The 72089-nt window shown below is 38.2% G+C and overlaps 1 protein-coding gene across 3 annotated transcripts; it reads left to right on the top strand.

The window, feature by feature from the left end:
• Positions 1 to 32631: 32631 nt before the first annotated feature.
• KCNMB1 (potassium calcium-activated channel subfamily M regulatory beta subunit 1) lies at positions 32632 to 45232 on the top strand (the record flags this gene model as incomplete). Of its 3 annotated transcripts, none has more annotated exons than XM_081321248.1 (4): positions 32632 to 32742; positions 37330 to 37500; positions 38873 to 39068; positions 44948 to 45232. In XM_081321248.1, exons 2-4 carry the CDS (start codon positions 37364 to 37366, stop codon positions 45230 to 45232), a joined length of 618 nt encoding a protein of 205 aa, XP_081177374.1. In that variant the 5' UTR covers positions 32632 to 32742; positions 37330 to 37363. The 3 variants fall into 3 exon arrangements, with proteins under 3 accessions (XP_081177374.1, XP_081177376.1, XP_081177375.1); XM_081321250.1 differs by having other exon boundaries at positions 32643 to 32742; positions 37333 to 37500; XM_081321249.1 differs by lacking the exon at positions 32632 to 32742 and adding an exon at positions 35276 to 35395 and having other exon boundaries at positions 37333 to 37500.
• Positions 45233 to 72089: the final 26857 nt, after the last annotated feature.

The following is a 72089-nucleotide window of genomic DNA, read 5'->3' as shown; positions in this document are numbered from 1 at the left end:
CCCTTAAGGGTATATAGTTATATTTCCAGAGGAAAAAAAGCATTTGAGAGTTCCATTATTTTAAAGCCAAATCAATGTATTCCAGGTGGATTTCATTAGACATAGCTAATTTTGATCTACAGTCAGGGTCAGCCACATGGCTGCCTGGGGGCCAGGGCGGGTAGAGGAACGGCCCCAGGGTCTGCTGCTTTTAAATCCCATTTGAAATCCCTAGTCTAAAGAAAAGAAGAAATAGGGGAGACATCATAGCAGTATTCCAGTATTTGAGAGGCTGCCAAAAAGAAGAGGGGGTCAAACTATTCTGCAAAGGACCACAGGGCAGGACAAGAAACAATGGTTGAAAACTGATCAAAGAGAGAAGCAACCTGGAATTAAGGAGAAACTTCCTGACAGTGAGGACAATCAACCAGTGGAACAGCTTCCTTCCAGAAATTGTGGGCACTCCATCACTGGAGATTTTTAAGGAGAGACTAGATAGTCACTTGTCTGAGATGGTATAGATTCTATTGCTTGAACAGGGGCTGGACTAGAAGACCTCCAAGGTCCCTTCCAGCTCTATTCTGTTCTATTCTATTCTATTCTATTCTATTCTATTCTCAGGAATCAATCAGTATAAACAAACTGATTCCAATTAGTAGCCATCTTATTTACAGCAATAATTGTGCGTAGTTCATCTAATCATCTCCTCCTTTCCCTGTACCAGAGTCAGTCACCTACAAAACTGAGCAATGAGACAACATATTAGGACGGAAAGAGGAGTTTTCCTTATCACTGATATCAGCAAAAGGGTTTTCTGTCTGAAGACTGGAAAAGCACAAATATTCCCATTTGACAAACTCTGCCTTCATTCATGCTGATAACAGAGGATGATGCAGGCTATGGCATCAAACAGCTGCCTGTGCCCATTACCATCTGCTAAAATTTTCATCATGTGATTTCTATTATTAATAGTAGTAGTAGTGAAGAATTTATTAAGAGTGCTTACAGCACTCCATCAGATTTTCTGCACTTAGTTTTGCAAGTTAATTAGTTGAAATGAAACAAACAATCCATTCCCTGAAAGGCTGTTACACACAAGTCAGCCCTAATCCCTTGCAACTATATTGACAAATGCTTCTCTGTATCTACAGTTGTCCACAGCTTTAATTGTCACACTGCAAGTCCCAAAGGTGCTTTTCCAAAAGGCAACTGGACTTTCTCATTTTTTTCCATGAAAACATTTCACTTCTTATCTATTTATTTTATTTTATTTTATTAAACTTATATACCGCCCTTCTCCCGTAGGACTCAGGGCGGTTCACAAGGTTTTTCAAAACAGTCCAACAAATTACATAGATTAAAAACAATTAAAATGATTAAACTGACCTTGAAACTAAAAACCCCAATAACAATTAAAATACAATTAAAACCCCAGTTAATATTCTCAGTCCAGGCCAGAAAGCTTGAAGAGCCAGGTCTTCAGGTCCCGGCGGAATGAGCGAAGGTCAGGGGAAGTCCTAAGCTCTACAGGTAGCTGGTTCCAAAGGGCCGGTGCACCCACAGAGAAGGCCCTCCCCCTGGGTATTGTCCGCCGGCAATCTTTTACCGGCGGTACCCTGAGAAGACCCTCCGGAGCTTGATGCTGGCAGCAGGTGTTCCCTCAGATATCCCGGACCCAAGCCATTTAGGGCTTTATAGGTCATCACCAGCAGCCGGGCTTTATAGGTCATCACCAGAGCCGCAAATCCAGGAGGTCGCCCAAGTTACGAGCCCTATCGACGGGGGGGTGTAACACCTCACCCCCCATCATTAAAGATGGAATGGACTGGTTAGTCCGAGATGCCGGTATGCACAGCCACTCAGTCTTGGCCGGATTGAGACGAAGCCTGTTTCTCCCCATCCAGACCTGGACTGCCTCCAGGCAACGAGACATCACGGTGAGGGCATCACTGGGTTGGTTCGGGGTAGAGAAAAAAAGTTGGGTATCATCAGTGTACTGATGATACCCCACCCCGAAACCACGAATGATCTCGCCCAGCGGCTTCATATAGATGTGAACAGGAGGGGAGAGAGAACCGACCCCTGAGGAACTCCACAAACGAGAGGCCTCGGGGCAGACCTCTGCTCTCCCATCAACACCGATTGCAAGCGGCCCAGGAGATAGGAGAACCACTGCAAGACAGTGCTTCCCACTCCCAACCCCCTGAGATGCCGCAATAGGATACCATAGTCGATGGTTATCAAAAGCCGCTATAGAACTAGGACAGAGGAGCAACCCCTGTCCCGAGCCCGCCAGAGATCATTCACCAGCACGACCAATGCCATCTCCATGCTGTACCCGGGCCTGAAACCCGATTGGTACGGGTCCAGATAATCAGTTTCCTCCAGGAACAGAGGAAGCTGGTGCGCCACCACACTCTCAACAACCTTCGCCAGAAAGCGAAGGTTGGAGACAGAACGATAGTTGTTTAAAATCACTGGGTCCGGGGTAGGCTTCTTGAGAAGGGGCCGCACCACCGCCTCCTTCAAAGCGGCGGGGAAGACACCCTCACTCAAAAAGGCAGATATTACTGCCTGGAACCAACTTCTTGTCTCCTCCCGAGCCGCATAAATTAGCCAAGAGGGACACGGGTCCAATAAACAGGTGGTGGAGCTCAGCCTCCCCATAATCCTGTCCACATCATCAGGGGAAACAGGATCGAACTCAGTGTAGATAATATGCTCTTAGCCATGAGTGCCACTTCTTATCCAAGAAGTTTCTTCAGTTCTGAAGTACTTCAGTTCTTTTGGAAAAGCACCTTTGGGGCAACCATGTCCTAGATCAGGGGTCTTCAAACTTGGCCCTTTTATGACTTGTGGACTTCAACTCCCAGAATTTTTTAGCCAGGCACACTCGCTGAGGAATTCTGGGAGTTGAAGTCCACAAGTCATAAAAGGACCAAGTTTGAAGACCTCCTCACCTAGATGATTGAGAATCTCCATAGGCAGTCACAATGTGAGAGTTACATGGTTTAGGGAAACTTCCATTGCACTCCTATCAACAGATGAGGTGCTAAACACAGATTTATTGCTAAATCCATTTTTTTAAAAATATGGTCTGATGGGTATGCCATATGTTGAATGATGTAAAGGGACTCTCCTTCCAACTACAGTGTACAACCTTCCTCCATGACAGGTATCTGTACCCATTACGTCTTTGGTATAGAAAAAGGTTCTCAATGTATCATGTCATAGAGTATGGTTCAACAGGTCAAAAGGGAATAAACCAAGAGCTTTGAGGTTATATCTAGAGAGTAGTCGCCCTGCTTCTCAACTATTCAGTTTCTTCAGACTCATTTCTTATTCATTGTTAATAATGAGAGTCACCTTATCATTGATGGGTGGTATACAAATGTAATAAAATAAAACGAAGAATTAAATGGTATTATCATTTATATAATAGAATCCTTACACTAAAAGAAAATGGAATGTAGTTCTAACAATTACATTTTAAAGTCAAACAGCTGCAGAATTAAAGCTTTTATTCTGAGAGGTCCATGTTCCTGGTATCAGTTGCTGACTCTACTCTTTGCTTTATTTTGGTGCGATACTTAACAATAGAAGAAGAAATTGCAAAAACCTTCACCGGACAATGAATAATAACTGGAATCCAAAGGAATGGTCAACAACAATAATGAAAAATATGGGCTTATGAGTACCATTGAGGCACATTGATCAAAAGTAGCCAAAATCTTAAATTTATACTCATTGTGACACACTACACCCATTGATTTTATAAACTATGAATAAAACTAATCTTTGTGCAAGATTGAAATTCAGTGGATTTTCCACTTTCAGTTATTTTGTAAAGTATTTAGGTGTCAAGATTTCGTTATAAAGTTTTTCTACACTTTGAAACTGGAAATCATTTTCACTAATATAACCAAACTTTTTCTAATAAATTACATTTCATTAAAAATGATCAAGATATTGATAAACACAGCAGAACCTTAAGACAATGAATATAAGAACATTTGTCAAATACTCAACTTCAAGATTCAAAGAAAATTTTGAAAGTTTATGTGCAAGTTCATTTTAGAAGTGTGATCAAGTTGGTAATAAATGACCAAAAAAAACTTGTATAAAAAGGAGCCAGATGATTTTATTTATGTGAAACAGCTAAAACCAACAGAAACATCAAATATTAATGATGTGGGGAGCATGATTTTAAATCTTTAAAGAACAACAGTAGAAGCTTATTTCTGATACATCAGCAGTACAACACAAGGTTTCTTTGCCTGCAGAACAAAAATGCTTTCATTGGGGTTAAATTTGATTTCCATTTCTAATATTCTCTTCCAGCTAAACTCTGTATAGTTACTTACAGTTTCATGTATTTTATATTAATATATGTCTGCTGTGAAGCCTAAAGAGCTCCCAGATACATTTAATTCTTCTTAATGGTAAAAACCACTGATAAAATAGTTAAATCATTGGCAACTGTATAAGTACAACTTTATAACTTGTCTAAAATATTTAATTTCTAGTATAGAGCCTTTGTTCTATAGAAGCTCCTTTTCTGCTGCAATGCAGGTATACACTGTGGGTTTATGCTGTATGGAATGGACTATAGAAAAGCTTTCTAAAATTGTAATGTAACCCTTTTGAGTTGCTTTGGTTTTTCCCTGCCATTATCCAACTGCTATCCCAACTTTCTTAACCAGTTCATAATTAGCAATTTGTATAGACAAGAGATGACAATTTATATTTTCTTGCTTCTATTCCAAAAAAAAAAATCTATTGCTCAAGGGTAATAGAACATTAGAATAAAACATGTGGGGTGTACATATGTTTGTTCTTCTTAATGCACTTTCATTGAAACAATCACTTTACTAAACAAAGGAGAAAATAACATTTTTTGACTTACTAATTTAGTAATGATTTTTTTTGTTTTTTTTTTTTTTAAAAAAAAAGGTTTTTGCTTTTTAAGTTGCCTTCACTTGAAAAGAGATCCCACTTCATTAGGGGGGCATTACTTTATGTAGCTTTATAATTATTTGCGAAGATTTATTGCTCTGTTTTTCTTAAATGCACTGGATTTTAAGGCTGCATTATAAAATTTGAAATGTCTCTAGAAAATTCATTGTTACTGAATTTATGAACCCCTGTTTTGGTGCTAGGAGATTATTTCACAGAAGATTAAATTAAACAATTTAAATCAATGATGAAGCTAATATAATTTTAAATATTCTCCTTGAAAAAATGCTTACATTTATTTGAAAACAATTCTTTTCTTGAGCTGTGCTCCATTAAATGATTGCTTGTACACTAAAATTCTTATATGCTAGCTGCACAGAATCTCTTTGGATAGTGAGATGGGTGGCATAAAAATTTAATGAATAAAATACATAAATGGTAAATTTTTATTTTAAAACAAAATTAAAATTAAAATCAATTAATTTTCATGACTATGATTATAGGCAAGTAAGCCCAAATGGATAATCATGTGGACTAAACTACCTTACATTCACAATACAGTAAACATTGCACATTCTTAAAAATCTGAGAGGCATGCAACTAAAAATGACTCATAATATTATTTAAAAATCAGAAAAAGTACATGGGTACCTTTTTGAAACCCCTTCATGGATTACTGCCTTGTTGTGGCGAAGGGGCTTGCATAATTCAATGAAGCTATGAGCTAAGCCATGCAGGGCCACCCAAGACGGACAGGTCATAGCAGAGAGTTCTGACAAAATGTGAAACACTGGAGAAGGAAATGGCAACCCACTCCAGTATCTTTGCCATGAAAACCCTATGGACAGTACCAAAAGGCAAAAAGATATGACGCTGGAAGATGAGCCCCTCAGGTCAGAAGGCGTCCAATATGCTACTGGGGAAGAGCAGAGGGCTAGTACTAGTAGCGCCAGAAAGAAAGAAGTGACTGGGCCAAAGCTGAAAGGACGTTCACCTGTGGATGTATCTGGTGGTGAAAGGAAAGTCCAATGCTGTAAAGATTTTTTTCTCCATAGGATAAGTCCCAATAATAAATAAATAAATAGATAAACCTGGAATGTAAGATCCATGAATCAAGGCAAGCTGGACATGGTCAAACAAGAGATGACAAGACTGAACATCGATATCTTAGGAATCAGAGAACTAAAATGGACAGGAATGGGTGAATTTAATTCAGATGACCATCAGGTATACTACTGTGGGCAAGAATCCCTCAGAAGAAATGGAGTTGCCTTCATAAGAATAGGAAAAGCAATACTTGGATACTATCCCCAAAATGACAGAATGATCTCAGTGCAAATCCAAGACAAAACATTCAGTATCACAGTAGTCCACATCTATGCCCCAACCACTGGTGATGAAGAGGATGAAATTGACCAGTTCTGTGAAGCCCTACAGCACATTATAGAACTAACACCCAAAAATGATGTCCTTATCATCATGGGGGATTGAAATGCTAAAGTAGGAAGCCAAAAGGTAACTGGAATAACAGGCAAGTTTGGCCTTGGAGTATAAAATGAAGCAGGGCACAGACTGGTAGAATTTTGTCAAGAGAATACGATGGTCACAGCAAACACTGTTCCAACAACAACCCAAGAGACAGCTCTACACATGGACATCACCAGACGGCCAAAACAGAAATCAGATTGACTATGTGCTCTGCAGCCAAACATGGAAAAGCTCTATACAGTCAGTAAAAACAAGACCAGGAGCTGACTGTGGCTCAGATCATGAGCTTCTTGTTGCAAAATTTAGGCTTAAATTGAAGAAAGTAGGGAAAAGCACTAGGCCACTCAGATATGAACTAAATCATATCCATGTTGAATATACAGTAGATGTGACAAATAGATTTAAAGAATTAGATCTGATAGACAGAGTGTCTGAAGAATTATCGATGGAGGTTCGCAACATTGTACAAGAGGTAGCAACTAAAACCATCCCAAAGAAAAATAAATGCAAAAAAGCAAAATGGCTGTCTGAGGAAGCTTTGCAAATAGCTGAGGAAAGGAGGGAAGAGAAAGGCAAGGGAGAAAAAGAAAGATGCACTAAATTGAATGCAGAATTCCAGAGAATAGCTAGAAGAGATAAGAATGCCTTCTTAAATGAACAGTGCAAAGAAATAGAAGAAAACAATAATATAGGGAGGACCAGAGATCTTTTCAAGAAAATTGGAGAGATGAAGGGAATGTTTCATGCAACAATAGGCATGATAAAGGACCAAAATGGCAGGGACCTAACAGAGGCAGAAGAGATTAAGAAGAGGTGGCAAAATTACACAGAAGAACTACACATGAATGAGCTTAACGTCCCTGATAACCACGATGAGGTGGTCACTGACCTCGAGCTAGAATGTGAAGTGAAGTGGGCCTTAGAAAAGCTGAGCAACAACAAAGCTAGTGGAGGTGGCAGTATTCTAGCTGAGCTATTCAAAATCTTAAAAGACGATGCAGTAAAAGTGCTACACTCAATTTGCCAGCAAATTTGGAAAACTCAACAGTGGCCACAGGATTGGAAAAGATCAGTTTACATTCCAATTCCAAAGAAAGGCAGTGCCAAAGAATGTTCAAATTATTGCACCATTGCTCTCATTTCATATGCAAGTAGTTATGCTTAAAATCCTACAAGCTAGCTAGACTCCAGTAGTATGTGGATCGAGAACTACCAGAAGTACAGGGAGGATTTCGAAGAGGTAGAGGAACTAGAGATCAAATTGCCAACATACGCTGGATCATGGAGAAAGCTAGGGAGTTCCAGAAAAACATCTACTCCTGCTTCATTGACTATGCTAAAGCATTTGATTGTGTGGATCACAACAAATTATGGCAAGTTCTTAAAGAGATGGGAGTACCAGACCATCTTATTTGTCTCTTGAGAAACCTATATGCGGGTTAAGAAGCAACAGTGAGAACTGCAAACGGAACCACTGATTTGTTTAAAATTGGGAAAGGAGTCCGGCAAGGCTGTATACTGTTGCTCTGCCGGGAGAAATATCAACAACCTAAGATATGCAGATGATACCACTCTAATGGCAGAAAGGGAAGAGGAACTAAACAGCCTCTTGATGCAGGTGAAGAAAGAGAGTGCAAAATTGGGATTGAAATTCAACATTAAGAAAACCAAGATCATGGCATCTGGCCCTCTCAGTTCCTGGCAAATAGATGGGAAAGAAATGGAGGTAGTGACAGATTTTATTTTCCTGGGCTCCAAGAAGACCACAGATGGGGACTGCAGCCAAGATATTAAAAGATGCTTGCTCCTGGGGATGACAGCTATGGTAAATCTAGACAGCATACTAAAAAGCAGAGACATCACCCTGCCAACAAAAGTGCATATAGTCAAGGCCATAGTTTCCCCAGTTGCAATGTATGGCTGTGAAAGTTGGACCATAAGAAAGACTGAACGCCAAAAAATTTGAACTATGGAGTTGGAGAAGACTCCTGCGAGTCCCTTCGACTGCAAGGCGTTCAAACCGGTCACTCCTATAGGAGATCAACCCTGACTGCTCTTTAGAAGGCCAGATCCTGAAGTTGAAACTCAAATACTTTGGCCACCTAATGAGAAGGAAGGACTCACTGGAGAAGAGCCTAATGCTGGGATAGATTGAGGGCAAGAGAAGAAGTGGATGACAGAGAATGAGGTGGCTGGATGGAGTCACTGAAGCAGTAGGTGTGAGCTTAAATGGACTCCAGAAGATGGTAGAGGACAGGAAGGCCTGGAGGAACGTTGTCCATGGGGTCGTGATGGGTCAGACACGATTTCGCAACTAACAACAATAACCTTTTTAAAATTAACATATTTTATTACAAGGCATAAATTTTCACTAACCTATAATTACTACAGCTCATATCATCAGTCACATGGATTTTTATTTATTAAATATATTAATTTGAATTTATTTATTTATTAAATTTCTACACCTCTCACCTAATGTGACTCTGGATGATTTACAACAATATATTCACACATGAATAAAACCATAGCTTAAAAATCAGATTAAAAACTAATTAAAACTTACAAGTAGAAAATAAAGGAGGTTAAAATTCAAACGCTAGGAGGTAACAGCAGCTACCAGCTATCCCCAAGGCTATTTTATACTTTTAGACGCCCATGCTAATTGGCAAAGTCAAGTTTTAATACTCTTCCAGAAAACAGGAAGTGGGGGGGCTCACCTCACCTCACTTCTCGAGATAAGATATTCTATAAGACAAGAGCAGCAACTCAAAAGGCCATCCTCCTAGATCTCACCAGTTGAAACTCCCTGACCAGTGGGATACATAGCATGCTGCTTGACTGAGTGGGACAGGTTGATGAAATTGAGATAAAACAATTCCTCGGATATCCTGTTTCCATGTCATTAAGGGCTATAAAAGTGATAACCAACAGTCCAAACTGGACCTGGGAGCAAACTGACACCCAGTACAGCTTGTGTTGCACAGATGTTATAGGTGCCACCCTAGGGGTGCACAAACCTGCTCACACCATTGCATTCTGTATCAGTTGCAGCTTCTGGATATTCTTTAAGGGTTGCCCCATGTAGAGTGCATTGCAGTAGTCTATTCGGGAGATGACCAGGGCATGAAGGATCGTGAGCAGAGCTTCTCAATCCAGGTAAGGGCATATCTGGTGCATAAGCCAAAATTCAGCAAAGGCCCTCTTAGCCACATTGCCACTAAGCTGGAGGCGTGTGTCTCTAGGAGGACCCACAAGTTATGCAGTGGGTTTGCCTGAGGTAGTGCTATCTCATCCAAAAATCAAAGTTGGGAAACCCTCAGAAACAGAGAGGAGTTACCTACCCACAGCTACTCTGTCTTACAAGGGTTCAGCTGAAACCTGTTATCTCCCATCTAGACCCTGCCAACCTCCAGGCACCAAGAAAGAGCATCTATAGTATTGCTTATTTTGCCCGGGATGGAGATGTACACCAGGGTATACAGTATAATCAGAATACTGATGGTACCTCATCCTGTAGCAATAAGCGATCTCACTCAGAGGATTCATGTAGATGTTAAAAAGGAGCAGAAAAAGTACCAAACCCTGTGGTATTCCACAAACCAGAGCCTGTGGACTGGATTTCTTGCTCACTATCAATACTGACTGGAAAGAGGTGAACCAGCACAAAATTGTTCCACTACCTCCAATTTTCAAAGCTGATCCTGAGAGTTGCTTCTGACACAAAACCTTCTCTTTCTGTTACAGCCCAGGCTGGAAATAATCCCATTTGCTTCTGAGGTAGATAGGGAGAGAGGGCATTGTTTGGAAAAGCTTTTAGCATTTGGATATGATTAGCCCTCTCACAAGGGAGGCTGCGGGGAATAAAAAGCTCTGCATTGGCTAGGCTCTACTGTACTGCAGTGGAGTCAATAATGAGAAGCCCAGTTCTGACAGGGATAAAAAAAAAGTAAAGGGGCTTCTAAGAAAGTTTAAAGCAAAACAATTTGTGATTGTATAAACCTCTTATAGGGCACAGTTTACTTAGGCAGAGAGATCTGAAAACGGAATGATCCCAGCTGAATTCCATTTGGCCTTTGCCTGAATTTCTAGAACCAATTTGTAAATCTGACTGGGTTTGCATGTTGCACTCAGTCATCACCTTTGCATTCATAAATTATTCTAAAGCACACTTTGCTTAATACCGACTCATGTTTGTCTGAATCTAATGTGGTGGATTTGCATAAGAATTAAGCTATAACTGTTGCTGGGAGCAGACAAGCCTGGGAGGATTCATATAGTACAGTGCACTATTCTAGATTCCCAACTCATCACTACAGGTATTAAGTGAAGAAAAAAATTAAAAGCTCTTTGTTTTATCACGCAAGTTTCCTAAAATGTAGCATTAATCAAAATCTGTTCTGAAATTAACTTTTTGCTTTAGATTAGAATGATGTAGATCCATTTTACAGTATTCTCAAAACAATTTTGCTGCTATGTATCACATTATAGCACAAAGCTTGCGAAGGTTAAAGAAGCAAAAATGTCCTCTGGCAAGTGCAGTACCTGTTGTTTTCACTTAACAACTGAAGGTAAAAATCACAAGCCCACTTATGATTTGTTTAATGACTGTGGCAAATAGCAAGGACGTAAGTTGGTCATGGTCACATGGTGCCCATAAATTTTGCATCACATAACAACAATTGTTCAGGTCCCTATTGTGGTTGTTACTTGAGGATACCTGTACTACTGTATATTCTACTTGAAATTATTTTTGTCTTCTTACTATTTAACATTAAATATGGAAAGCAGCCCCTTCATGGATTACTGCCTTGTCGTGGCGAAGGGGCTTGCGTAATTCAATGAAGCTATGAGCTATGCCGTGCAGGGCCACCCAAGACGGAAAGGTCATAGCAGAGAGTTCTGACAAAACGTGATCCACTGGAGAAGGAAATGGCAAACCACTCCAGTATCTTTGCCATGAAAACCCTATGGACAGTACTAAAAGGCAAAACGATATGACGCTGGAAGATGAGCCCCTCAGGTCGGAAGGCATCCAATATGCTACTGGGGAAGAGCAGAGGACTAGTACTAGTAGCGCCAGAAAGAATGAAGCGACTGGGCCAAAGCCGAAAGGACGCTCAGCTGTGGATATGTCTGGTGGTGAAAGGAAAGTCCGATGCTGTAAAGATTTTTTCTCCATAGGAACCTGGAATGTAAGATCCATGAATCAAGGAAAGCTGGACGTGGTCAAACAAGAGATGACAAGACTAAACATCGACATCTTAGGTATCAGCGAACTAAAATGGACAGGAATGGGTGAATTTAATTCAGATGACCATCAGGTATACTACTGCGGGCAAGAATCCCTCAGAAGAAATGGAGTAGCCTTCATAGTCAATAAAAAAATAGGAAAAGCAGTACTGGGATACAATCCTCAAAATGACAGAATGATCTCAGTTCGAATCCAAGGCAAACCATTCAATATCACAGTAGTCCAAGTCTATGCCCCAACCACCAGTGCTGAAGAGGATGAAATTGACCGGTTCTATGAAGCCCTACAGCACCTTATAGAACTAACACCCAAAAATGATGTCCTTATCATCATGGGGGATTGGAATGCTAAAGTAGGAAGCCAAAAGATAACGGGAATAACAGGCACGTTTGGCCTTGGAGTACAAAATGAAGCAGGGCACAGGCTGATAGAATTTTGTCAAGAGAATACGATGGTCATAGCAAACACTCTTTTCCAACAACCCAAGAGACAGCTTTACACATGGACATCACCAGACGGTCAACACAGAAATCAGATTGACTATATGCTCTGCAGCCAAAGATGGAGAAGCTCTATACAGTCAGTAAAAACAAGACCAGGAGCTGTCTGTGGCTCAGACCATGAGCTTCTTGTTGCAAAGTTTAGGCTTAAATTAAAGAAAGTAGGGAAAAGCGCTAGGCCAGTCAGGTATGAATTAAATCATATCCCTGTTGAATATACAGTAGAGGTGACAAATAGATTTAAGGAATTAGATCTGATAGACAGAGTGCCTGAAGAACTATGGACAGAGGTTCGCAACGTTGTACAACAGGTAGCAACCAAAACCATCCCAAAGAAAAAGAAATGCAAGAAAGCAAAATGGCTGTCTGAGGAAGCTTTGCAAATAGCTGAGGAAAGGAGGGAAGCGAAATGCAAGGGAGAAAAAGAAAGATACGCCCAATTAAATGCAGAATTCCAAAGAATAGCTAGAAGAGATAAGAATGCCTTCTTAAATGAACAATGCAAAGAAATAGAAGAAAACAATAGAATAGGGAGGACCAGAGATCTTTTCAAGAAAATTGGAGAGATGAAAGGAACGTTTCATGCAAAAATGGGCATGATAAAGGACCAAAATGGCAGGGACCTAACAGAGGCAGAAGAGATTAAGAAGAGGTGGCAAAATTACACAGAAGAACTATACAAGAATGAGCTTAACGTCCCTGATAATCACAATGAGGTGGTCACTGACCTCGAGCCAGACATCCTAGAATGTGAAGTGAAGTGGGCCTTAGAAAAGCTGAGCAACAACAAAGCTAGTGGAGGTGACAGTATTCCAGCTGAGCTATTCAAAATCTTAAAAGACGATGCAGTAAAAGTGCTACACTCAATTTGCCAGCAAATTTGGAAAACTCAACAGTGGCCACAGGATTGGAAAAGATCAGTTTACATTCCAATTCCAAAGAAAGGCAGTGCCAAAGAATGTTCAAACTATCGCACCATTGCACTCATTTCTCACGCTAGTAAAGTTATGCTTAAAATTCTACAAGCTAGACTCCAGCAGTATGTGGATCGAGAACTACCAGAAGTACAGGCAGGATTTCGAAGAGGCAGAGGAACTAGAGATCAAATTGCTAACATACGCTGGATCATGGAGAAAGCTAGAGAGTTCCAGAAAAACATCTACTTCTGCTTCATTGACTATGCTAAAGCCTTTGATTGTGTGGATCATAACAAACTGTGGCAAGTCCTTAAAGAGATGGGCATACCAGACCATCTTATTTGTCTCTTGAGAAATCTATATGCGGGCCAAGAAGCAACAGTGAGAACTGGACACGGAACCACTGATTGGTTCAAAATTGGGAAAGGAGTCCGGCAAGGCTGTATACTGTCGCCTTGCCTATTTAACTTATATGCAGAGCACATCATGAGAAAGGCAGGGCTAGATGAATCAAATGTTGGAATTAAGATTGCCGGAAGAAACATCAACAACCTAAGATATGCAGATGATACCACTCTAATGGCAGAAAGTGAAGAAGAACTAAAGAGTCTCTTGTTGCAGGTGAAGAAGGAGAGTGCAAAACTTGGGTTGAAACTAAACATTAAGAAAACCAATATCATGGCATCCGGCCCTCTCAACTCCTGGCAAATAGATGGGGAAGAAATGGAGGTAGTGACAGATTTTATTTTCCTGGGCTCCAAGATCACTGCAGATGGGGACTGTAGCCAAGAAATTAAAAGACGCTTGCTCCTCGGGAGGAAAGCCATGGCAAATCTAGACAGCACACTAAAAAGCAGAGACATCACCCTGCCAACAAAAGTGCCTATAGTCAAGGCTATGGTCTTCCCAGTTGCAATGTATGGCAGTGAAAGTTGGACCATCAGAAAGGCTGAGCGCCAAAGAATTGAGGCCTTTGAACTATGGTGCTGGAGAAGACTCCTGCGAGTCCCTTGGACTGCAAGGCGATCAAACCGGTCAGTCCTAGAGGAGATCAACCCTGACTGCTCTTTAGAAGGCCAGATCCTGAAGCTAAAACTCAAATACTTTGGCCACCTAATGAGAAGGAAGGACTCACTGGAGAAGAGCCTAATGCTGGGAAAGATTGAGGGCAATAGAAGAAGGGGACGACAGAGAATGAGGTGGCTGGATGGAGTCACTGAAGCAGTAGGTGTGAGCCTAGATGGACTCCAGAAGATGGTAGAGGACAGGAAGGCCTGGAGGAACATTGTCCATAGGGTCGCGATGGGTTGGACACGACTTCGCAACTAACAACAACAACAACAATGGAAAGCAGAAAATCAGACTTATTGTCATGAGGGCCTTTTCTAAATCTTCCTTCTTCTTCTAGTCCTTCCAGAGAGACTTCACTCTTAACTAATGAAGTTTCTGACTGACTTGGGCCAAATACAGATTCTCACTCTAAACTACAAGAAACCTGCAGGAAATATTGGAGGAGGCAATGCTATGAGCTCTTGGAGCAAGGGTAATGTATATCTCTAATAAACAGCTATCCATTTAAGTTGCCAATGGTAACATGAGTGGCATACAAGTTTGATAAACAAACGAACAAACAAAAACTATGGCACACTCTGCTAGAGAAAAGTTCCCTGAGGGTGGGCTCTAGCACAAGTCCAAAAGCTCGGAAGACTAAAACTCTGGTCCCAGTGACCAACCCAGACTGGATCCTGCAAATAAAAACTATCTCAGATTGTTAATTGTTATGGCCTCCTATTTTGATTCCGTTACCTTTTCCAATCCTGCTGTTCTTAAAAAGTATTTGCTGAATAGGATAAACAGATATAAGGACAATATGCACCCTTGTTTCATTCCTTTCCTCTATGGAATTAGTATGTTTCTCCTAGTTCAGTTTTTACCAGCTTCTCATTTATTGCAAAGGCTTTTCTGGAAAAATAACCATGTGTTCTGGCATATCCTTTTCTGCTTGATGTTGGAAGTCTTTCTTCAATCATTACATATCCTTGATGCCAAGCCTTTCATGTTGTCTTTCTTTAAGAATCATGACAGCTTGTTCAGAAACTCACTTGAATCTTTATTTCTCTGGAATGTCTAAATCTTTTGTTTGTTTGCTTTTTTGGAATTTAGATTCTCTTTTGCATAATATTAACATACAACATCTTAAAAATTTCTTACAAATTTTTAAAGTATTCTTCCAGGTCTAATGTTCCAGACATATATTCACATTAATTTTCTATCTTTAACCTGTTTATTTGACACAAATAATTCATGGCTTTTAGTAGAATTTGCCCAAGAAACATCCTGGCTTCTCAAACTTCTGTTTCTTTGACATAGTTGATTCGATTCCAAAATGTATCTGGTGGTGTCCAGGCATAGAGTCTGTATTTACAGTATATGGCTTGAAGGAGGTACTGAGAAGGAACAAACAATTCTTTTCAGAAAACTCTATCTCCCACATTACTATAATCCAAATGCGCGAGGTAATTCCAAATTCATTAATTCCAAAAGCATCCAGCTCAGTGCTCTTTCTCTCCTCTTGCTTCTCATATCCCATGTTTCGTGTAAATACATCTTTGCAAAAGTTATTTTTAGAGTTATCATCAGATTTCCTTGCAGAGGTGTCAGGAAGGGCATCCAGCCAGTAAACACTCAGCTCCATTTAGTCGCCCCAACTCCACCCCGATAAAAGAGATTATAGGTCATAATTTTTTTTAAAAAAAATATCAATTTCCTTGTGGCTCTTAAGATCTTTTCATGTAAGTTGAGAGTTCTTTCTTATAATTAGAACAATGCTCTCCAACTTGATATTCTCAATAAATGGTAAGGTAAAGGTAAAGGTTTCCCCGCACATGCGTGCTAGTCGTTTCCAGCTCTAAGGGCCGGTGCTCATTTCCGTTTCAAAGCCGAAGAGCCAGCGCTTGTCCGAAGACGTCTCCGTGGTCATGTGGCTGGCATGACTAGACACCAAAGGCGCACGGAACGCTGTTACCTTCCCACCATAGTGGTCCCTATTTTTCTACTTGCATTTTTATGTGCTTTCGAACTGCTAGGTTGGCAGAAGCTGAGACGAGTAACAGGCGCTCACTCTGTTACGGGGCACTCGGGATTTGACCCGCTAAACTGCTGACCTTCTGATCGACAAGCTCAGCGTCCTAACCCACTGAGCCACCACGTCCCAATAAATGGTACAATAAATGGTACTCAAATGCTTTTCCTGGGGCATTGGAGAAAAACTTTGCTCCTATTTTTTTCCTGGCTTGATTTTGGAGTTCCTTTTCTTTGGTCAGTCAGTTGGCTTCCTTCCTGCCAGCAGAAATTTATCCTATTATAGATTATCCTTAGATTCTTTATCTCTTTTTAAATATGGTATTAGGAAAAATCTACAGCATTTTAGTTTTTTCTTTTCTCTCTACTCTCCCCTCTCTTTTTTCTTTTATGTTACATTCTTTCTTCTCCTAAGTTTAAAAGCTGTCTTATTTCGGCTGAACTGTAAAAGCTGCTTTATGAGACTTTCTCATTAATAAATAAATATGCATACACATAAATATAGAAATAAATTTGGGGACTATTTTTACTTTGGTGTCAGCTAACATATTGTAGTGGATAAGAATGAAATAATAGGGAGAGATAAAAAAAATATTCCCAATTGAACTGCCATGATGTAAAATTTGCAAGCCATGAGGATATTGCAAAAATGCATATTTTCTACTTTGAGAGATGGTGGAAGGAATATGTAAAGAAATGCCCAATTCTGAATTAATTTGAAGACGTTCCCCAAACCAATAGCCCACCTGTTATGATGATGGTATTGTCAACAATTTTCTATTTAACTAATAGAAACACATGTGTGTAAATTCCCAAAACAAAAAGTAAAGTTTCTCTTAAGTCAAAATCTGCTCCTGGTCAATTTAAGATATGCCCATTTTTTTTATTTTTGCATCAACAAATCAGTGCTATATTCCTTTTTCCAGAGTCCCTTTCTAGTCTGAAGCCCTGGAAATCCCTCGTGGTTTCCTATCCACTAAGCTTGTCTGCTTGGTTTCAGAGCCCAAACAAGGTCTGATAGGTGTTGACCCCTTCTAGACAAAATAGGAAGGCAAATTAAATAATTTGGTTTGACTGCCAACAGAGGATTTATTCAAGAAGATGCTCTACTGCTGGCATCTGTAACATGATGCTGCTCTTATTCAAATGACAACTCACTCTCAAGGATATAACACTTCGTTATAGCAAAAAGAAAAGATAATACAATACAACTTATCAGGCAACCTTTCTGAATGTCATTTGACGGACGTGAATAGTCAGCAACAAGATTTTGTGTATGCTGACAATGCTCCTATCTGATATATAAATGTACTCTTACAAAGTACATTTTGCGTTATTGTAATACACACACACACACACACACACACACACACATATACTGTATGTATGTGTGTGTGTGTATATACACACACACACACACACACGTGTATACACACAAAAAATACACACATATACACAATAGTTTAACCTTCTAGTCCAGACATGACAACCACAAGGCCCAGGGGCCAGATCCAACCCGCGAAGTGGTTTCATGCGGCCCACAAAGCCATCCTGGAAACAGTGAGGGAATGGCCCCCACTGCCTTGGCCCTGGCCCAGAGATCCTCTTTCCGCCAGAGACCCCCCAGATCTGTCCCACTCCTGCCCAGGCCCCCATAGGCACCCTTGATGCGAACGATGTAGAGCTGGCCATGCCCACCCAGTAGGCCAGGGCTCTTCAAACTTGGCCCTTTTATGACTTGTGGACTTCAGCGTGCCTGGCTGAGGAATTCTGGGAGTTGAAGTCACAAGTCATAAAAGGGCCAAGTTTGAAGACCCCCTGAGATAAAGAAACACAGATAGGTCAATATCATGCCGACCTTCCATCTTTTATTACAATCTCTGTGAATTACATTTTAACACAGGGGTCTTCAAACTTGGCAACTTTAAGACTTGTGGACTTCAACTCCCAGAATTCCTCAGCCAGACAGGGAGGAATTCTGGGAATTGAAGTCCACAAGTCTTAAAGTTGCCAAGTTTGAAGACCCCTGCAGTAGGCCATATGCACTCTAGCCACGCCCACCCAGTAGGCCACACCCACCCAGGCCACGCCCACCTGGCCCCCTGAGGGCAACTGCAATGCTGATGCGGCCCTCAATGAAATTTGAGTTTGACACCCCTGTTCTAGTCAATTTAAGCCACAGTCCTGACCTTGAATATCCACTCTCTGATTTAAATTATTTCAGGTGAAGCACTATCCATTCCTTTTCATTACTGTTTTTGTGTTCAGGATGAACTTCAGAAATAGGGACATTTTTTTAAATCAGTGGAAACTGACTGACTTATGTGACTACATAACCTGCAGCATTTTTATGAATAAAATAGGCTCTTCACTTCCAATGTTCATTTCAGCATCTATAAACAAATATGGGAAGGGCCTTTCTCACTTTCCTCGAGATCTGATGCTATTAAGTAAACTTAGAAGTTCTTAAAAGGGCTTTGTTAAATTAATAAAATAATTTGGGGTAGCTTTGATGTCCAAATTAAAGTGCATGAGGTGGAATGGGAACTAGGACACAATACATTTTAATAGAGTGCATTATAAATCTTATCAGGGCAACAATGAAATATCTTCTACATAAGTACAAAAAATCCAGTAGCTTTTCTTCTGAAACAAATAAAATAGAACAAGAATTTGTATTGCTCTACTATGAAACAATTTCTGTGAGCATCTCCGGATGATATATTTAAAAGAGAAAAAGCTTGTGCTCTTGTTCTCTTAATTCTCCTGATCAAATGTTTGTGATTGTAAAAACCATAAAATATAGAAGAGCTGCAAGATTTCTTACTTTGTGCGAAAGATGCCAACTGAAAAAGCAAATGCAGGAATTCTGCTCAAATTTAGCTAACGCAGCACCCATGGAATTAGCAACATTTTAAATACTGAGCTGAACTGAGACTCCAAAATATATGAGATGAACGGCCAAAATCAATGAGCAGTTCCCCAGTGAAATAAATTTCACAGTAAGCATTTTTAAACAAAAATTAATATCTTACCTTTCATTCAGAAGGTCAAATTGCCATACATGGAGCTCGTTACTCCTATTTCCCCCCCTTCCCGCCCAAGAATCTTCAACTCTGGACCAAGAAAGAGAAAGTGACTAACCCAAATCACTCAATGGGTTTGTGTGTGAACTAGAATCTGGGTCTCCTTGCTCCTCATCCAGGCTACAACTCTCTTCTGAACACTCAGAAGAGAGTTGTAGCCTCAGCCAAATATCTGGGCATTGTCAGTATGAAAACGTCTGGAGAAGAGGCTACAGAGATATTTAGAATTGCTGATAGTTTATTCTTTCAGCCAGGATATCCATGACAGTCACTATAAGCATGGCCATTGCATAATTCTTCATTCTCAATCATAATGCATAACAATAGTTACTGTATAAAGTGAGTTTGCAGCACATTGAATTTCCTAGTCTTTTCTACTACCCATCAGTGATACAAAATGGAGGAAGAACAAAATGTACGTGTAAGTATCTACTGGGAGTGACGAAGGTGGCTAAATGCATTTACATAATTATTTCAAAGGTTAATAAAGATTAGAAAATGTACACTTATTATTAGATGGAATAATAAATGTCACATTGCACAATTTGAGAAAAGGCAGGCAGGCATTAGGATGCGCTACTTGGCTGGCCAGATTTCCATGATTTAACAACTAACAGCAAATATTTATTAGCCCTGGATATTAAATGACTGACTGCTCTTACATTTTGTCAAAGAACTCTCTTACCTCTTTCCAACCTAAACAGTCTGTTTCTATCTTTGTTGCTTCCTAAGCAACATAAGGTGTTATGATAGCATTATGCCTCTTTCCTCTGACAATATGCTGAAGCAGATGGAGCATTCATCTTCAATGCTATGGAATCACCAGCAACCATTGTCATTTGTATTAGCATAGTATTTGACACTGCTAATAAAAGCTTTAAGATGCTGCTGCTTAGGCAATAATTTTATTTAAATTTGAATCTATTTAAAAACAGATAATTTTATCTAAAATGCTAAGTCAGAATCTTGAAATAGCAACTCTCATAGTATGATGCAAATTCCTTGATATAAACTGAGTTTTATCCATTGCAGGTGGCCAGAAGCTGGTCACGCAAGTGGAAGGAAAAAAAGTATCAGAATGTCTTTTTAAGTTTTCTACTTTTAAATGGATTAAAGGTAAAGGTAAAGGTTCCCCCGCACATGCGTGCTAGTCGTTTCCGACTCTAGGGGGCGGTGCTCATCTCTGTTTCATAGCCGAAGAGCCAGCGCTTGTCCGAGGACGTCTCCGTGGTCATGTGGCCGCCATGACTAGACGCCAAAGGCGCACGGAACGCTGTTACCTTCCCACCGTAGTGGTCCCTATTTTTCTACTTGCATTTTGACGTGCTTTCGAACTGCTAGGTGGGCAGAAGCTGGGACGAATAACAGGCGCTCACTCTGTTACGCGGCACTCGGGATTCGACCCGCCAAACTGCCGACCTTCTGATCAACAAGTTCAGCGTCCTAACCAACTGAGCCACCGCGTCCCTTCTTAAATGGATTACAAGCTGACAAAATTCAGAATGTTCCATTACAGAAATCTTAATGGAATGCAGACTTTAAAAGTTTTTTAGTATTTCTGTATTCATGTTGTTTATTTTTTTCCTTTTTAAAAAAATATAAAAAGCAATGTCTTTTCTTTCTTTATCTTAAGATTTTTTGGGGGGAACTTTTAAGCTTTGGTCCAATGTCATACATCTGTGTCATACAATGATATCCAAATGGGGAAAAAGGGGAGATGATGAGTGAGACTGACAAAAGCAATGTCATACTCTCACAGTGCTCGTCCTTTTCTATGAGTCTTGCAACACTGCACAAATGAAGCTTCTTCTTGGATGAGAAGTGAAACATTTTCAAGGAAAAAAACAAGAAAGTCCTTTTGAAAAAGCACTTTTGGGACTTGACACTCTGATAATTAGAAAAATTGAATTGAAAATTGCAGCGATGCTCTCACTGATTACAGAAAAATCCTTCAGTATTGTGAAGTGGAAAATTCTGACACAACTTTTGTTCAAATATTTCAGTGAATCAATAAATGTACTGTTCATCTTTTCAACTATTATGATGTCTGGGATGTATCAAGGACATATTATGCTACACACAGTATTATGTATCTAGATTTGTCCATGAGTTAAACATGGACAAATCTATAGAAACAGTTTCAGTAGAACAGAAACAGTTTCCGACTGATGATAAAGACTTCCATTGAATATTATATTGAAACTAATGTAATATTTAAGAGGGCTTCCAATGAATTCCTAATACAAAAGGATAAATTATTGAGAAAATTATTATGGCAGGCCAAAATCTATCAAACATCTTTGGCCAAACTGCACTTTCCAGGTTCACCATTGGACTTTCATTTTAACATCTATTTTTTTCTGTGGAATACAAACTTTTCTAAATATTGCCTCTTTGGGGCCAATTATAGAGTAATCGTGATGCTTTGAAATCTCTGCAAGTTTTACAATCAAGGTGAGCAGGGATTTTCTTTTCCAGCCTATCTGCCAAGCATATTTACTTATTAATAGATAAGCAGTTAGGTTTGATTGAAAATCACATGAGAAATTGATACTATGGAATAATCCAAGTCTAAAGATAGAAATCCTGGGCTAAGCAAGGAATAAGTATATTAGTTGATTTACAATGGCTATTTTAAAGATTTTGGGAAGATTACATTCTAGCTATGACCTACCCATAATTTTTGCCTGGCAATATATTATACAATTGAAATATGTACTGACCAGATGCATTCCTAGAATCTGTAAAAAACAACAACAGAGGACTTGATGTGAAATCACCAGTTCAATTTAACATGGAATTAGAAAATTGGATGACAACTGACTTTAGTTATATGCTTGAAATGTAGAACGAAGAAGAGGGTATCCTGGCTTAGAAAAACAATGGCTCCAAGTTTTAAGAAAATTAAAATCTATTTTTTATGTTTTAAAAATGAAATAAATTTTCCCACTTTTCAATGGTGGAAACTCAGGGCAACCTCAGATTTACTATCTTGGATCACAGAAAGGTATGAATGATAGAATTATCCTTGTTATGTACAATAAGATCTGAAATTATTAAGGATTTATTCATGTATTTATTTTTAAAAATTATAGCCATTTTGTATGATGCAGGACTATTTAAGAAGTAGCAGCTGGACATATGTACAAAAGAATACTTAAGTTGAGGCCGGGATGTTGGTCTCTATTTTCTGTTTGAATTGTCACTGGAGAACATAAGAAGAGCACTAGAATCCTCTATATTATCGAAGACTTTTGTTTGAACTTGATTCCAAATTCCAATCTTGCCTCAGAAACCTATCTATCCCCCTCTCACAATTGTGGTCTCTTCCACTTCTCCTCCCCCCACTTTTTGAGATAGGTTAAAAATATGTACCTTTGCATCTCTTGCCTCAGGAAAAGGTTACTATAGTCTTATAGACAGTTAGACCACCAAATGCTGTGCTAAAAGCATAGCTAACTTTTCTTATAATGTAATTTTAGTGGATCTGATTTTTTTAGATGAAGGCATGGCTTGAGATAACCCTGTTAATTTTGTGAGACGTTTACAATAAAGTTTGTATAATGGGTTCTTAAATTAACCCCAAATTTGTAGCTCCAGTGAAAGCACCATCAATCTTATTATAGAGAGAGAATGATTATAAATTTTCATTAGCTTGGGTAATGAAAGAAACCTTAAAGGGAAATGAAACAGATTTTGTTGTTAAGTTCTTGCATTACTGAAAGATTCTTGGTAGAGAACAGCACCCAGTGTTCTAATTTGCTATCTTCTGAGTCAGTAGAAAGAGAAAGAAATTACTTTATCTGTTCAGGAAGTTAACTGGTCCACATTTTATGCAATCTAGCATTAAGATAATGAGGAAACACATTGATCACTCATTAGTTGTAGAGAATTAGCTGTCTTCAGCTGCATAAAAGTGAGAAGCACAAGACCTGAGAACAATTGAGATGCTATACTCTGTTAAGTCCTTGGTTGGAGAGTAACAACATCTTAAACCAGAGTTATAACATCAGTATAAAACACTGCTTGTTCGAATCACTTTTATTTTCCTTTAACGTGGTGGCTCAGTGGGTTAGGATGCTGAGCTTGTCGATCAGATGGTCAGCAGTTTGGTGGGTCGAATCCCAAGTGCCGCGTAACAGAGTGAGCGCCTGTTACTCATCCCAGCTTCTGCCAACCTAGCAGTTCGAAAGCACGTAAAAATGCAAGTAGAAAAATAGGGACCACTACGGTGGGAAGGTAACAGCGTTCTGTGTGCCTTTGGCGTCTAGTCATGCCAGCCACATGACCACAGAGACGTCCTCGGACAAGCGCTGGCTCTTCAGCTTTGAAACGGAGATGAGCACAGGCCCCTAGAGTTGGAAACGACTAGCACACATGTGTGGGAGAACCTTTACCTTTACCTAATTTTTACACAATTATATTATCATAGTGTGAGATAAGATGGACTTTATCAGGTATTTCTTACATGAATGAAAAAGAAATGATAGGGACTTTTTGTTATATTTTAGCAATCCTGCCACATTAGAAGCTACTTTCCTGTGTTTTATTTGAATTCTGCCGTTCATTAGTTAGCTCTGCTTTTATAACAATGACATTTTTCTGTGTTCCATGAATTGTTGCACTTTTAACCTCTAAACCAATTTCATTTTAGAATAAACTTAACCTAGAATAATATATTTTGTACATTTTATTTCCTATTTGGTAGTAACTAATGATGTTCCTGTATGTGTATGTTGTGGCTTAAGCACACTGTGGCCTAGGGGTTAAAACAACTGCTTAAGATGCAGTCGGCCCAGGTTCTAATCTCAGAAGGGTATGGCTGACTGATGAGAACAAATAAGGTTGAAATGATTATATCTGTCTCCCTTTATTCTTTGTTAGCAAGCCAAAAAATTTACGAATCCCATCCGTCATCCTCAGGCTGGTGGCTTCAGCTTCCTTCTTCTGGGAGAAGCATGTGGTAGTGGCTGTTTGTTCCTCTTTTTTAAACTGCCAGAGGGGGTGTGTTCTGTGGGTGGAGGTGTGCTCTGATTGGGTGGGGGATTAGGTGTGTTCTGATTGGGTGAGAGTGTGTTTTGAATGGTGGGGGTGTTCTGATTGGGTGGGGGTGTGTTTTGAGTGGATGGGCTGGTCTCAGCTGCCAGCCTTAGACCTGAGCTGGTGAGTTGTGCTGCTTTTGTTCGGCTTCGTGTTTGTGGTGGTGCCATGTTTTTATAGTGGGTGTCAGTTTGCTTATTGTGTGGTTTGGAAGGGTTTAAAGTGGCTGATGTTGCAGCTGTAGTTAGGTTTCTGTTTTGTGGTTGTGCATCGTTATCATTGTGGGTTCGGATTTGCTTTTTGAGTGGTTGTGTGGTGGTGATGTCATGTGATGTTATCATGAGTTTGGGTCTGGTATCATTCTTGGTGGTTGGGACTCGTCTGTCAATCAAGGCGGGTTTCCAAATGGCTGGTAGGCGAGAGGTATCATCTCTTTTGTTCATGCTGTGGTGGCATTTTTCTATCTCAATGGCTTCTCTGATTATTCTGTTGTTAAAATGTTCAATTTTGGCGATAGTTTTGGTTTTTTAAAAATCAATTTCATGTTTTAACTGTCGTAACTGAACAGTCACTGAATGGGCACTCGTAACTGAGGACTCACTTAATTTCCCTCAGTATGTTGTCCAACACCAACATAAATTAGAAGATTGGGATGTTTCTCCTTAATCCCATGCTATTTGCACATGCTAAAAAAACCAGCAACTGGGTTTCTATGTATTGCCTATGGCAGGGGTGTCAAACTGCCAGCCCACAGGCCAGTTTCATCATAACGAAGCCGCACCCACCCCATTGCCGGCAATGCAAAAAGAGTCTCGACATATCACATGACGTGGCGAGTTTGACACCTGTGGCCTATGGTGATGACACTGATAACATTCAAATGTCATCTTAATCTGATGGAAATGATAAAGTACTGGTTTGCTGTTTGGGCTAAGTAATGGCCGAATAAAAGACTGGCTGGAATAAAACCAAGAAGGTCTTGTGAAAGAAGCAACACAAATAAATTAGTTCCTTGCCTACATGTTGTTAGGAAGTCATTCAGGATAACTTCTTCAACACCGATAAATAAACAAAGCAGATAATTGGGAATGCCTCCTAACATAAATCAGTAGATTGGAGAACTTTTCATCGGCCTCGCCATCTTCACAACTGCAGTTTTTTTCAGACAGATCATAATGATCTCTGCCCCGGTAATTTCACATTTGCAGTCTAGCCTTGGGTATGTTTCAAAAGTTTTAATTTCTAGAAGTTCAACAAAAAGAATTCTAACCAGTTTGAAAACTATCATGAGAAATAATTCATTCACTGATATGCCTTTAAAGTATACCTGACTTGGGACCCAAACAGCTAAAACAGATTTTTCTTATATAAGTTTGCATTTGTATTAAGCTTTCAAAGTGATCCTTTTTAAAACATATCATTCTCCCACACAAATCTGTAAGAGTTGTGCACATTCTTCAACATTCAGGAAGCACATTAAACAGAGAGAGTTGAGCCTAGATAGCTTCATAAATCAAGAGTCAGAAGATACAAATGAAGAAAGCCACCTCAGAGTAAACAGATTTCATCCAGCAAGTCAGAGTAAATCAATATTACAAGAACAAAAGACAAAATCCAGACATCATGGTGTCAGAAGACAATTTTAAGATTTATCAGAAAACCCAGTTAGAATTATAGGAAGTATCTCTAATTGGAGTATTTTCTACATCTGTTCTATTTTAGTTTGGTCTGATGCAAGTAACCTTGCTTGCTTGCTTGCAAGCTATAAACTAGCATAATTCTGTAGGCTACTACTCAGGTATACAGGTGAAACTCAAAAAATTAGAATATCATGCAAAAGTTCATTTATTTCAGTAATGCAACTTAAAAGGGGAAACTAATATATGAGATATAAGCAAGATAGTTCAAGCCATGATTTGTCATAATTGTGATGATTATGGCGTACAGCTCATGAAAACCCCAAATCCACAATCTCAGAAAATTAGAATATTGTGAAAAGGTTAAAAATTCTAGGCTCAAAGTGTCCCACTCAAATCAGCTAATTAAGCCATAACACCTGCAAAGGGTTCCTGAGCCTTTAAATGGTCTCTCAGTCTGGTTCAGTAGGAATCACAATCATGGGGAAGACTGCTGACCTGACAGTTGTGCAGAAAACCATCATTGACACCCTCCATAAGGAGGGAAAGCCTCAAAAGGTAATTGCAAAAGAAGTTGGATGTTCCCAAAGTGTTGTATCAAAGCACATTAATAGAAAGTTATGTGGAAGGGAAAAGTGTGGAAGAAAAAGGTGCACAAGCAGCAGGGATGACCGCAGCCTGGAGAGGATTGTCAGGAAAAGGCCATTCAAAAGTGTTGGGGACTTTCACAAGGAGTGGACTGAGGCTGGAGTCAGTGCATCAAGAGCCACCACACACAGACGGATCCTGGACATGGGCTTCAAATGTCGTATTCCTCTTGTCAAGCCGCTCCTGAACAACAAACGTCAGAAGCGTCTTACCTGGGCTAAAGAAAAACAGACCTGGTCTGTTGCTCAGTGGTCCAAAGTCCTCTTTTCTGATGAGAGCAACGTTTGCATCTCATTTGGAAACCAAGGACCCAGAGTCTGGAGGAAGAATGGAGAGGCACACACTGCAAGATGCTTGAAGTCCAGTGTGAAATTTCCACAGTCTGTGTTGATCTGGGGAGCCATGTCATCTGCTGGTGTTGGTCCACTGTGCTTCATTAAGTCCAGGGTCAACGCAGCCGTCTACCAGGAGATTTTGGAGCACTTCATGCTTCCTTCCACAGACGAGCTTTATGGGGACGCTGACTTCATTTTCCAGCAGGACTTGGCACCTGCCCACACTGCCAAAAGCACCAAAACCTGGTTCAATGACCGTGGGATTACTGTGCTTGATTGGCCAGCAAACTCTGACCTGAACCCCACAGAGAATCTATGGGGCATTGCCAAGAGAAAGATGAGAGACATGAGACCGACAATGCAGAAGAGCTGAAGGCCGCTATTGAAGCATCCTGGTCTTCCATAACACCTCAGCAGTGCCACAGGCTGACAGCTTCCATGCCACACCGCATTGAGGCAGTAATTGTTGCAAAAGGGGCCCAAACCAAGTACTGAGTACATATGCATGCTTATACTTTTCAGAGGTCCGATATTGTTCTATGTACACTCCTTGTTTTATTGATTGCATGTAATATTCAATTTTCTGAGATTCTGGATTTAGGGTTTTCATGAGCTGTATGCCATAATCATCACAATTATGACAAATCACGGCTTGAACTATCTTGCTTTGCATGTAATGAGTCTATCTCATATATTAGTTTCCCCTTTTAAGTTGCATTACTGAAATAAATGAACTTTTACACGATATTCTAATTTTTCGAGTTTCACCTGTATACTATTTTATCTACATACTACTCAGCACGTTAAATTACAATTCATTTTTTTGTGTGAAATGTGTGAAATCTTTAACATTGTGGCCTCTATTTTATTCATATGACTTTTTTTTATTCTCCCCAGTTATCTGCAAAAGCAAGAATTTTCTAGTCATCTTTAAGAAGATTCTCATTTACATTTCATTTCTTTTGCAATTACAATTTCTGGCATTAGAATGACTATTTACTATGTCCTGTTAATGTACTTTATTTCATCTTTGGCTTTTTCTAAGATTAGAAATACTCTGATTCTATAGTTCACTGACTCTTTAGCAACAAAAAGGAATTCCTATTCCCGAGCACCAGTTCAGTTAAAACATTTATTAACCCATCTTTCATAAATAAATTCCAGTATTTTTCTGCACATGCTAGTTGCATATGGTATCTATCACTGCATAGGTTATTCAAAAATATTATTTACTCTGCAATTAGATTCCTTAGTTTCATTATCTAATAATGTACAGTCAACACTTGGTTGTTAGTCTATGTAGCCTGAAGTGTGAAATTCTTTCCTTTTATCCCAGTCTTTAAATAAAATTGTGTAGTTTCACATTTTGTACATTTTTGCAACAGAAAGAGTTGGAATATTTAATGAATAATAATTACAATCTCCACATCCCATCTTCAGTCCAGCTGGATTAGTTTCTGAGAAGAAAATATATGTATTCATAACCATTTATTTTCTCATAAGAAATTAAAATCAGGTTGAGGAAAGGCAATTTGGAAATAAAACTAATATTAGTATATTAATATTATCTTTTTCCTTTTTTTTCTCCTGAGGGTCTGCTATTGAGGAGGGAGGGAGGGAGGGAGGGAGGGAGGGAGGGAAGGAAGGAAGGAAGGAAGGAAGGAAGGAAGGAAGGAAGGAAGGAAGGAAGGAAGGAAGGAAGGAAGGAAGTTATTTGCTAGTAATTATCCTTTTATATGTTGTTTTAACTTACAATTTGGAGTTGACCAGAGTTAGTTATGATGGGCAGCCATGTAAATGTTTTAAATAAACAAATGTAAATGTAAATAAGGGATGTTAAGCCAAAGCTTGGGTAGACATGCAATGTATTCTACAAGCTATTATCAAATTTTGGGTTGACATGACCACCACATACAATTACTGGGTAAAGGCATGAAAACACTTGTGATTTAAAAAATGTAAACTTCTACCATGCCATTTCCTGGTTGCATTACTACAAGGCACTCTCCATGGGGATGCCCTTGAAGACAATCTGGAAACTGCAACTGGTCCATAATGAGGCAATGCATGAGTTCTAAGCACCCCACAGTTTCCTCCAATTATACCATTTTTGTTATAAGCTGCACTGGTTTACAGTTTCATTTCCAGGTGCAATTCAAGGGGCTGGTTATCATCTTTAAAACCTATATGCCAATGAATCAGTCTACTTGCAGGACAGCATCTGCCTGTCCCACCATTCAAATAGGGTGGGCACACCCCAGGTCTCTCTATTTAAACATCTGTCATCTAGTGCAGGCATGTCAAACTGCCAGCCTGCAGACCGGATGAGTCACGCCGAAACCACGCCCACCCTATTGCCAGCAATGGGGAAAAAGTCCCGATACGTCATGCAATATCACAAGTTTGACATGCCTGATCTAGTGGGATCTAGAAAGTGTGCCTTCTGTGTAACTGCTCCTATCCTGTAGAATAACTTTTCTGTAGAGATCCATCAGGCCCCAATCTTCCTTGCTGTCTGGAAGGTCTTGGGAAGCTATATCTTGCCAGAAGCCCTGGTGTGGGATGAAGTTGGAACCCACCAAGAAGGTGTATAAGTATGGCACAATGCTACCTTGGAGTGCCTTGAGTTTTTATAGATTTTTGTTTTACAGTAGGGGGTTTTATATTGTTTTTACTGATTCAGACGGCACTCAGTTTTATTGTTACAGCTATATAAGTCTGTTTAAAAAAAAAAACACATCGATGCATTCAAAATAATTACTCAAGATAGTCTTATATACTGAATAATCAACCAGAGTCCTAAATACAATATTAAAGGAACATTCCTAAGAATAATCACATTTTTATAATCAGTTGAACCCGTTAATGCAGACCTTAACTGTTGTTTTCATTCCAATTGCTTTTTAAGGAGTGCACATAAATAAAAGATTTTTTTAATAACAATTGTTTTGCTTAACATGCTTCATTTAATCAAATCGTTCACGACATTGGCAAAGGAACTGCAAAGAAACTGGGTCAATTCTGCTGGCTTCTGATAAGTAGACTGGAACTCACAAAAACTTCCACAATGCAATACATCAATGTTAGTATTTTCATTGGTAAAAAGCTCTCCGTTCCATGTTGCAAAAAGCTAACTGCTTTTGAACTGCTCCAACTTTCTGTCTGTAAAGTGATAGGCAAAACTACATGGGAAAAAAAGTCCACATTTCACACAATGGTTTGAAATTAGCAGCCAGATCTCTGGTGTATTTCCTAATACACTAAATTTCATGGAAACTCCAGAAAACCTGTATGCAACTAATCACGTACTGACTATATAAATCGTCTACCTTTAAATTTACCTTTGAATTTGCAACTAGAGCAAACAGTTTCATATTTGCTTACTGAAAATGGAACTGTGATGTGCTTTCTAACATTTAAACATGCACTAAATAAATTATAAGTGTATTTCCTGTACTCCAAATCAACAGGAAGGCCTGCAGAATGATGCATGGCTTTCAGGCTATTTTTAGAGCAAGCTTGGATAGGTAGACTTTAACTTTTGGAACTCTTGAGCCCGCATGTCCTTAGCTGTGGTTTCTGGGGGCTCAAATTGAACTTTAAATGGGATTAAATGAACAGTACCTTGTTTACCTCCCCTCTTTTTTTCTTGTGTCAAAATTTAGCTAATACAGAGTAATCTTCAGGAATACTGGGAATTGTGTGTTTATCTGAAAAGTACCATGACTAAAAGTACCATAGTACCATGTTTCCCTGAAAATAAGACCCGGTCTTATATATATTTTTTGGCCTCCAAGAGGCAGTAGGTCTTATTTTGGGGGGATGTCTTATTTTTTCCCTGACACCTGTCTCACCTCGCAGTGGCGGCACCAACAGCCCCGTCCAGCAGCAGCCACGTGGCTGCTGGCCCACTTCTGCGGCCGCTTGCCATTGCCATGGAGCGAGACAGATGGGGTGGAGTTGCCCCAAGTACCCCATAGACACCCAAACACTTTTCGCCCAGAGGGAGACTGAAAGCTTTGTCCGATTGAGAATGGGGCACTTAGAAACTGAGTGATCAGCTCCGTCTCCATGCACCCCATTTGCAGACAAAGCTTCCAGTCTCCGTCATTTCTCCGTCTGAGCAAAAAGTGTTTGTGATGGCCATGCCCACCCCTCCCAAGCTTATTTTTGGGGTAGGGTTTATATTAGGCCCACCCCAAAAAATCAGACTAGGGCTTATTTTTGGGGTGGATCTTATTTTCGGGAAAGCACAGTAGGAAGCAGTATTCAGTCCAAAGTCGTGGTCTAGTAATCAACTTTCACAGTCTAGAAGAAAGGAAAAGACAAGAAGACCATTTGAATCACGAATACTCTATATATTTCACTCCAGCTCAATTTTTTTAGCACCTCTGTGATGGTGCTAAAATGGTAGCACGATGGCTTATATCTGTGGAAAACATTTCTCTCTTGTTCAAAGGATGTTTTCATTTGATGAACAAACAAACTCTACTTCTGGTGCACTGAGGTGACCTGGAACTGAATGCTAAAAGACCAAGCCCAACTTTTCTGCTAAGCTTGTTGTTTAACTGATTTGAGTTAAGCTCCAAGAACAATGTATGGTTTCTAACATTTTATTGCTTAAATGTATTATCACCAGACAATCTTAATTAGTGGATGAAAAAGTAGCCCAGCTGAATGCCCCAGTCTAATTCCAAAAAGGTTGAGTGTAGGAGATGCAAACCCCAGGCCCCGTCTGCAATTGTAAACCAACAGCATCTTTTCCAGAGATTGTGCAGAACTTTTACAGCACCACTGTCCAATCCCAAAAGGAAACACAGCTACTTTAAAGAACATGTTGAAAAAAATGGAGTTTTGCTTGCAATATTTTGCTGGAATCTTTCACTACTAAACATCATCTTCTCAAACTTTGTGCCACTAAACAATGCCATTAAAACATTGATCATTCATGTACATCTTTTTTCAGAGTTATAAATCCTTTTGCATCTACAAACATACAATACACACTCGTTATTTAAAAATTCTTTAAATTTCTACATAGAATTATCAGACAGATTCAGTAATAAATTTTTACTTCCACATAACCGGATGAAAAAAGTGGCAGTCAAGATGTAACAATCAAGTAAACTGAATCTTTGGGGAATCTTTGGTCCACTCTTATCAAAATCTTTCTAATGTTTTTATTATTTTTCAGTTTTGTTGATTCCTGAGAGAGATGTTGCCATGAAGAGAAATAATAATAATCACCAGGATAACATTATGGCTTATCATGTTTTGAAGTCCAAGAGAATCAACACTTTGTGCTCAATTGTTCATATAAATCCAAATACATACTGAATTTGGATTGATATGAATAACTGAACACAAACCTTATCTTAATACAAAATGAGAAGAAGAAAAGTAAAGTAAAGATTGGGCAATAGAATCTCTCTAAAGTTAATATTTAGAAAATGCCACAGATACTCAGTTACTTACTTTAAGATGTAAGCCAGTGCATGGAGATTATATTTATCTGCAATATAATATACATAACAGGAATCTTTCTATTTCCAGCACAAAGAAATAGAGGATGCTAGCTTAAAATTGTTCATAACACATCAGCTCCTGCGCTGCACAAATAAGCTTGAAAAAGCCTGCACATTTCCATACCTTACCATTTATGGTAGTAGAAATCTCAAGTTAGCTAAACATCCATTTTCAAAAATCATCAGCAAGTTTGGAGGAAGGTAGTCTTTTTACAGCTACAGATTTGCTACTTGGGTGCCAGCAGATTAGACTTTTTCCAAAAATTCATGAACTTCTAAGCCACATTTGAAAGACGGTAAGCATGAATTCTGAAAAGTATGTTTTCAGCAATCCTGCCTGTACTGTACTTCTGAATAACATGAATATTTCTTCAACTATTAGATTCCTATTAGATTCTTACCAGATTTCAGAAACATTTAAACCTTATTTTAAGTAAGAAGAGAAACCAAAAACAAGATGTTTTCCTTTTTGTACCAATACATATTTGCTAAGAGAAAAAAAAACACTAAATAGTTTTTTGTTTTGTGTTTATGATGTTAACACGATGGGTTTTCCTTTATGGGCACACAATGGTAGCTCTGTAGTCTTATTTTGTGATAATTAAATAGCATTTAATGTTTTAATGAAAGGAATGTTGTTTTTGAAATGTCCATTCCTGCTTTCTTGAAGGGAATTCAGTGTTTTGAAATGCTTTCGTTTTCTTTAATGACATTATTTTAGAATGCAAATTAATATTCAGAATGCCAATAGCAAGTATACATAACAGAAAATACAGAAGCGTCTAGGGTACAAATTGTGATAGGTAGACATTTACAGCAAACAGGTAACAATTTTGAGGATGAGGGGTGGAATGTTCTAATTTTAAGTAATCAGATGTTAAATGAGTTCCTTTAAAGTACATTCTGTTTACCATCTAATTTGGATTTCAACTTTTTTTAGTACATTAGGGTTTTGTTCTGGTAATGTCAGCATTAAAGTGAAACATTATTCCACTGTTTTATGTCAAAGTCATTCCTATGGTTCTGTTATCAACAGTGTCTTTATCATTGAACTATAATGTACAGATTAAAAAACTGTGACCTGGAACCAAATATGATATAATAGATTATTCCTGTTCAACAGGGATGTCAATTTACTCTGATCCCTCTCACTAATTTTTGTAACCTAGCTGAATGCTCTCCATGTTCTTTTCAGTTTTTCTAAATGTAAACTTTCCTAACTTTCCAGTGTAGCCTCTCTCTTGCTGTTTCCCCACCCCCCCATATGCAGATTGGCACATAGAGAACTGAAACTTGTAGAAATATTATTCACCTTATAAGTACATAGAGAGATTGATATTTCAGAGGTAAAAGAAAGAGTGGTTTCCAGAAAGAACTGGGCTCTGATATCTTTTCTCAATAGAAAATGGGCACCATTGCATATGTTATGCAGCATGACAGCATATAAAGAAGCAGAACAAATAATAAATCTATTGTTAAAAATCAGGTTTTTTTTTTACAAAAGTGGGGTTTTTTTAACAAAAAATATGTTGTTTATATTTAATGACTACTGTAAAATTGTTGTGTAAAGAGATTTAAAATATGTTCATGTCTTTGTTGGAGAAGACACAGGTATCTTAGAACAAATTGAGATTCAACTGGCTGGCAGATCAAGAGTTACGGGTTCTAAAATTCATGATAGCAGGACTTAACTAAGGTGGAAGAGTGTTATCATTTCTTCCCTACCACATTCCTTTGATCCCTGAGGAAAAAAATTGAATTAATGTACAGTATCTGAGTGTCATTGACAGTGGTTCTTTTTTTTTTGTCTATTTTAGCTTTTAATGGAATAATACCTGTTTTACTGTTTGTGTTGAAGACTCTTCTTGTGATTTGTTCTTAAGAATATATCTTTTTATTACTCATGCTGAACATTGTTTAAGATGAATTAATGAACAAATAAGTTCAAGTTTCTTCTGAATTTTTCTAAAAATGTTTTTGAAGGGCAATATATAAATTAAGAAAAAAGATTTTTTTTAAAAAAAAAAGATTGGATGAGACTCTAGAAGAAAAAAAATCATGATGAAAACCAAATTCAAGACTGGGATAAACTGATGTACTAGGAATCCTACAAACAATATGTATAACCAAGATAAATCAAAGAAAATCAGGTTTGAAGATTAGAATTAAAGCCTTATGGCTGTTAATTACAGCAATGTTTTATTTTGTATATAAATTACTTCACAAAAGGAGTGTGGAAGCGATCCATTGGGATTTGTGTTCTGTTTTTCCTGTTCTATGCTACTTGGATGATTCTTGGGACAAAGCAGAGAAGCTAAACAATTTAAATGGGATGCTTAGGGAGAAGAACATAGAAGAACATATAGTGAACATTAACGCAAAAATATGAAGTGGTAAACTCAGCAATAAATTCATTTTCCCAACAACATATATGGAATTTTGATGCAAATAATTATACAGGAATAAAATATTTGCACTTGGCTTTATTTTCAATAAAAAAATAGCTGGTCCCAGTCTTTGAAGGATTAATTTCAAAAGATTTAAAAAATAAACAGATCTAGCAACTGAAGGATAATGGATTCCTTTTTCATCAAAAGAATGTGTTTTGTTAATGAGATCACAGAAATTATATCTTTTGGGATTAAAATGCATCATAGAAACAAAATTCATAGTCTAAGTAAATGTCCAATTTTTTTATTATGAGAAAACAGGAGCTAAGCTCAGTTACCACATATACTAAATGAATCTGTCCCACCATAATTTGTAGTTTGATTATGTGCCATCAAAGTCAGTGTCAACTGTTAACAACCACATGGATTTTCTCTACTAGGATCTTTCCCAACCTAGTCCTACAGGTGATCCAATGATGCACCCACTGTCACTGTAACTGAATCCTTCCATCTTTAAGTAAGACCTTCTCCAGAAAGTGAGGTTTTCACATAATCTGAGGTATGATCATTTATACCTGATGTTTGTGCCTTGACTGAAAACTCTGGGTTGATGTATTCAATTGCCTATTTATCTATTTTCTTAACCCTCCATGTTACAAACAGGAGTCTTCTCCAATATCGATGTGCAAAAGCTTCAATACAATTTCTATCTTGCTTCTTCAAAGTCCAACTTCTATTTCCATGGAGTCTTGGGGGGGGGGAATCATTGCTTGCACCATTATGATCTTCATAGATAGACACACATCACAACATCTGAGTATCTTTTCTAAGGGCTTCCTGGCTGCTCGAGTGCTAGTCTGTGGTGTGATTCTCAACAACCAATTCATTTAGTGCTGATGATTCTAGGCTCAAGTAATTCACCCCTTCAATATCTTCACTGTCAATTCTAAAGCTGGTCATTATTTATGTGGTAATTAGTTTGGTCTTGTTTATATTTAATCTTAGTCCCTTTTTTTCTCTGTGCCCCTTAACTTTCATTACTACAGCTTGTAGATCATTTGCACTTTCAGCTATCAGATAGCATCATCAACCTGGAACAGGTTATTGAATTTCCTTCACCCACTCACCCCCAATTTTAAAGACATGCTCATCTTCTTCCTATCAATTTAGCTTCGGAGTCTAAAGCTCCAGACTCCTGTACTTAACATATGAGAACTGTCTTAAAATTTGAAAGCAGTTTATTATCCAGCAGCCTGAGAGAGAATTGATGGGGAAATAATATGGAAGAAATGTTCAGCGTAGCAATGTTCTTAGAAAAGAAACTGACATATTTTAGGCTCATAGTATCTTACACTGGAAGTTATTCAAGGGTGTCCATTAAGAAATATATTTTGTCTAGCTCCATGTTCACAAGCAGGACCAAATGGCATAGTTACATGGCATCCGAGCTGCAGTAGACTTTACAAATACTTTACAAATACACTCTCCAAGGATTGTTATAAATAGTTTCACTATTTGGATGACTTTGGGGCAGTGCACAAGACTGTAATTCAATTGAACAAAAAGCCTGAGGGTGAAGTAAAATGAATCATAACCTCTCCATTGTCACCAACTCCAGCATCACTGATATACTTTTCTCAAATGACTCTGTCTTCTCTCCAAACTTATAAATTCCTGAAAACCCGACTACAGGGAAAGAACTTCTAAAACACTAAAGCAAAAGAAGGAAACGCATCACAGAACTTTGCATATTAATTATATCCTTGCTTAATTGAGTCCCTAGCATAGCTGAACATTGCAAATTTCTCAACTTTTTTTGCATTTTTAACATGGCTTGTCAGGAAAACCGGGCGAAATATCTTCTCTATTCTATTTTTGGGTAAGTCATTCATTTCTCTATTGGTCAGTTGGAATATTCATTTCCCCACTCCATCATCAAAAAGCAAGCCTTCATTCTATTTGGGAAGAATATAATTAATTATTAATTCACATATTCTATACTACCTGGAAAATTTGAGCATTCTTTCTACCTCACTATGTACTAAAGCCTACAAAAGGTTAGCCAGAAAGCAAACTCTAAGTCTTCAGACAAGCAATGCCGAACTTCTGGGTCATAGCATGTAATAGTTTTCAAGCTATCTGAAGTGGCCAATGTATTGGATGAGAACTACTGATGTCAGGAAATGAAATGCCCTTTAGAGTTTTGGCCACAAAAAATCCACCAGCATTTACAAATGTTCCAACTTTCCTTTTCCACTATACTGTTCCTATTAAAAATAAATACTTGATGGTCTAAGCATCTAACATGTGATTTTTGATGTTACCTTTGAAGATGTGAGTAAATACTATTGTATGCCCTCCAAGAGTGGAGGGCATTTTTGCATTTTTGGAAAGCAAGTACTTAATGACATTAAAACAAGTTATATGCTATCTCTGAGATGAGGTTGAGTTTAGTCATATGAGCAAACCAGATGGATTTGTTTATATTTTTAGCAGAGCTAAGAACACAGAAGCATCTCAAGAAGTCATGTTGCACAAAAAGGTGGTGGCATCACAGAAGCGAGGGGAGACCAGGGCCCTATGGCTAGGATTGGGAATGATGGCCTGCTCAGCGATGATGTATCTTTTTATTGGTTTAGTCCTGGTGCCTTTACATAGAAGGAGGTAAAAGTTTCTTTATTTCTTAAACCACACAAACAAATCTGGGTCTCCAATCAGCAAATGAGTCTGCTTACAACTCCTAGCATTAACAGAAGACATTCGTATTGTGGGATGACTGGGAAATGCCTTTCTTCTGTGCTGTGGGATATGTAGGTACAAAACATATGCCTTATATCCATGATTTATTTCCTCTCAGTTTTTTTGCAGAGGTGGGCAATTAAACTAATCGGTTTTTATGCATCATTTGTCCCTTTAAAATGCTGGGGAAAGGAAGGATACCAATAGAGGGTATGTTCCTCTCCAGTGAATGGCTAGCTGGATTATACTAATAAATTTGATGTCACATAGTTCTGAACATGTGATGCCTCTCAAAATGGAAATTCTATTGTACTCAGAAAACACTTAACAAATAATGTTCATTAATATATGAAAGCTGAAACATAAATGGTTAAACTGGAGGATGTGTTGGTTAAATGGAAGACGTTTTTGCTTCTAGAACACGAATTATTATTATCTTTCTTCCCGGTTAAGAAGTTAATACTTGTACTCTACTTGATGGCAACAGTATAACTGGGCACTGTGGGATCCCAGGTAGGATTATTTTTTTCTATAGAGACAATTCCTATCTCCACTTGACCCATCAAATCCACTAGGAAGTAACGTTCTTTTTTGCATTATTCAAAATTGATCTGAATGTGGAAAGTTATCCTGTATTAATTTTAATCACTTAATCATAAACATCTCTAATATATTTGTGTTGAAATATCTTGCTATTCAGTTTTTAGTAATCTGAATTAAATATGTATGAAAGGCAGTTTGGTGTAGTGGTTATGGCTTCAGGCTAGAAACCAGGACTATGAGTTCTAGTGCCACCTTAGGCATAAAAGCCAGTCACTTTCTTAACCCAATGCACCTCAAAGGGTTGTTGTGGAGAAAATAGGAGGAAGGACTATTCAGTATGTTTGCCACCTTGAGTTATTTATAAAAATAATAAAGTTGGGATATAAAAAATATGGTGGTATCACCCTAAAAAAGCATACAATTGTTGTATAAATTCCATATAATAAGAGGATCACAAAAATGGATGTGAGAATTTCTCTACAGACTAAACCAAGTGCATTTCTGAAAACATAGATAGTATTTAAAATCTATGGGGAAAAAGACATTTAAAATCATGGAATATAGTTTATATATTTTTGCCACAGCATTTTCTAAAATCTACATGTGCCTTCATTCACATAGACAATATAATTTTAATATTGTTCTTTCTCACCCGTTTTTCACACAAGATGTGGTGACAATCTCAGAAATAGATGTATTTATGTACTACGAGGTTTAAGTTATGCATAAATTCTTAATAAATTTGTCTCTGCAGCGTCTGGGCTGATGAAAGTGAATGCAATCTGGTGAGAGCTAACATCAAGGAAAAAGTCCATTGTTCATTCGTTGAAGGCTCTGAAGATAAAGATATTTTTCACTATCCTTGTCTGGAAGTCTATGTGAATTTAACCCAGTTAGGGCGAGTGGTAATGCTCTACCACACAGAGAACACTGTGGACAGAAATCCCAAGGTTTGTGTGCTAGATATTAAGACTGTAAATTATACTACTCCTCAGCACATTCTAACCAGGCTCCATGTGAGAAGACATATAATAAATGGTGACACAATGGCTATTCTTGTCAAATTATCCTTTCTTGTCCTGAAATACCACTTGAAGCAAAAGGTAACTACCTATGGCGGAGTTTTGTCTGTCCTGGTAGATTATGCAAATGATACAGGTTTTTGAATAGTAATGAATTTTGTTCGACCACAATCTTGAATTCCTAGCCTCTCAGCAATATGCAATGTTGATAGTATTATAGAGTTGTTCCTGGCATAAAAGACATCACTTGGGCTCTGCGGCATTTAAATAGTAGTTTGATGGAAGGCAGCTTCCCTTTGCCTTAGTGAACTTCCCCACATAAACAACTTTATACTGACTTTGCCTCAGCTCCTAGACATACTTCACATAGCAGCTTTGAAGGAATGTTACACTTAAATCAATAATGTTGCCCTCTCCATATATCGTATTTCTGAATGGCTCATCTCTCTCAAAGAGGGACTCTGGGCAGTGTACAATAAATGTCATTATTATTCAGTATCATTACTGCAAGTTTACATATGCAGGAATTTTTTTTGTCCTTCCAAAACTACATTTTCTTCTGGAATTCAGTGTGATGCAGATTATCAGAAGTTATAACAGAATAAAACTAAACATGCTCATCCTTGTACTATGTAAGAACAATTCAGAATGATATCAAATACTTTAAGCTGTCTTATTTGCCGTAAGGACGCTCAGCCGAAAGCACGCTCAGCTGTGGATATGTCTGGTGGTGAAAGGAAAGTCCGATGCTGTAAAGATTTTTTCTCCATAGGAACCTGGAATGTAAGATCCATGAATCAAGGAAAGCTGGACATGGTCAAACAAGAGATGACAAGACTAAACATCGACATCTTAGATATCAGCAAACTAAAATGGACAGGAATGGGTGAATTTAATTCAGATGACCATCAGGTATACTACTGCGGGCAAGAATCCCTCAGAAGAAATGGAGTAGCCTTTATAGTCAATAAAAAAGTAGGAAAAGCAATACTGGGATACAATCCTCAAAATGACAGAATGATCTCAGTTCGAATCCAAGGCAAACCATTCAATATCACAGTAGTCCAAGTCTATGCCCCAACCACCAGTGCTGAAGAGGATGAAATTGACCGGTTCTATGAAGCCTTATAGAACTAACACCAAAAAATGATGTCCTTATCATCATGGGGGATTGGAATGCTAAAGTAGGAAGCCAAAAGATAACTGGAATAACAGGCAAGTTTGGCCTTGGAGTACAAAATGAAGCAGGGCACAGGCTGATAGAATTTTGTCAAGAGAATACGATGGTCATAGCAAACACTCTTTTCCAACAACCCAAGAGACGGCTTTACACATGGACATCACCAGACGGTCAACACAGAAATCAGACTGACTATATGCTCTGCAGCCAAAGATGGAGAAGCTCTATACAGTCAGTAAAAACAAGACCAGGAGCTGACTGTGGCTCAGACCATGAGGTTCTTGTTGCAAAGTTTAGGCTTAAATTAAAGAAAGTAGGGAAAAGTGCTAAGCCAATCACGTATGAATTAAATCATATCCCTGTTCAATATACAGTAGAGGTGACAAATAGATTTAAGGAATTAGATCTGATAGACAGAGTGCCTGAAGAACTATGGACAGAGGTTCGCAACATTGTACAACAGGTAGCAACCAAAACCATCCCAAAGAAAAAGAAATGCAAGAAAGCAAAATGGCTGTCTGAGGAAGCTTTGCAAATAGCTGAGGAAAGGAGGGAAGCCAAAGGCAAGGGAGAAAAAGAAAGATATGCCCAATTAAATGCAGAATTCCAAAGAATAGCTAGAAGAGATAAGAATGCCTTCTTAAATGAACAATGCAAAGAAATAGAAAAAACAATAGAATAGGGAGGACCAGAGATCTTTTCAAGAAAATTGGAGAGATGAAAGGAACGTTTCATGCAAAAATGGACATGATAAAGGACCAAAATGGCAGGCACCTAACAGAGGCAGAAGAGATTAAGAAGAGGTGGCAAAATTACACAGAACTATACAAGAATGAGCTTAACGTCCCTGATAACCACAATGAGGTGGTCACTGACCTCGAGCCAGACATCCTAGAATGTGAAGTGAAGTGGGCCTTAGAAAAGCTGAGCAACAACAAAGCTAGTGGAGATGACAGTATTCCAGCTGAGCTATTCAAAATCTTAAAAGACGATGCAGTAAAAGTGCTACACTCAATTTGCCAGCAAATTTGGAAAACTCAACAGTGTCCACAGGATTGGAAAAGATCAGTTTACATTCCAATTCCAAAGAAAGGCAGTGCCAAAGAATGTTCAAACTATCGCACCATTGCACTCATTTCTCATGCTAGTAAAGTTATGCTTAAAATTCTACAAGCTAGACTACAGAGTATGTGGATCGAGAACTACCAGAAGTACAGGCAGGATTTCGAAGAGGCAGAGGAACTAGAGATCAAATTGCTAACATACGCTGGATCATGGAGAAAGCTAGAGAGTTCCAGAAAAACATCTACTTCTGCTTCATTGACTATACTAAAGCCTTTGATTGTGTGGATCATAACAAACTGTGGCAAGTCCTTAAAGAGATGGGCATACCAGACCATCTTATTTGTCTCTTGAGAAACCTATATGCGGGCCAAGAAGCAACAGTGAGAACTGGACACGGAACCACTGATTGGTTCAAAATTGGGAAAGGAGTCCGGCAAGGCTGTATACTGTCGCCTTGCCTATTTAACCTATATGCAGAGCACATCATGAGAAAGGCAGGGCTAGATGAATCAAAAGTTGGAATTAAGATTGCCAGAAGGAACATCAACAACCTAAGATATGCAGATGATACCACTCTAATGGCAGAAAATGAAGAGGAACTAAAGATCCTCTTGTTGCGAGTGAAGAACGAGAGTGCAAAACTTGGGTTGAAACTAAACATTAAGAAAACCAAGATCATGGCATCCGGCCCTCTCAATTCCTGGCAAATAGATGGGGAAGAAATGGAGGTAGTGACAGATTTTATTTTCCTGGGCTCCAAGATCACTGCAGATGGGGACTGTAGCCAAGAAATTAAAAGACGCTTGCTCCTTTGGAGGAAAGCCATGGCAAATCTAGACAGCACACTAAAAAGCAGAGACATCACCCTGTCAACAAAAGTGCGTATAGTCAAGGCTATGGTCTTCCCAGTTGCAATGTATGGCAGTGAAAGCTGGACCATAAGAAAGGCTAAGCGCCAAAGAATTGAAGCCTTTGAACTATGGTGCTGGAGAAGACTCCTGCGAGTCCCTTGGACTGCAAGGCGATCAAACCGGTCAGTCCTAGAGGAGATCAACCCTGACTGCTCTTTAGAAGGCCAGATCCTGAAGCTAAAACTCAAATACTGTGGCCACCTAATGAGAAGGAAGGACTCACTGGAGAAGAGCCTAATGCTGGGAAAGATTGAGGGCAATAGAAGAAGGAGACGACAGAGAATGAGGTGGCTGGATGGAGTCACTGAAGCAGTAGGCGTGAGCTTAAATGGACTCCAGAAGATGGTAGAGGACAGGAAGGCCTGGAGGAACATTGTCCATAGGGTCGCGATGGGTCAGACATGACTTCGCAACTAACAACAACAACATTTGCCGTAATATATAAATGCTGTTTCTTCTATCTGTCTTCTTTAAAATTAATCATGTTTTACATTCCTTCATTTTCAGGCTCATATCTTATGGAACTGATCACTCTGCTATAATTCATAACCTAGCAGAAAATCATTTCATTTACACAGCAATCTATAATTGTGTAGATAAAAAAGAGTAAAGCAAATTTTCCTAAAGGGCAGTTTAGTGTTTACTTTAAGGCCTTGAAATGGTGCTTACACATTCAATCTCCAGCAGGCAAGAGCAGTTAAAAAGAGAAATCAGGAATAATCACACTATATTTGGTTACTTCATCCAAAATGGGGTGGACCTCAGATTTCCAACCTTTTCAATTAAACAATCCTAATTTTAGGAGAGTACTTATTTTTATATAAATGAAATATTACTATTTGCTAATTTATCTTAAGTAAAATTGGATCTCCAAGGTATAATTAGAAATGTTGCTTCATTTATCTTCAATGTTTGACTTTGTAATTTAAAAAAGCACATTACAAATTTTATATTACAACAATATACTGGACTTTCCAAGGCATTCTACCCAACGCACTTGACTGTCATATAGTTCATAACACTAGACTTCCTTTCCTTCTCCAATACCATAGAATCCTATTAATGCTAAATGTTTAGCATTTTCTCAAAACATTTCTTAGGCTTTTTAATATAATATTTGATTGATACTACTCTTAGCAGAACATCAAATTCATCTCACCAACAATTCACATTGTCTCAAATCAATGGCTAACTTAACATTTCAGCATACTAAAATTTTTAACAGCATCATTCTACATATGTTTATCCCTCAAGAAATGTATAGTTTAAAGTTTATATTAGTCCATTTTAACTGCAATATTTATAATTGTTTCTTCATGAAACTGCACCCCCACCTTTGTGTGCATTGAGGGGAAAGTGAAAACATGAGCTATAACATTATAAATAACTATCTATTGTACATCCCAATTTATCCAATAGGATTTACTCCCTAATTCTACAGATCAACCATTTGTAGAAAAGAAGCAAACAATACATGAAACTTAATTATCAAAATTGCAAAGATAGCCAGAGTTCCCTTCACTGTTTACAACTAAGAAAGTCTCACTTCATAACTCTAAAATGAAATTCAAATATTTAATTCCAAAACATTGAGCATAATTCTCAAATTTCTTCCCAAAATGTACAAAGTTGTAGAACCTTTAAAAAGTTCTATGATATTTCCCCCTTCTTCAGTAAAATTTCATGAATCCATTTCCTTCTAATCTAATATCCTGCTTATTAGCAAATGTGTTCATTCTTAGTGCTCTATTTGTAAGCTATCCAGTTATGCAGATTTAATGGGTGGTGTACAAATTTGTACAAATTTAATAACTAAATAAATAAACAAAATAACTTCCCTTCTATCTATACTCACATAAATAATATTTCCATGCTTTGGAAGGGAGGGAGGGAGAGAGGGAGGGAGGAAGGAAGGAAATCTATGTCCCCAGTTATTTCCTAGGAATAATTCCCTGCAATCCTATACTATACCTGTAGTACAAGTAGTTCCTTTAGTTCCAATCACAGCAGAGGAAAAAAACTTTTGATTCCTTAATTGCTTGTAACCCTGAAAAACATTGGTTAACTATAAGTCCATGGTGGCGAACCTATGGCATGCATGCCACAGGTGGCACGCAGAGCCCTCTCTGTGGGCATGCGTGCCATCACCCCAGTCCTAGGCCTTCAACTGGGTTTTATAAAAACTTTTCGCTTTAGGCCTTCACTGTGTGCAAAAAAAAAGGTTTGTTAACTTCTTGCAGGAAAAAAAAGATCTTGCAAAGTTGGAACTGATTGAACTTTTTAGTCCCACCCAGTCTACCATTACCCCCACAGCCATCCCCACCCAATGGGCCACACCCACCCAATGGACCACGCCCACCCGGCACCCGATGATACATACGTGCGTTCTGGGTTGCAGTTTGGGGACTCGGTCTCCAAAAGGTTCGCCACCACTGCTGTAAGTAAATACTGTAAAGGACAGCTTTGGAAAGCTCATGGATTCCCCTACAAAGTCACAATAGGATACATGCAGTATTCATAATCTAGTTCACGCTAGCCACAGTGCAGAATATTAAGGCAGCATTGATTAAAAGTACCCCCAAATTACTGTTTTACCATCAGTAAATAATTGTGAAAAGCAGTATCCTGAGTTTTCTTTCTTTTTTCTGCAGTGCTCCTATATTCCCCCTGAAATGGAGAATTATAAAAAAGTTCAGCAGCAAGTAGAAGAGATAAGAGACAATTTCAGAAAGCATCGGACGTTTCTTTGCCATTATGACCCATCAAGAAATGTAGAGAGCGTCCTTTTCAAGAGATTGTATCCCCCAGAAGGTCTTCTCATTGCTTTTGCCTGGCCAAGTATGCTGTTGATTGGTGGAATCTTAATTGTCATCTTGGTGAAATTAAGCCAGTATCTTGCCTTAGTCTCTGCTACACGATACAGAACACTCATATAGCTTTTTCTGAGATCTGGACTTTATATTCACTTTTGTATAGGTAATTCTTGACTTACAACAGTTCATTTAGTCACTGCTCACAGTTACAATGGCACTGAATGACCACTGCAGCATCCCCATGGTCATGTGATCAAAATTTGGAAGCTTGCCAACTGACTCATATTTATGACGGCTGCAGTGTTCAGGAGTCATGTATAGTCCTCTTACAAGCAAAATTAATGGAGAAGCCAGATTAACTTAACAACTGTGTTGCTAACTTAATAACTGCAGTGATTCATTCAACAACTGTGGCAAAATGGGGCAAAATTCACTTAACAAATGTTTCACTTAGCAATAGAAATGATGGGCTCAGAAATGTTGGTCATACGTCGAGGACTACCTGTATTAGAGGCAAATTGGGAGCAACTTCTCAAGTTTACATTAAGGATAAACACTGTAGTAAAGACAAGGAAAATATAGATAAGTTTGCTGATAGGAGATTATCATTATATCATTATATCATTATATCATTATCTTTGAATTCACCACATTTTACAAATTCAGATATATTATTTAAATTTGAGAAAATACTTTTGTTAATATTTCTAGTCATGGTGAGGAATTTGGATGAGGTACCTGATTTAATTTTTATCTACATGATCACTGAATATGCTCTTGCATTACTTTATGGCTTTAATAAAATCAACAGCTAATTCAGGGATATGTACTTAGACCTAAGTCTGCTGTACTCTATGAAGGCTAAAAAAAAAAAAAGCTCAAGCTTAACTCCTGGTGACTTCATGGACACATCAATGTAGCCTTTTAAGCAGCAATATAGAAATAAGTTTGCCATTGCCTTCTTCCAGCTCTGAAAGATAAGAGTTGTGCAATAAATTTTCTATGAAAGCAACTGGCTACAAAAGATGCATGCACTATCACAAATAAGCTTACATTGAGAGGGTCTGTCATGGCAGAATGACCACTATTGACTTGCAACCTCATCCGCTTCTGCTGCTAACATGGCAGCCTAAAAGGGTCATTTGCTTAAATCTCTGAGAAACATCGTTCCTCATCTTTTTAAGGTTAAATAACAGGGCGAGAATTTACTTGAGATTTTTGTTCTTAGAATCTTCCCAAAGAAAGAGCAGCTTGGCTCTGGGATGGAGAAAGAAAGCATGCAGAACATAAACCAATTCTAAGATAATAAAATATAATTTTCCAGGACTTTGTAAAGAGTCAGTCACACACAGGCTTCTGATAGCAGCAAATGACAAGAAGCCCATTTTTAAATTTCATCTTATTTTCAATGTGCTCAAAGACTTTCCAATTCTTTCCACAGATACTTTTTTTCCCCTGAGGTTCAGCTCCACTTTAGATGATACTTTCACAATCCTTTTCTTCTAAACCCAACATTCATTCACGTTTCCCCTGTTGTTTTTTTATTTCTAATAAAGTATATAGTATTTTAAACAGACTTTTTCATGCCGGTTTGAATCTTGTAACAAGATTCCAAAAGCTAAGGCAGATTAGCTATTACTAAGTGGACATAAACCTTTGTTTTCAATTAAACAAGAGAATTTTCCTTTTTCTGGTCTGCTTCTAAATGCCTGTTGAAGAGAGGAAAAGGAGATTGTGGTGGCAATCACCAATGAACACATTAACTGCAGCATTGCCTCACAAGATTTTGGCTGGATGAGGCCATCCTGTGATCAGCATAAAAATCAGTCCTTAGTTCTCCACAATAGTTTATAAGGAGGAGATGTTTAATATTCAGCACTTACATATGGTTATGTGATGGCATCCTAATAAATTCAGTTCCTACTGTCCATCCTGTGAATAGACAAGCACCTTCATTCAATGTTACATTTAATTTCATTTATTTCATTTACGTACACCTTAAAAGGGCAAAGGCTTTAGTGAGAGAGTGGGGGAGGGCTTAATTTTCAAAGCATCCTTTCTTTTGCTTGTAGTGGCTCACCCTGCCACTCAAACGTGTCAACTGTAGAAATAAATGGAAGCCAAAGCAAGCCATTCTGCAAAAGATTCTTAATATTTAGAATATTCTTGAGGATTTTATATGTTCACAGCCATAAATACATATATATTTACCCATCAAATTTCAGAAATCAAAAAAATCCCATTCAGAAACAATGCAGGTTCTGAGGTTTTGCTTCATTAAAAATACAGGAAACCAGAAGTTGCCCTCACCCTTTATGTTTTTATTCAGCTGAACAAAGACGGGCTTCTCCAAAAAGAGAGAAAAGCCCCAAATATCAGAAAAGCCTTATTTTTATACCTACTTTGATTACATAAGCAATGCACCCAGCAAACTGACAAACATAAGATAAAAGACTTCGCTCTTTAAGGCTGGCACACTGTAGATAAGAAAGGAAGAAAGCAGAAGTAGCTAATATGTTCCTTTTGGGTGTTCTCCCAAGACACCATATGTTCACATTTGGGTCGTTTGGGTGTTTCCCCAAGACGACGTGTGTTCCCGGGTAGGTTAGGATATTGGGTGTTTCCTTTGCTGTCCTTTCATGATCTTGCATTCATGGTTCTGCAAGTGGCCAGAGAGAGCAGGGCCATCCGCACGTAATCACAATTGATACTGTCTCCTAAGTCCAGGTCATCAATACTTTGCTTATTTATTATTTTATAAATTTTTGAAATCTGGAAAATATAATGAAACAGTGCATTGTGGACATTAGAAAGAAAGCACAGGGAAAGTATCAAAGTCAGAGAAACCTGCAGCCTTCTGTTTATAACCACTGTGCTACTACAACAGACATGTCAAACACAAGGCCTGGGGGCCGGATCCGGCCCGCGAAGTGGTTTCATGTGGCCCGCGAAGCCATCCTGGAAACAGTGAGGGAACGGCCCCCACTGCCTTGGCCCTGGCCCAGAGACCCTCCTTCTGCCAGAGACCCTCAGATCTGTCCCACTCCTGCCCAGGCCCCCATAGGTACCCTTGATGCGAACGATGTAGAGCTGGCCATTCCCACCCAGTAGGCCATACACACTCTAGCCATGCCCACCCAGTAGGCCATGCCCACCCCTGGCCATACCCACCCGGCCCCCTGAGGGCAACCACAATGCTGATGCGGCCTTAAATGAAATTGAGTTTGACACCCTTGTACTACAACCTTCATACAAGGAAAAAGACCCAAAATGTACCAGACACCATTTAAGCATTGACTCAATTGAAGGGGAGTTCTTGCCTCTAAAATAGCTCATGAATCTCTGAGGTTATCCTGAACAAACTGAAGCAAGCTATCCCAAAGAGACAGAAGTGCTCTTGGCAACATATCATGGAAAACTGTGTTTTGAAAGTGGAGCAGAAAAATGTACCATGAATTACTTTGATATTAAGTATAGAATTAACAGGGTGGGTTGCGGTCTGTTTCTATCCTCCAGAAATGATGGTTAGTCTATTGTGGTGACATGACAACAGGCAACATATTTTTAAAAATCAATTTGAAACGCAATGCTTATTCTAAACATAATATTCCAAATTCATTTTTAAAAAATGAACATCTGAATCCCGAATGCATCCTGAGTTAATGAGTAAGTGAAAGGACTTACATTTTCTTTCCCAAGCTTCCTCAAATTTCAGGTTATAATAAAAAGATTTTGTATCTGAAGTTTACAAAATTAGAGAGTTACTGAGGCGTGTTGCAGCTTGCATTTTTTATCCCTGCAAGATCACTTCATTACATGGAACAGCAGATTCTCTTAAACTGATAACAAAACTATCTATCTAATAATTGTGGGATGGAAGAACATATTTTTTTTCCGTTGTAAAAAACCTGCATGGACTAAAATTGCACTTATTTTAATTAGATTATTCAAGGTGCAGTTTATGTGATTTTCTTCACCAGCCTTGAAGCAAGCACCATAAAAAACTCAATGTACTAGTAAATTACTATGATGCACTACTATAATCATTGTCATTAGCTATGCATTAAGCTAACGTTTATAGTTTTAGTGTTCAGTGAACTGCACAGCTGCCTGCCTATGTGTTGCCTAAAGCCATAGTTAACACATTCACAGAAGCTTCTTAAAAGCAGATTCTAACTATCAGGCCAATAGCAGCTTGAGCTAAAGAAATTATGTCTGTGCAATGTTTTCTAATGAGCAACTCTTCATTGCTTACTACAAAGCAATTATTTTGCCATAATGAATTGGCACTCACAACAGAAGTGTGGGTTGGTTAAAGGGATTTTACCTTCTTTGAACACCAATTTATTCAGCATTTTTCCTCTCTCATAAGTTTTATCACTACCCAACAAATCACTGATTTAGACCTAAAATTAAGACTAGACTGAATTCTCCCAGAACATTTTCAAATCTATTCATTCTGGTGTATGAGCTCAGCCTAAACTAGACCTAATTTGTTAATCATACACCACCTCTTCAGGAACAGAATTCTGTGTATTGCTTTTGAATCACTGTTCCAACAGTAGTTAGAAATGTATCCACTCAGCTTTAATTGCTCCACCAGTTTCACTCTTTTTATGATGCATAATTTTAGTAAGTATGTTGGTTATAGTAGTAAAATGTAATACAAACAAAAAATAAAAAGAGGAAGAATAAAGGTGCAAAAAAGAGAGAAGAAAAAAGCAAGAATATAATGAATAAAAAATATAAAGAAATGACTTCCAACCTTCGTCACAATAAACAAATTTAGTGACTCTTCATTGCCTCTTAGGTTACAATTAACTGTTCAACCTATAACCCATCCCTTATCTGTAGACAAATCCATGCCACATTATCTTTTAAGTCCATAAAGAGTTGCCAGAGATAACAACATATCTTATTTTAACCTTGATCAAATAAACTAACTTTATATTCCATCCTTTTATTTCTAAGTCTTTATCTTTAGCTAATTCAAAAAAAAATTACTATTTATTTGTATCCCACCTTTATTATTCTTGTAAGATTTGATTTTTCTTCATTTCATTTTTGTCCCATCACACAGAATTCTTCAAGGTTTTAAGAAGTCTCTTTTGTAAATCCAATAAGAAAAAAAATGTCCCAGTCGCTCTCTTGGTTTATAATCTGGATTTCCCTCTAGTCAGATAAAATTTGTTCTACATCTGTCATTTCTTTAATAGCATCTACTATCCAGTTTTTAAATCATGAAATTGCATATCTCTGTCTTGCAAAAACCAAAACAGATCTATTTCTCATGAGAAGCTGTTTATCATAAGGAATTCCAAAACCTTGTTTAAACAGTATCTAGAACTTTAGTCTATTTATAACTTTCTAAGATAAAAATCTTATTCAGTTTTTTGCTCTTTATTTCATATTCCATATGTTAAGCTTGCAACTAATTTTTCTTTTGTTCAGAGTTGAAGTTAAATTCTCCCAATACTTTTCAGATGTGTCATTCTAAAGGTCTTTTAACAGCTTTAAAATTGTTGCAATTTCCAAAGTGATTAGAAATGAGGTTGCAAACTTTGTGTCCTTCAAAAGGCCCAATTATGGATCCAAGCAAGATGGCTAATCCCTTCATGTCCCAGCCATCAAATCCACAGAAAAACACTGTCTTGTGATCTTCTCACAAGGAAAAGCAATCCAGAGCATCTGTGGGCACTCTACTGTTCACTCCTATTCAGAGAAGTTTCCAGCAACTGATCTACTCACCAGTTCCTTCATCTATGTTGCTGTTGTTGGCTCTTCAATTCATCATTCCTCCCTCAGAGGTCCAGTTTCACTGTCTTTAAGAAGGCAGGACATGAATTACCATATCCTGACTCATTTACCTTACTGCATAGAATTTAGCATGAACCATACTCCCACAAATATAATGCACAAAATATTTCTCAACACATTGTTTTATAGATCACATAGCATCAACCTTGGATCAACTTGACTCATGTCTTCTCTTGACTCCACACCCCATCTCATAGTGATGTTCGAAAGCACGTAAAAATGCAAGTAGAAAAATAGGGACCACTACGGTGGGAAGGTAACAGCGTTCCGTGCGCCTTTGGCGTCTAGTCATGCCGGCCACATGACCACGGAGACGTCCTCGGACAAGCGCTGGCTCTTCGGCTTTGAAACGGAGATGAGCACCGGCCCCTAGAGTTGGAAACGACTAGCACGCATGTGCCGGGGAACCTTTACCTTTACCTTTTTATAGCCATGATGTGTCCTTCCATATGAAACTATTCTGTAATTTGTAATTGTCATCAGAAGCTCTGTGATACATCTCATCACCTTGATAACAACTTAATAAGGCCTTTTTGGTAGTTCCTAGCTTATCTGCATTGAACAGATTGTCTCTCGTTTATGATAGATTTGGATAAATGTTGCCCTTCTTTAATTTCTGTGCTTACTCCTTAATTTGACAATCATTCTCAATTGATTGGCATGTTTATCTCTTTTCTTGTGTTTCAGTATAACGTTATTTTTATAACGTATTTCCATGTACTTTATTACAGACATCACTTAAATAATAACATTCAAATGCCTGTTGTTTCTAGAGGAGTCCCAATGCTATTATACCCAGAAGCTGTTTGCCCTTTAAATAACCAAGGAATATATTGTTACTTACTGAGATTTCACAAAAGAACATGATAGTGGTGCATTGACTTTTTCACAATTTCTGAAACAGACTGTTTCAAGGATGCTTATTTCTACCATTCCTCGTAGAATAATGCTTTGTTTCTTTGCAATGACAAACAATGAATTTCATCAGAAAAATCCTCAAGCAGCGCAGTAGGCTAACTTACCAGACCTTCTATCCTTGAGACATTATCTGTATATTTCTATTATTTAGTATTACTTTATGTCGCTGCTATTTTTGTTTAATTTGCTGCTTTTATTTAACTATCAAATACACACAGTAAACCTATGTTTGGAGCAAATTAATATTCTATTAGTTATATAATGAACATATCATTAAAAATTTTCTTCCAAAAATTTGAAAGATTATTCCATTTCCACTAAAACTGAAACAATGTTCTCTACAGTTTACAGTGATAATTCTTTAGGAATAGATGCCATCATTCAGGATATTTAATCCATATCTCCAAGTTACCTTCAATTGCCTTATCACAACATCAGTCAATTCGGCTCAGGAGTCACCAACCCCCAGGCCTAGGTCCAGTACCGGGCCAGGGGCTGTTTGGAACCGGGTTATGGAAATGGTGGGCAAGTGCGCAGGCAGCTCCATTTGTATGAGTAGCAGGCATGCCTGTGTGTTGCTCACACAAATGGAGCTGCGTGCGTGCATTGCTCACCCAATGCTTATAAGGAACCATCCCCTCTCCCACTCACATGCTGATCTGCAAAGCTGGAAAGGTTGGAAACCAGTGATCTTGTTGGTTCCATTGACAATGAAAATGAAGCCTTGTGACTACTCTGAACTGCATAATCAATCATGCTTTGTATAGGTTTCAAATTTTTCTCTCTTATGTACCTTATCATTTCACGAGGTTCTTATCCAAGTCCTCTCCATGAGGTTAAGTAGGCTTCTACAAGTTATAGAGGTTTTATGGAATTCCCTATTCAGAGAGACTTAACTGACACCCACACTAGTATCATTTCAGACCACGTGAACACCTTTCTGTTTCCCCAGGCTTTTTAACTGGTCCTAAGTTGTACTGTAATTGCATTTTAATTCATATTATTTTAGTTTTGGATGATGTCTTACAGCCACCTAACTTACATGGTATTTCTCACAACCTATTTTTTTTATAAAAAAATGATGGTGATCTGGGTATGATGCCCATCATCCCCTTCATCACCAGGATTGATTCAGCTGAACTTCTTTTCTGATGTCAAACTATAAGATAAAAATGAATATAATAATTTCTTAGCAATAAATGTTGAAGAATATTTTACCCACACAATAGGAGATAGCAATTTCTAAATACTGCATGTATTCAATACTTTCAACCCATAAGAAAACTAGTTCTTTTTCACCTAAGTTCCAGCCAAGTATATAATCCAATATTGGACTGACTGTTCAAAAGTGTTGCCTTTTTCAAAAGTAATCTACATTTATACGTTGTCCTGAAATTATTTCATCATTAATCTTATCCACAGTCTTCAACTTCCCACATCTGCCCTTTTAAAAAATGTATCATTTAATCCTGCAATGCTAAAATACATATCAAACCATGATTACTTCTGAATTATATCTTTGAGAGGCAAGATAATTTAACATTAATTAAACCTAAGTATATAAATTATTATAAATACTTAAACAAGCTCTGATTTATTAATTGATAAGAAAAAGTGTAAGTACATTTCCAGTTTTGAATAACATCACTCTATAATTTATTCCATCATCACCTTGTGCAATCTTAAATGAAGAGATATAATTCAACTATTTAGTCTTTAGACATTGTTCAAAACATTTTTCTAATTAGTTCATTGTGTGGCCTTGCATGTTGATGTGCAGTTTTCATTAATTCAATTGCATTTATTTGTATTTTCAAAGTGTTCATTATGTCATATTAAGCATTTTCTTTGTTCAGCTGTTATAGCATTTCATAAGACATCTTAAATTGCTTTGAAGAAGCAAGTTAGCAACTTCTCAGTAGGTTTCCTGCAATTCCAATAAAGCCTAATCAATTATTCTCTTAAAATCCATGATGCCACAGTTTACATTTTGCCTTTCCATGTTAAAGAATAAACTATGGTCTGCTCAATATGCACACAATCCTTGATATATGTTAAGAAATGAAAATTAAATTAAATTTCTTTGTATGAAAAAACTACAAGGAGGAACTTCTTCGTAGCCTTACATCTTCAACTTACACCCAAACAGGAAAATACCTCTAAATGCTTGCTATTTATTCTAATTTTTAAAAAAGGTAGGAACACAACCTCATTTCTAGTCTATGTGAATTTTTCCAGTAATTCTTACTCTATGTAAGGCTCCTGCTCAGGAAATATGCATTAGATCAGGGATGTCAAACTGCCAGCCTGCGGGCCGGATGCATCATGCCGAAACCGCGCCTACACCACTGCCAGCAATGGAAAAAAAGTCATGATACATTGTGATACGTCACGTGATGTTGCAAGTTTGACAGCCCTGCATTAGACGAACCTGCATTAAAACAAATATCTGCTACTTTCCTCGAGTTATTTCTGCCATTGCTTGGGACCTGTGAGCCCTGAGAAGCTAAGACTGGATGATTATAATTAGTTACAAACTGTGTTAGGACAAGGCGATTCTAATATAAGACTGATATTTCACCAATGGGGAGAATTGGTCAGAAAGTGGGCTTGGGGAGGGGGGGGAATTGGAACTATTTATTCGCAAGAGAACTCGTCATATTCCAACTCTGCATCTTGCCTGTTACATTATTCATTACATAAAAGACAACAGGAGTGATGAAAGTACATCATGCTGCTAAAAAGGGGGATGAGTCAGCACCCAATTACAAGTGAATTGCTTCTCAAAGAACGTGTACTTATTTGCAAGCTATATGAGGTGAAGAATAGAAAACAACAGTTTTAAACAGGTCTAAAAGTTTACTAATTTAAACTAACAAGATCCTCTAGATTAGACAAAGGTCAACATTAACAATTGGGAACATTCCAGACTGGCCAATAACCTTGGAATAGACTGAATAGTTGCTGTAATCCATACCAGGGATAGGCTATAACAGCAATTGCTTAACGAACATCTGGAGACTCCTTTCCTGATTTATTTATTTATTATTTTATTTTAATTCCATTTATATCCCGCCCTTCTCCGAAGACTCAGGGCGGCTTACAAGCTTAGCAGTAGCCTTCATTCTATGTATATGCCTGCTTATTAGGGCTTTCACACACACCCCAAGCGGCATTATTACAAAGTCAGCTTAATTGCCCCGAACAATCTGGGTCCTCATTTTACCTACCTCGGAAGGATGGAAGGCTGAGTCAACCTTGAGCCTGGTGGGATGCGAACCTGCACTAATTGCAGGCAGCTGGTGTTACTTAAGGAGGCATTAGCCCACTGCTCCACCAAGGCTCTGATATGGGATTAAATGTGCCACGTTCTCACCAACTGATCATCAAAGGAGGTTTTGGTGGCCTCTAGTTAGCTTTCTTTAAAAAAAATGTAAGAAGTGATTGTGTTAATACAATGTCTACTTTAGACATAAAATAACCCTTTCACTACAATTGTGTAAAACTACTTTATTCTCCCCTACCCGCAAATTCATATGGCTCCAAGGTTGATATTGTCATCATCTTTGAAAATGTGGCTATTGTCCTCCATTTTGGGCTAGAATGGTTATTGAGCCCTGCTGGTTTCTTGTTGATATAATATGTATCTATTTTAACCTATTTTATTCTTCCTTACTTTTTAAAAAGTTACTCCATCTAGAGTCCTTTGAAATCAGATGACATATATTTCTCAAATAAATTATTTATATTTATTATTTTATTTATTAATAAATACACCCCATATGCACAATATGCATTCATACCTTACTCTTAAGTGACAGTGGGGCTTTTTGTTTTGGTTTAGTATATTTATGAGTCTACAGTATATGAAATCAGGCAACTGGGTTAACAAACTATGGTGATATACATGTAGATATATGCATTAAATGTTTTCTTGATTAACTATTTAAATATTTCTGAATCACACACTAAAGTTTTTTCCCCCCAGACAAATAAAACAATGGGTTAGGGTGATAAATCCCCAAGACTTAAGTACAATTAAGCTGATGAGAGTTATTATTAATATATTTCAAAAACAGTACATAGGCTTTAAATAGCCATAAATGAAGCTTATAAAACTAACTACTAGACTGTAAAAGTCATCAGAATTTATTCAAACATCAACAAATGAAAAAAGCTTCTAGTTTCCTATCCACACAAAGAGATGATTAAGATTTGAGCTTCAGCTTTCTTTAGCTTTCAAAGAAAGTTGTTCATTAAATCAGCAGATAGTAAAGGCAAGGGCATAATTCACAGTAGAACAAGGGTGGACAGCAATTCTCAGGACCACCCTGAGCCTTGGAGAAAGATGCGGAATAGTTACACTTCAAAAATAATGAGAAAAACCAGGAGAAAAGCTAAGTTTGTTTTTATTTGCATGTCAATATAAATAAAACTAAATAAAATCAAGTGGGATTACTTACATACATTTATTCACATTCACTTCTAGTCACATTTAAAATTACAATTCCATGACAATTTCTGGAGGATCTTTAGAGGTCCACCTAAGATTCTCAGAAGAAGACAAAGATCTGTTTTGCATGGAATAAATCCAGATCTTTTCCTTAAGTTACCAAGATCTTAGGTAAAAGAGAAAGCAGTCAGCTTAAACTATAAAATCTGGTGTACTGCTTTATTATAGCTAATATCCGATTATATTTGAGTTATTACATTGTTAGGATTTTACTGCTATTGTTTGATTACGTAAAAATTGACTGAAGGCCATGGACTATGTTTGTGACCCATCAGCTATAAAGAATAGAACTATTTAGATTTGCAAGAATGTTAAACTTATCATTTGCTAACTTCCTTGGGGAAGCCCATTCCAGCACAGCTGATTTATCAGCATTATTTACAAATGGAAATAGAGGAATATTCCAAATAAGTGGAAAGATTGTATCATTAGAATAGATTTATTTCTAGTGTAGCTTCTGCCCTAGTTCTTTCTCAGAGGGCCAAGTGTTGCAAGGCAGTCCAAGGACCTAGTGCTCTATAGGTATTTTTGTCCCAGGAGAAAACGACTTGTGCATCTTTTAAACCTCAACCTGAATACCAGTCATGCCCTGAAAAGCTGCCCAAGTAATACAGACCACTAGCATTACAGTATCTCCTCTGTGAATTTATTTTTTTCCTCGCTTGCAGTTCCACTTTAACTTCATCTTCAAACTGCCAGCAGATTCAGCTTGAATTCCCATCTGAGCTGCTTCTCTGCTTAATTATCATACTAGTAAAAAACTCCGATGTAGGGGTAAGCAAAAGTGCAAAAAATTTCAAGGGCATCTTTTGGCAGAAAAAAAAGAACAAAACTGAAATTGGAGGACAAATTTTGGAAAAGTGTTAATTCTTGACAAGTGCTCAGATAGGCTTTTTTAAGGGTATGGTTTATTCTTCAGTCACAAATTCTATTTTTAATAACATTTCCCCTTTGTTCTGCCTACATGCATTATCTGATATCTTCACAAAATCCACCTAATATAAGACCTACCCCAAGAATGAGCAATAGGGTAGGGGTGGGGGTGGAGCTGCCCCACACGCCCCACACCCACTTACTGGGCCTCCCATGAATCCTCACTGTATTTCAGAGTCAGAGGCCTTTCCGGAAGGCCTCTGCAGCTGAAAACCAAGCTATGGATTCAATCTGTAGCTTAGTTCTCAACTGCAGAGGCCTTCCAGAAAGGCCTTTGACTGCAAAATGCAGGCCGGAGCTCCATTCTCAGCTGCCGAATGAAGATGCTCCTTTGGCCACAGAAGTGGGCCGTCTGGGCAGAGCTGTTGGTGCCACCACCATGAAGTGAGTGGAAAAGACACCCCCCGAAAATATGATCTTGGGCACAAAAAAAGAGGAAACATGATATTGTGATCTAGAGAGTAAAATATTCAATATACTGTATGACAAAGAAGAGTATCTGAAGAATATAAATTCTTCCAATTATTCAAAAACACACTACAGGCATAGCTTTTCCCAATTATTTCTGGTATGCATTCACTTTAGTGAGCTGAGATGACCTTAAGAGTTATCAGAGAACAAAAAAAACCCTACAAAACTGTAATTGTACCTAAAATCTTTGAAGATGTAGATACAAATACTACTGACATAGAAAACTGTTGTTCTGAGAAGGGTATGCTAAAAATGTTTTGGCAAGATTGATGTTTAATGTGCAGCCAAATTTTGCTTAGAGAGGGTTTATAAAACACACTGTAAACTAAGTAATCTGTAAACAAATAGTTACAGAAGATTAACAGTACACTTTTTCTGTTTTCTATCCTCTATGAATAGATCCATTTATCTTTATATTTAAGCAGAATTTATCTCAGCAGGAAATCATTCCTCAAGCTGACATTGTTGTCCTGGTAGATATATCGCCACAAATAAAATTCAAAAAAAGGAAACAAAATCAAAAAATAAATAGAGGAGGAAAATGTATTAAATTCACTTTGGACATCAGTGTAATTTCATGTAAAGCAATAGTTTAATACAAGTCTGAATAAAAAAATAAATATAAATTTCAGCTTCCAGGCACATGCTGCATTTTGCTGAAACTAGTAAAGAGGCAAAGGTTAGGAAGGATGGATGGATGAATATCTAATTTTATATCTTCACTACTACTCTAAACTACTTTGATCAGAAGAACATAATACAGAAAATGTAAACAAAAATGTTCTGAGGTAAATATATTCTGTCGAATTAAAAAGGTATGAGGAATAAAAAAAAATCCTGTTTTAGATTTATTACTAATGCTATTTAAAGAAGTCAACCGTTTTTTTAAAAAAAAACCTTCTAACATGGACACATGTAGAAATTATAAGTAGCAACTCCTCCTTTTCACCTTCCCCAAAAGACAGTTTATACTATCTGAAGGATGGGGGAGCTGGTGTGGAAAGAGAAAACAGCATGTTCGCAGAGCAACTTAGTGCCTTTCACTTATGTGAAGGAAGATACAATCCACTTTTCCATGGATTGAGAAGACCATTGGGAGAATGGGTACAGGGTACCTGTCAGACCTGCCCCAATTCAATCTCCTTAGCAAAGAATAGCCCTTGACTCTATTTGGTTAAAGCAAAGGTTCTTTTACTAAGTGTTGGTTGCACTTTCTAGATACAAAAAAGATGTAGGTTTGCCCATCCCACCCCCACTCCCCCTTGACCAGTCCATTTCCAGTCCAACTAGAGTTTGCCAAGATGTTTTAGGAACTCTGAGAAATTGGGGGTAATCTGCACATTTCTCTGGGTGCCTGGCCATGGGATGCTGATACAAATGGGATCTGGCTGCTTTGGTCATTATTGCCTGTCATTCCCCCCTCCCAATTTCCCATCATGTACCCACAAAGATTTACTGCCCTCCCTCTTCTTCCCCCTTCCAGCTTTTGATGGCAGGATGCCTGGGAGGTATCATGATAACCCTAAGTGAACAACTGGAGGTGGGCATGTGTCAGTCAGCCTTTTGACATAGACCAGACTAGGAAATCAAAGTTAGGAATGCCAATACTACTTTTATTGCAGAGTTACATAACAGAATCTTGCAAGTCTGAATGCACCTCTCCCTCCTATCTTTAGCTTTAAAAAAACTAGTCAAGTCTGAGATGTTTCACAAATTACATTTATGCTTTCGACTCAAATTTCCTTTATCTGATTACTGTCTTGATTGTGACTCTCCTGTTCCTCAAGGTTACTCTTACATCAGGGCCTTGCTTCCAAACTGACCTCCACAGACTGCTTGCACTCACAGAAATTTAAAATGAGCACTTTTGTTGCAGACCAAGGAAAGATGAGAAGAGCAACTTTCATGTAAGACTTATGTCCTGCATTCATATCCTCATCAAATTAGTGAGGTATCTTCACACAGATGCAAGGAGGATGTGTGGATGAGCTCTCAGACAATGTACGACTGACCACCAATTAGCAGTTAATTGAACAAGAAAAATCATTTCATTTTCCAAGTGGATAAATACAGTACATGAGAGAAGAAATATGTTTCTGCAATCCTACTTGTCTAGTTGCTGCCTGATTGTGGCTTTTATTTCAGCTAGAGGAGAGTTTTTGAACTTCAGCAACTTGAAGATACATGGACTTCCACTCTTAGAATTCCCAAGCCAGCACACCTGTTAGGAAATTCTGAGAGTTGAGGTCTACACATCTTCAAGTTGATGAAGTTGATAATACTCTGAGGATTTCTCCATAGTCTGTGCAGGTATAGCAAAAGAAAAAAAATGGTCCAATCTTTCAAACTAGCTCCCACTGTCATACTCTTATCTACGTCTGCCCAAAATGAGACTGCAGTAACACTACTCTTTTCACAAAAATTAAAACTGCATGCAAAGAGAGAAGTCCAATGCAGTACTAGTTTTCCACTTCTCTTTAATTACAACAATAACCTTTTTTACATATATAAATTCACAGCATTTCAGGGGCTGGGTTTCAATTTTGAATCTTGCTCTTTTACTAACTATGCAGATAGGCAACTTTTTTCAGTGGACTGTAGATTGTAAAGCTGATTGCTTTTCTTACATCTATTAAAATTCAGACTACTGCTTTTATTATACTTGGGCTATCTGAAATTAAAGTATTATGCCTCAGCTGCACCTTTTAAAGAAATGTCTGAATAATCTGTCAACTGACTGCAGTTGCTTGCTATCAGTTAATTACAGGTCATTGTAGACTTATGACCATTTGATTAATGACAGTCTGAAGTTATGATGATGCTGGAAAGAGTGACTTGCAACTGGTCATCCTACTTATGACCATTGCAGAGTCCTCATGGTCACGTCATCAATATTTGGGTGCATGGCAACCAGTATGCATTATGATGGTTGCAATGTTCACCGCGGAGCTCCGGGAGATGAAGTGTCGGAGACGGGGCCTAGAGAGCCGTTGGAGATCCAGTCGATCCGAATCCGACCGATTGCGATTAAGAATCCTCACCAGGTCTTATCTCGCTGCGATAAGGGTGGCAAAATCCAACTACTTTTCCACCCTCATCGCATCCGCAGATAATCGCCCGGCTGCCTTGTTCAGGGTGACTCGCTCCCTACTGAACCAAGAGGTGAGGGAGGAACCCTTGCAGGGTCGTGCCGAGGAATTCGGTCAATATCTGTTGGATAAAATTGCTCAGATTCGAACCGGCCTGGACTCCAACTGGGCGGAGTTGGAAGAACAAGACATGGACAGTCTTGTCGACGTCATCTGGGAGGAATTTGATCCTGTGACTCCTAAGGAAGTGGACAGGATTATGAGGAGGTTGAGCTCCTCCACATGCTTACTGGACCCGTGCCCTTCCTGGCTGGCTTATGCGGCTCGAGAGGGGACACGAGGCTGGTTCCTGGCGGTCATCTCTGCTTCTCTGAGTGAGGGTCACTTCCCCACCGCCTTGAAGGAGGCGGTGGTGAGACCTCTCCTCAAGAAGCCGACGTTGGACCCATCCTCATTGAATAACTTTCGTCCAGTCTCCAATCTTCGCTTCCTTGCGAAGGTTGTTGAGAGCGTGGTGGCGCACCAACTTCCTCAGGTCCTGGATGAAGCGATTTATCTAGACCCGTGCCAATCGGGCTTCAGGCCGGGCTACAGCACGGAGACGGCATTGGTCGCTCTGATGAATGATCTCTGGAGAGCCCGGGACAGGGGCCATTCCTCTGTCCTAGTCTTATTAGACCTTTCGGCGGCTTTCGATACCATCGACCATGGTATCTTGCTGCGGTGCCTCAGGGGACTGGGAGTGGGAGGCACGGTTCTGAGTTGGTTCTCCTCCTTTCTCCAGGGTCGCTCGCAGTCGGTGCTGGCAGGGGGACAGAGGTCGACCCCGAGACCTCTCGTTTGCGGAGTCCCTCAGGGGTCGGTCCTCTCGCCTTTCCTGTTCAACATCTACATGAAGCCGCTGGGTGAGATCATTCGTAGCTTTGGAGTAGGGTACCATCAGTATGCTGATGACACCCAGCTTTTCATCTCAACTCCAAACAGCATCAGTGATGCCATCGACGTGATGTCCCGCTGCCTGAAAGCGGTCCGGGAATGGATGGGGAGGAACAGGCTTCAACTGAACCCGGACAAGACTGAATGGCTGTACGTACCGGCAAGCCAGGATACTCAGAGCATCCCACCCCTTAACATCGGGGATGAGTTACTACCCCCTGTTGATAGGGCCCGCAACCTGGGTGTCCTCCTAGACTCACAGCTTTCCCTGGAAGATCACATAGGAGCTGTGACCAAGGGGGCCTTCTCCCGGGTTCGACTGGTGCGCCAACTACGGCCTTATCTGGACCTGGATGCCTTACGTACAGTCACCCATGCCCTTGTGACCTCTCGCCTAGACTACTGTAATGCTCTCTACATGGGGCAGCCCTTGAGATCCACTCGGAAGCTTCAACTGGTGCAAAGTGCAGCGGCACGGACGCTTTTGGGAGCCTCCCGATACTCCCATATCACACCTCTCCTCCGTGCGCTGCACTGGCTTCCGGTTACCTCCCGAGTGAAGTTCAAGGTGCTAACAATGACATACAAAGCCCTACATGGCATGGGTCCGGACTACCTACGGGAGCACCTTCTGCCAATGTCAACACCCCACCGCCCTGTGCGCTCCCACAGAGAGGGCCTCCTCAGGGTGCCACCGCTCAAGGAATGTCGGCTGGTGGCCCCCAGGGGGAGGGCATTCTCAGTGGGTGCGCCAGCCCTCTGGAACTGCTTACCAACTGAAATCCGGATGGCCCCCGACCTCCGCACCTTCCGGCGCGACTTAAAGACTTACCTTTTCCAGCAGTCCGGCCTGGCCTGATAGCTCTAATTGGGGTCCCAGTTTGTTTTGATTATTGTTTTTCAGTACTGTTTCATTATGTTTGCCTACCTTACTCTGTACACCGCCCCGAGTCCCTCGGGAGAAGGGCGGTTTATAAAAATAAATAAATAAATAAATAAATAAATAAATAAATAAAATAAATGTTCTGGTTCATGTGATCACCATTGGAAACCTTCCCAGCAAAGTTAATGGGAGAAGCTAAATTAATTTACTAATGGTATGATTTGCTTAACTAATAGGGCAAAAACAGTTTTAAAATCAAGCACCACTTATGTAAGAAATGCATCTCTTAGCAACTGAACTTCCATCTCAGTTGTAGTTGTAAATCAAAAATCACCTATACGGAACATGCCTATTTTCTTATTAGCCTGCAGACACCAAATGCTATCATTCTGAATATTGTCTTCTGCTGCAGTTGCTTGCACAGGAATCAAAAAGGAAATCCATACATTAGATAGATGGTTTTGTTTAGCACATTTTCTAGGCTTATATTATGGAAATAAATATTTTTATAGACAGAATGTCACTTTGCACTCCATATCAAACCCTGTAACATCCCAACACAACCCACTATGGCTGTTTTCAAAAAGCTAAGCAGGGTCAGTATTGATTAGTACTTGGATAGGAGATGAACAGGAATCCCGGGACTGGGAAGTCAGATTCCTAAAAAAAAAAGGTAGCGGCAAGCTAATTTTATATCACTACCCAATAGAAATCAATATCAGTTTGACTGGAATACACAAAAGAGAGGGGGAGAAGCTGTGTGTGTTTCTGTGATTTATTTATTTATTGAATTTATATGGTCACCCATCTCCAGTACGTTGTCTGGCTAATAATTAAAAATAGAATAAAAACAAGAAACAAAAGTATATACACATCACACACAAATTAAATAAAAATATTAATCTGATTTGAATAGAAAGTGTAAATTTCCATGAGAAATTTGAGACATAACTGCATGACGAGCTCATATTCCTATCTGTAGTTAAGCAGGAACACTGCCATTATGTGCTCCATAAATTCATGGTAGAAGATAATTTAAGAGAAACTTGTGGCTAAACCAATCATCATGTGACATTTGTTCCTTTATTTTGTAATTTAATGACATGATTTTTACACTACCCAATTAGTAACACCTGGACAAATAGCAATAAAAGCTTAAAAACTATCTCATATGCAGTGGAGTGGAAGGGACACAGTAGTTATGATATAATAAATTAAATCAGCAAAAGCATAGCAGAGAAAAAGTAAAATAATAAAAGTCTTAAAATGCCATTAAAATATTTAGGAAGGTGTTGTTTTTTTGTAAAAGAGGATGATGTGACACCAAAAAGTTCATAATATAAAGTCAGTCTTTCTGTAAGGAATTTCTAAAGTACTACTGTATTAGGATTGAACAAACAGGTTTCAGCAAATATGTTTCTGCAATATATAGTATGCATACAATCAATGGAAAAATAAAAATATCAGAATAGAGTTTTTAATTAGACAGTTATGAAAGAGAAACTCAAAAATCCTACCCACTGAGTAGATACATCTTTTGAAAAATACATTATTTTTCTCTTTCATAGACTGACAGGACTTTTTCCTCACTTTTGTCAAAGTAATATGCTTATTGTTATATTTTGCTGTTATATTACTTTTTTATTGTCATACTGACTCATTTTTGGAAAATTAAGTAAAATTCTCTCTCTCTCTCTCTCTCTCTCTCTCTCTCTCTCTCTCTCACATGTGTGTATGCTTCTTTTGGGCTTGAGGTTTCTACATGTGTCCTACAGGTAACTTTGATATTTTCTGGCCTTTTTCATTTGATTTCAATCATGCTTGGCATCACACTCAACCTACTGGGAAAGAATGGGAATTATCATATTCACATTACTATTTCCACTCATCATTTTGCACTGAACTATAAATTACCCATTTACTCTGTAGCCTCGTAAGACGAAGTAATTTTGGCTTGAAAATATGGATTCTTTTATTTAGCAGAAATGAAATCACGTTTTCAAGCCAAAATTACTCTTCCTCTTACCTGATGAAGAGCTCTGAAGAACTCCAAAGCTTGAATTGTGTGGGAGGTTTTTTGAAAAATAAAAAACTTGAATTGGCCTAATCTTTATTTATTAGGATTTATATAGCTCACCTTTTCTCTAGAAGTTTGAATCAGCTCACCTGGATGCTTCCTTTCACTTTATGCCCACAACAACATATGAGATAACTTATGCTGAGGAGATTGGTGGTTTTAATTTTCAAACTTGAAGCTGAATCTCTCCAGTCCTAGGTCAACAGCTTAACCACTTCTATATGTCCTCCTAGATTTAGCATAGGGAGAGCAGGAGATTTTTCTACTAGCCAGCAGTATCTCAGGGGCTGCCACAAAGAAGAGGGAGTCAAGCTATTCTCCAAAGCACCTGAAAGCAGGACAAGAAGCAATGGATGGAAACTAATCAAGGAGAGAAGCAACCTAGAACTAAGGAGAAACTTCCTGACAGAACAATTAACCAGTGGAACAACCAGCCTCCAGAAGTGGTGAATGCTCCGACACTGGAAGTTTTTAAGAAGAGACTGGACAGCCATTTGCCTGAAATGGTATAGGGTTTCCTGCCTGAGCAGGGGGTTGGACTAGATGACCTCCAAGGTCCCTTCCAACTACTACTTCTTCTCCTTCTCCTTCTCCTTCTCCTTCTCCTTCCTTTTCCTTTTTCTTTTCCTTTTTCTTTTTCTTTTTCTTTTTTTCCTTTTTCTTTTTCTTTTTCTTTTTCTTCTTCTTCTTCTTCTTATTATTATTATTCTTATTATTATTATTATTATTATTATTATTATTATTATTATTATTATTATTATTATTATTATTATTATTATTATTACCTTTTCTTTATGAGTTAGAGCAAACCCTGTTTTTCCCCTAGATGAGTACAGGTAGTCCTCAATTTACAACAGTTCATTTAGTGACCATTCAAAGTTACAACAAACACTGTAAAAGTGACTTACGACCATTTTTTATACTTATGGCCGTTGCAGCAAGCCCATGGTCATGTGATCAAAATTCAGATGCTTGGCAACTGACTCATAGTTATGATGGTTGCAGTGACCCATGTGATCACCTTTTGCAACCTTCTGATAAGCAAAGTCAATGGGGAAGCCAGATTCACTTAACAACCATGTTACTAACAACTGCAGTGATTCACTTAACAATGCTGAAAAGAAATTTTGGGCTCAATTGTAGTCTTCAGTCGAGGATTACTTATACTTGGTACTGTCCTCTTCTATTGGAGGGTAATACTATTACCAGTAAGCTTGAATTTGTTCCATAAAGATTCCCACATTCAAAAGTATCATTTTGTTGTTTGCTTCTGCTTAGTAAAATAGCATGTGGCGTAAAGAAGCATATGCACTTCAAAAAAAATAATCCACAACTTGGCTGTACTTTCTGCAACCAGTAGACATTTATTATACTATTCATTCCAGCTTTTCTTCACTGAGAAAATATTCATATTTTGTTCTGTTTTCTTGTTTGCTTTCCTGAACAACTCCTTTTACAGCAAATAAATGAAAATAATATGTAAATTTATGCAAACAGTAATACACGCCTAGGTATTTATCTTGATGCTTGTATTTTACAACTGCTATGAGAAATACTGATGGATTCTTAAAATACACATATATTGGGAATATAATATGGTGAAAAAGATGCTGTATCCTTGTCTTTTAAATTTTACTTAAAGAGCCCAACTAGATTGATTTTTATCCAGTTATGTTATAGATTAAAAACACTAAAAGCATCATTTTTTATGGAACCCTAGGATGAAGGGATGATTGCAAAATAGCAATGTTCTCCTGGGATTCTTGCCAGATATTAAATACAAGTGATCCAGGAAGAAAATTAACCAACTAAAGCAACTACAGGTAATTGTTTAGTTGTGATGATGACAAATGCCACCAAATAATCTCTGCCAATATAGTAAGAATACCTGAACTACCTTGAAATCAACCTGCTTACTCTTTTTGAAATTCACTTAAGTCATTTTGGAGTATTTGTAAGCAATAGTTGTGTAATGTTTTATCCATAACAAGTTGAACACTCAAAATTTGTGTATTCATGATGCTAAGATCTTTACAATGAGTTATAGGTTTAATAGAAAAGAATCAGCACAGCATTTACGTAACTAAGAAAGAAAGAGAAATGTGCAAAACCTTAATGCTCTTGGAGGGTAATAGGAAGTCTTTAAGTTTATGCATTCATTAATGGATACAATATTCAAACATGCAGATTTTCACCCTAATATTGCTATAATAGAAAATCACAAAGGAAAGATTAAGGCAAGATTAAGGCCAAATACTTATTACAAGGGTAAGCACCACAGTGACCATAAAACTTCAGTGTAGCTGCAGATATGAACATCATCCTTGGTGGCCCCCAAGTCCCTGTGTCACTGGACTTTTTTTAAAAAAAATAATTAATAATAATAATAAAGCTGGTATGCTGAAACTGTCAACCTCTAGCACTCTCTTCATTTACAAGCATGCCTCTGTGCTCACACAGATACAACAAGCACTGTAAGAGAATGAATGTTGGGTGGCCATAATCTAAAATGCATTTGGAAGTATGCCTACTTCAAAAAAAAAGGAAGGAAAAAGGAAGCTAAAACTTGTCAAACATCATCTTAGAGTTTAATGGAGAATGGCTCTTTTGTGGCAAACTAAGGCCATGGTATTAGCCATTTTGTGAAAATACTCACTACCTCTTTTTTTTTAAATTTTCCCATTAGACCAAGAAGCTTGTTTATTCCTGATGTAAATAGTTTTATAAATATTAAAGTTCAGTCTCATTTTAGAATGCCAACACAATTGCAGATGGACATAGATTAGATTAAATCTCTGGGCGCCATTACTTGAAAGTAAACTATGTTGAACTTGGCATATTTTAGAAGAAGTACATTTGTTTTCAGCAATGTTAACTTTTTGTTAGCACTCTCATAAACCACCTCCACCGTAAACAGCAAAAATAAAGGAGTGCAGATTGCTTTTGAAAACAGGGAGGTTAAAATTGGAATATGAAAAAATAAAAGTGCATATTTATTCATGACATTTACATTCCACCTTTCCAGCAACAAGCAGCACACAAAATAGCTATCTGTACAATGTCACTCCCTAAAAACAATCACATGCTAAGGAATATCATAAATACACACTAAGAACACTCAACATACCCTAAATTTCAAGGCCTGCCTACATTAAAATATTTTACCTGTTGGCAGAATAAAGAGAAATGTGTAGTTTAAAGAAGAGAAGGGGGTGACATGATAGCAGTGTTCCAATATCTCAGGGGCTGCCACAAAGAAGAGGGAGCCAAGCTATTCTCCAAAGCACCTGAAAGCAGGACAAGAAGCAATGGATGGAAAATAGTCAAGGAGAGAAGCAACCTAGAACTAAGGAGAAACTTCCTGACAGTTAGAACAATTAACCAGTGGAACAACCTGCCTCCAGAAGTGGTGAATGCTCCAACACTGGAAGTTTTTAAGAAGAGACTGGACAGCCATTTGTCTGAAATGGTATAGGGTTTTCTGCCTTAGCAGGGGGTTGGACTAGATGACCTCCAAGGTCCCTTCCAACTTCTTCTTCTTCTTCTTCTTCTTCTTCTTATTATTATTATTATTATTATTATTATTATTATTATTATTATTATTATTATTATTATTATTATTATTATTCTAATCTGTTTTCCTGGATTTGAATTGCTGGCAAACATCCTTCTACTAAAAATACTGTCAACATAAAAATATGAATAGAGCAAGGCAAGAAAAAAATTGGAAAAAATTATGAACATTTTTAGGAAAAGCCAGTTTGTTCTACAAATTAGAGCACCACGTTAAAAAGAAAAAAGAAAACTAGGAGACTGTGAGTTCTAGTTCTGTTTTAGGAATGAAAGCTGGCTGGCTATCTCTAGAAGTCCCTATCTCTACTGGCTCAGTTGACAAGCCATTTGGTAAATTTCTGTCACAGCCAATGGATTAAAAGCAGACCTTGCACTTGCGGGAAAATGTTACGAAGGGGGGGGAAAGCATGCCAATGCAAGGTAACATATTGGGAAGAGAAATGCATTTCAAACCCAAGAACTGAAAAATAACACCAAAATTAAATTACTTGTTTTTGCAAATAGCTAGCTATCTTTGCATCAGAAAGAACAAGAAAAAATTGAGGCACCATTCTTCTGTTTAAATCCATTTTCCTTCTCATTAAAAAAGAGATGGGGGCATCAAGATGATTTAATTCTTCCTTCTCTACTCTGAAATGAAAGTCCCCGTTCATCAATGACAACTGCCTAAAGCATTCGATTACAACAACAGTAGATACATTGGCAAAATAAAGACATGTACATCTTTCTGTTTCAGATACTGTATGCCCCAGTGCATTCTCAATATAGCAATTCCACACAACACTCAGTGATCACTTACAGGCAATGTACTTATTTATACCTACAGCTCAGAGACAGAAAGTGAACCATTTGGGAGAAGAAGGACATCCCCTTTTTAACATTTCAGAAGGTCTTTCGCTCTTTTGCTTAGGAAAACATCAACTTGAATTTTGCTCTTTTTAAAAAAAAAAAAATGAAATGGAAAGCACTCTACAAAATCTGGGTATCGAAGCAGAAATAAATGTTTTGCCCCGAAAAAAATGGCTTGATGCTTTAAGGAGTGGGAAAAGTTACATGGGAAGAACAAGAAACTTGGTCAAATTGGATCTACTGGCCTTTTGTAAGGGCTTAAAGGTGGGGGCTGTGGCACTGGACGTGGGGATCTGGCTATGCAGCAGAGCTTATACAGTATTTATGCTGAGTATACATGGTAGTTTTCAGACCTGAATGGTGGATCCAGTTATGTATTTTGCAAATGGTTTTCTATGCTTTTAAACTATGTCTCAAGATTAGACTTGTTCACTTTCTAGTTTTTAAATGTAAGCTCCCAGTCACGCAGCTGAGATGGGCAGCTATATAAATTGAAATAATAAATGCCAAGATTCAAGATCAATTTGATTCAGCATTTGAGATGCTGAGGCTGCATGATGGTTCGAGGCTTTTTTAACACTAGTCACGAACTTAAAAGTTTAAAAGATCTGGCTAAGACAAAATGTCCTGAATAAGATGTGAGCACATCCACACAGGGAACAGTACTGTAAACCACATCGCCAATTTATTTCATTTTTTATGAGAAGGGATGTAAAAAAAAATTTAAAAAAAAATACGCACCCACCAATAACAAATTCCTTTGGAAAGAACAGTGTAAGTGAAAGTGTTATAAAGTAAATACGGCAAGTTGAATCAATTCATCAATTTCTGTGGTAGTGTGGGAGGTCACCCCCCAGAAAAGGAAATATTTTAGGGAATATTAAAAAGGCAGAATATATTTATCCAAAAGATTTTAAAGGCAAAAAAGCAAACCCAGTTTTTCTTAATAGCCCCAAGTAGAAACTAGGCAGAGACCAGCATTTAGAAATGCAGATGTGATAATCCTTTCAGAAAGGTTGGAGCCAGGAAGCTAGAAGCTGATGAGATTAGAAAGACAAAGACCCCTAAAATCTACATCCCCCACCCAAATTCTAAGGACAGGAAGCATGACCATTAGGATATAACAGGAGCAAAAACTCCAAATACAAAAGCCTAAGAAGGTATAAAAAGCCACCATTCCCAGCAACATGTGGTCAGCTTTCCCAGAGCCATTTTTCAATAAACTACAACCTTCTTTCTAAAGCAGTCTCCATTTTGTTTATTCCCAGCTTGGACTGGACCCTGATGAAGATTTTTCTTTCAACAGTAGAAATAAAGTGTGTGACTTCCTTCTAAGGAGAAACTAATCATCTATTAATACTATAGGGTACTATAGAGCCCATGAATTCAAATTGCAGTAAACCCCACCAATCAAATCCACTGGGATGGTCTTAGACCAGGAAACTTAGATGAATCTGAATGTGAGTATTATTCACAAGTCAGCTGAATAGAAATACAGAAAATAACCCATGCAACAATACAGCAGATAATTCATATGCCAAGTTTAAAAAGAAATTTTTTAGATCTTATTGCATGGTATATGCCATTAAAAATCAAGGCTGAATCACATCTATCTACAGTATCATCTATCATCTACAGAATGTTTCTATGCCACTTTAATAAAAAATGAATCTAAAGAACAATATATCATTCAAAAATACTAAAGTATACAGTATAATACAAATTCCATCCCACCAAACATAACACGATTACCCATGTCCCCATATATCTTCCACTAATGCATTTCTCAATTGTCTGCTTTTTTAAAAAAAAAAGTTTTCACTAGTTTCTAAATATTAGCCATGTGGATGCTAATTTTGGGGGGTGATAGGATGTCAAGCAAATGTCCACAAGCTAAATAAAAATAAAAACACTACATGTGATCAACCATTATGTAAGAAAGATACTGTGTGTTCTGTTCCATGTCCTATTCAAATTAGCCTTTTCCATCAAGGCATCATCATCATCATCAACAACAACAACAGCAACAATAATAGTAATAATAAAGTTGGAAGGGACCTTGGAGGTCATCTAGTCCAACCCCTGCTCAGGCAGGAAATCCTATACCATTTCAGACAAATGGCTGTCCAGTCTCTTCTTAAAAACTTCCAGTGTTGGAGCATTCACAGCTTCTGGAGGCAGATTGGTCCACTTATTAATTGTAGATATATCAAAGCATAGTAATCCCCAGAGTAAATAACTCAAGGTGACCCAAGGTGATAATGTGATACTGGTTAGTCTCCTACCTAATTTTGTTTGGTAGAAAATTGAAAATTACAGAATGACAGGTCAGTCCTGTTTTCAAAGCATAACTAAGTGCAACAGAGGGCTGCAATTCCAGAGCATCCTAAATTCTGTACTCACTTAAGATATGATGCTTCATGACACTTCTCTTGCCTAAAGCTTAAATAAGCAGAACTTCAAATTATTCAGATTTTATCCATAGGGGTAAGAATAGAATATTGTTGTGAATTACCCAGAATTGTGTTTCATAAATTGGCCAGTTATATAAAGCTAATAAATAAATAAAGCTTCTACTTCACACTTAAAAAACAACAACAAACTACTTCAAAAAGGCTATAGCAACCAATATCCCAATTTTTTTTTGAACTCCACAGTATATATACTGTATTTAAATCAGTATACTATACTATACTTTCGAGAAGCAACAGCCCAAGAAGCTTCAGCGTAATCTTTGACTATCGTGGAAAACAAGATGCTGGCACAAACTAACTTTTGATCTAATAGAGCAGACTTGTTTAAAATTTCTAAATAATAGGCTAGCTATTTTAAAGATAAACCTCTACAGAAATTTAAGAGCTTGGTCAGCACTGAAAGATTTGAGCTTAGCTGAATTAATCTATCAGTTTTATGTCTTCCCA

The sequence above is a fragment of the Vipera berus genome (assembly GCF_964194415.1).
Source record: "Vipera berus genome assembly, chromosome: 2".
Taxonomy (NCBI): Eukaryota; Metazoa; Chordata; class Lepidosauria; order Squamata; family Viperidae; genus Vipera; species Vipera berus.
Note: the sequence above shows the minus strand (reverse complement) of the source record. Positions and strands in the feature narration are given on the sequence as shown.